General features: G+C 50.5%; 3 protein-coding genes across 4 annotated transcripts in view; 1 reads left to right on the top strand and 2 right to left on the bottom strand.

Annotated features, from left to right (window-relative positions):
• Window positions 1–16,845, bottom strand: part of LOC144940635 (acetyl-coenzyme A synthetase, cytoplasmic-like) — a 55,072-nt gene extending 38,227 nt beyond the window's left edge. The window contains exons 1-2 of one of the 2 annotated variants that reach the window (XM_078866892.1): window positions 16,382–16,845; window positions 1,889–2,084 (exon numbers count right to left, since the gene is read on the bottom strand). In XM_078866892.1, the coding sequence (XP_078723018.1) occupies window positions 1,889–2,084; window positions 16,382–16,667 (482 nt within the window). In that variant the 5' untranslated portion in view covers window positions 16,668–16,845. The remainder of the gene's footprint in view (window positions 1–1,888; window positions 2,085–16,381) is intronic. The other variant, XM_078866893.1, reaches the window with a different exon arrangement.
• A 5,575-nt stretch (window positions 16,846–22,420) lies between these two features.
• Window positions 22,421–41,619, bottom strand: HADHB (hydroxyacyl-CoA dehydrogenase trifunctional multienzyme complex subunit beta). Its single transcript, XM_078866891.1, has 15 exons — window positions 41,569–41,619; window positions 38,615–38,684; window positions 38,318–38,453; window positions 37,586–37,630; window positions 37,247–37,346; window positions 36,853–36,940; window positions 34,923–35,110; window positions 33,342–33,522; window positions 32,088–32,209; window positions 31,617–31,696; window positions 30,818–30,865; window positions 29,235–29,322; window positions 27,569–27,643; window positions 25,925–26,089; window positions 22,421–24,693 (listed from the first exon to the last, which is right to left on the bottom strand). Exons 2-15 carry the CDS (start codon window positions 38,679–38,681, stop codon window positions 24,655–24,657), a joined length of 1,422 nt encoding a protein of 473 aa, XP_078723017.1. The 5' UTR covers window positions 38,682–38,684; window positions 41,569–41,619; the 3' UTR covers window positions 22,421–24,654.
• Window positions 41,620–43,770: 2,151 nt separating this feature from the next.
• Window positions 43,771–55,180, top strand: LOC144940632 (retinol dehydrogenase 10-like). Its single transcript, XM_078866890.1, has 7 exons — window positions 43,771–44,203; window positions 47,782–48,088; window positions 49,683–49,897; window positions 50,568–50,666; window positions 52,251–52,396; window positions 53,167–53,301; window positions 54,392–55,180. Exons 2-7 carry the CDS (start codon window positions 47,830–47,832, stop codon window positions 54,504–54,506), a joined length of 969 nt encoding a protein of 322 aa, XP_078723016.1. The 5' UTR covers window positions 43,771–44,203; window positions 47,782–47,829; the 3' UTR covers window positions 54,507–55,180.
• The last annotated feature ends 16,555 nt before the right edge of the window (window positions 55,181–71,735 follow it).

Here is a 71,735-nt window from a genome sequence, read left to right as displayed (position 1 = left end):
TGAAACATGTTTTAACACAGTGCACTACCATAATCGATATTAAATAAAATACATTTCCTTGTTTCAAATAGAATACATTTACTGTCAATTACAAATCTCACACACACCGACCGGATACTAATCATGTACGTGTGTATATTGAACTTCTTTCGCATCGTACGTAGGTGCGAGAGATAATATTTACGACGACTATCGACAACATTAACTCTGCCAGAGAAGAGGAGCGGTCGTGGAGTGAATTCCGCCCACCACGGCCGTGATGGATGGAATATCGGTCCGCTTGCTCGCCCGCCCACTCGCCCACTCGCTCGTCCCCACCACTCCCGGAAATTACAAGCCTCGCTCGACCTCGCTCGGGCGATTGCCGGCGGAGATTTTAATCTGCTAAGTTGAGCTGATTGATGAGCACTTTCTTGGCCACGCGACCCCAACGCGCATTCAATCACTAAAATAACCATGCGAGCGCACACACACAACGTGCACAATAAAAATAACCTCGCGCGGTGGGCTGTGTCAAAATATTGATTTGTTTGGTTTTGTTTCTGACGTCATTGAACTGGCTGCATCGGTGGAAGTGGTCACACAGACTGACGCATGACGCAAAGGTTTATCATCATCGCGAGCCGCGATCTATCCTCTGCTGGAAGAAGGCCTCCCCCGTCAAAGCCGTCGCCATCTCTCTCCGCGATGTAACTATAAAAGTAAACGTTGGGCCTTGGTTTGGGCCTTGGTTTGGGCCTTGGTTGGGCCTTGGTTGGGCCTTGGTTGGGCCTTGGCTTGGGCCTTGGCTTGGGCCTTGGCTTGGGCCTTGGCTTGGGCCTTGGCTTGGGCCTTGGCTTGGGCCTTGGTTGGGCCTTGGTTGGGCCTTGGCTGGGCCTTGGCTTGGGCCTTGGCTTGGGCCTTGGCTTGGGCCTTGGTTTGGGCCTTGGTTTGGGCCTTGGTTTGGGCCTTGGTTTGGGCCGGACACCATCTCCAAGAGGAGTTGATGGCCGGTGGTCGAGACTTACAAACGAGTGGCAACCAAAGGAGGGAAACATGTCCCATAGGACGTCCAACAACAGAGATGGGAAAAATATCCAGGTTGGGTATCATTGTCATCATCATAATCGTCATAATCATCATTCCTCTTGAGTTTTTTCCTGTTTAATTTTTCTTGGTTTTTTTAATCACCAGCTCCAATTGTACTATCAGCACTTCTTGAAAAGAACACATACCATAGCACCACCACTGTTGACTTCTGCACAAAGTGGTACTCATTCTACCAACTCCCCGAAGGATGATGGGCTGAATCAACCCCCCCCTCCCCCGCACCAGAATATAAACTCGTACCCAGACCAGATATCCCACTTATCAGTACCACCCGAGGTGGCATCACTTGAACGGGTTCCAATTTTTACCATGTGTGCAATCGCCGCGAATCGTGCGATAACCACTTGAAAAGAGTGGGGCTGCCGCGTCGATCAACTCGCATGACTAAATGCGCCGCTACCTTGGGCCTATCTAGATTTGAAGTTTTTGTGACTGCAGGGATCCATACTCTTTGGTTCTCCCGGTAAAGTCACGTAGATATAAAATAAAATAAATCACGACGTTTCGGGCGCAACACAAGCGTCCGTCATCAGGTGGGACAACCACAGCACGTCACTTTACCGAAAGAACCAAAGAGTATGGCTACCTTGGGCCTGGCACCGATTTCCACTCCCCTGGGCTGTGGACGGTAACTGCGATTCGCTCGCTCACCACCCACTGAGCCAACCCCGGGGCGGACTGAGAACTCGCGAGGCCAGAGGAGCCTCACCGCAGGAAGCGACCCGGTCGCATGTCGTGCAAAAAAGTCACCGTGCGCCGGAGCGTTTTAGGCACCGGTATTTTGCCGGCGGCCGCTCACCAGTAGAAGGCGACCTTGTCGCCGAGTTTGTGCCGGTGGACGTTCAGGTCGAGCACGTTGTAGCAGGCGTTGGTGGTGGCCCCCTTCATCCACTTGATGGACACGGGGCCCTGCCCAGGGTCGAAGTTGTACTCAAGGCTGGGGCCCGTCGGCAGGGTCTCCCAGTGGAAGTCCTTCGCCACCTCCGCCCAGTACTCTGCACACAGTGACAAAGATCCCAATCCAGTGTAGGTTTAGCTGATCGTCCGGACAAGTGCTGTAAAGGAGAGCCACGGGCAGAGCTGGTTTGAAATCACTTGAACACTGATGGTAGCCACGGTCAGGAAATTAATCTCAGATGCCTCCGATAAAAAATTGGGTTCTCAAGTGGCGAGTTAATGGTCTGAGACCGGTTACCAATGACATGCATACAGATACACAAACTCATGTCGAGATTCGTATAGAGATTAACACATTCCTGCGGAGGGAGCTGGTAGGAACGTTTGGTTGCTCGGTCAATGGCCAGGGTCAACGGCGGCGTGGTGTATTCCGCAAATATGCCCGACTGTGAGGGCGGGCACAAGCCGGCGTGAGTAGGTTAAACGTTGAGTTTTATAAGGGCACCACGGGGTGACCAGCCCCTCCCCACCCAGCCCCACCCCTCTCACCCCCCACCCAACCCCACCCTCCCCACCCAGCCCCTCCCCACCCTCCCCACCCAGCCCCTCCCCACCCTCCCCACCCAGCCCCTCCCCACCCAGCCCCACCCTCCCCACCCAGCCCCACCCTCCCTACCCAGCCCCTCCCTCCCCACCCAGCCCCTCCATCCCCACCCAGCCCCTCCCTGCACGACGGACGGACAGAATAATCCCCTGTGGGCTGGTGTAACCAGGAGGTTCCTACCAGTAATAGCCTCACATAAGAGACAGATAGACCCACATAGAGATGCGTAGACTTATAAAGCGATCAGGCTGTAACAAAACTTGATTCTCAAGTCTAGTGAGTTTATGGTCTCAGCCGGTCACCAACAAAGAAACATTACCATTCATTGGTTTTTCACTAAATTTGGATTGGGAGCGCGGATTGGGGCGGCAGATTTAGATGGCGAAATGGGAGCGCAGATTTGAAGCCAGGATTGGGAGTGCGGATTGGGAGCACGGATTAGGACCACGGATTGAGAGCACGGATTGGGACCACGGATTGAGAGCACGGATTGGGAGCACGGATTGGGAGCACGGATTGGGAGCACGGATTGAGAGCACGGATTGAGAGCACGGATTGGGAGCACGGATTGAGAGTGCGGGTAAGGAGCGAGGATTAGAAGCGCGGATAAAGAGTGCGGATTGAGAGCATGGATTCGGCATGCGGATAAGGAGCAGGAAATTGGGAGTGGGAATTCGGAGTGCAGCTAAGAAGCAGCCCGGATTAGGAAGCCCGGATTGGAAGCACGAATTGGGAGCACGGATTAGAAGCACAGACTAGAAACACAGATTGGTACTGCACCTGAGTAGATATTTTGTATAGTTTGTAAACAATCTGCGATGACCTCCGTTTCATCGCAACCTTTGAAGAGGGGGGGCTCTCTACAGCTCCCCGCCCCCCCATCGAGGGGGCCCCTTCTGCCATTTGGTGGCGAGAGCCGCAATTGCAGGGCTGCGCCTTTACCTTTTAATTATTTCCCAAGTGCGTGCGCATTCGCGATTGGACATCGAGCGAGGACGGCGGTAAAGGATTGCTTAGGCGCCTCCCATCTTGACAATATTTGCGTCGGCACAAAACCTCGCGGAATGAGCCCTTTGAGGCACCCGATGACGTGGCCAACCTCACAAATGTCACGTACAATAGGAGTAAAAATAAGAATAACAAGAGAAGAAATCCAACGTGTAGCCTTAACAGACTGTTGGGGCAAGTGCTGTTAGCGAGTAGCACCTATGAAAGCCGGCGCGGCACACGAGGTGGGGTGGGTGGGCCAGCACCACGCTCGGCCGCCTTTGTCTCCCCAAGTGGTGATGTTTGCACATGGCAACAGGTGCTCATTTGGAGGTGAATCGACCTAGGGGAGTCCCAGGAACGGTTCAGATAATCACTGGTGTTGGCCGTGAGTGAGTTTGTAGCGCAGTACTATGAACAGCATCAATACCACTCGGCGCAGAATGTCGCTTTACTCAACACAACCACCCACACACGCGCATGCGTGCGTGCATGCATCAAAGCCCAAGAACAAATTCATGGCCGCAAGCAACGTGGGTTTCACTTAAACGCAATCCTTGCGATTGTGTCATGAAAATAACAAGCATGTTGCGGTCAACAGGTCAAGTCGGAGAGTTTTATTTTGTGTAACCAATCGAGAACTCAAGACACCAGGATGGAGTTTCATTTGCATGAGTGACTGAATTAATGAATGAGTAAGATAACGAGCGACGAGAGGGTTAAGTCGAAGTTAATTTTGTGTAACCAGGTAAGAACTCAAATCGACCAGGATAGACTCTCATTAGCATGAGTGAGTGAATGGGTGAATGAGTGAGTGAATGAATGAATGAACGAGATGATGAGTGAGCGGTGCAAGTCAACCCAGTCAGAGCTCAGGAGAGGCCAGGATTGGGTTTCATTTTGCACGAGCGAATCAGGTGAAATTAATTCTAGATTTGAAGTTTTTGTGACTGCAAGGATCCACTCTTTTTTTTTGGTGACTTTACCGAAAAACCAAAGAGTACAGGTGAAATTCATCCATTTATTCCAACCTTCTGTGAGCTTCCCGCCCCAACTCCGTATACCTGCAAGGCACGGCCCCCCCAAATCCATTCTACTCCCTGAGAGCACACAAAAATGAGTCCGTAATGGAGCAATCCAAATGTATCTTCCTGCAGGTCTCCCCTCTCTCCAACCTAGGACCCGGTACAGCGTCTACAAGTGTGAATGTAGGATCGTGAGGATTACACACAGCGGGATTCATCGCACACCCCCCCACCGCCCGCCGCCCTACCAGCACACTAGTGTCCACTTGCAGGCCAGGTGCCTGCAAGTGGACACTAATGGTGCCCTTCCTCCCCTAACCCGGCTTAAATATACGCTGCCAAGCCTGGTGGTGTTCATTCAGACGCTGTCTTTCCGACAGACCTGTTCTTCACCTGAGGACGGCTGCTTGCGTTGTGGCCGAAACGTCGTGAGAATTGTATTTGGTTATGTTTAATTTTCATTATTTTATTATTTCCCTTCTACGTGAATTTACCGAAAGAACCAAGAAGAAGGCACCTTGTGTTGCACAGAGACAAGCTCACACTGGGTGAGCCCTTTCAAATGTATGAGATGAGACTAATTGCATGCGATTGGGTGCAATACGTCTCAAAACGTTTCCAGGCACTGTGGCCTTTCTTTCCGCATGCATCAACACTCATTCATGGATTTACACTATGAGACCTCCTTTACCAGTGGCAAAATATAGTGTGGACCAATCAACTTCAAGGACAGTGCATATCATTATCATTATCAGAGCTGTTTCTTTTTGTTTGCATTTTGACTGCTTGTGTTGTGGTTATTGCAAACATGATGCCTTGTATAAAGGTGTCAGTTTTTGTACCAGTTGAAAGGGTAAAAACCTACTACTATATTTTGCCACTGGTAAAGGAGGTCTCATAGTGTAAATGCTTACCCCGAGCTCTCAATACTCTGATAGTGTGCTGTTTTTGAGTTGTACACCTTTTGGCGTCATCTGGTCCAACACCATGTGAGAATAGGCTCTAGGAAAAGCTGTCTCGGGTGTGGACCAATCAACTTCAAGGACAGTGCATATCATTATCATTATCAGAGTTGTTTCTTTTTGTTTGCATTTTGACTGCTTGTATTGTGGTTATTGCAAACATGATGCCTTGTATAAAGGTGTCAGTTTGTGTACCAGTTGAAAGGGTAAAAACCTATTACTATAAACTCATTCATGGAGTTGGCCCAAAAAAGACGTCCCACTATAGGGCCACGGAGCACGGGCATTCGATGGGCGCACTGGTTCGGGATGCCTTCACCTGTGGTTTCCCGTGCCTCCGTGTGAATAATGCGTGGTGCTCGTTGCAAATGTCAAGCTTATTTTATTTGCACACAGATTGATCCCGTTCAGCCAGTTTCACGGCTATTTAACAGGGGAGATCCGTGGTGGGGCGCGAGCACAGCAACAACAATGCAACCCAAGGCGTTTTGTAACGAAATCTGTACGGATTATGCAATACGATAATGATCGTTATTGAAAAGAACCCGTAGAAATCACTTGCGGGGCTGGAGTTGAGCTTGAATTGTCAACCTGTACTAACCAGCTAAGTCTGACCACTCAAAACCAGGGTGGCGGAGAGGGGGGTGGAGTAAGGAGGAGTGGGAGGTGGGAGGAAGCGATTATTGCGCTGTGCTACGAACCCGCTGACCCGAGTTGGATTCCTGTTCAGGGCCATTAACCCCACTGACGAATATATGAATCGGTCCTGGGCCTGCCTGACGTCGACTCAGCCTCAAATAAGTGCCTGGTGCCATTTGTAAACATTTCCACTCGGGAGACAAAGGCAGTCGGGCGTGGTGCTAGCCACCTACGCCCTCGCTAACAGCACTTGCCCCAACAGTCTGTTAAAGCTATACAGGAGATATTTATTTTTTGTCTTGGCATGGGAGAAATAAGTGATGCGGCGCTTTAGAAAAAAACGAATGCAATTGCAGAGTGCGGCCCTGCTGTCCAGAGGAGACTATTCATTTGTGGAACAAACCCTGCCAGACAATATTCATCAGCGTCATCGTGGATAATACGAAGCAAGAAATTAGATAAGCAGACAATACACATACTTCCGATATCGGTCCCTCCACATAATAAATATACGAGTTTTTACCACCACATCCCATAAGCCACATGGCTTTTCTTTTGGGAGCGCGTAGTTTAAACGGCGTTTTTTTTTCAACACAAGCAAAACCTTGGACGCGTTTCGACATTCAGCGTCTCATCAGAAGCGTCAAGCTCGCTGGGATCGATGCTGGTGAACTGTTAGATATCGGTCCCAGCTCTATGCAAAACTCTACATGTGTTAAAAAAAAAATTCTATGTGGAGGGACAGACACGTGAAGGAGGCCTACGGTCTGCTTTTAGAAACCTGTAAATGATGAAAAAAACCCCACGATGAGTTTCAAACTAAACCCAGAAAGTATCCAGAGCACACGGCCATTTGCGAATTATGCAACAAAACCATCAGCGATTACTGAAGAACTGCATTGTGATTCCTCTGATCTTAAGGTCACCATCAAATTAATTGTGAGCAAACGTGACCGAATGACGGCACTAGCAGTGATAGGCAACTGTGATTGACTGGTTTCAGCTGATTAGGGCTCTTCAGCATGGTATAGTCAACAGTGCTCAAAGTTGCACAGTCTGCCTCTGGAAATTATTCATGTCGCGTCTCCGATTATAATCGGAGATGCGACAGATTACATCCATCCATGTCGAGTCCCCCACATCCACGCAACAGGGCCCATTATCTTGGCTAAGGCCAACAATAATGAAATCCGTCAATGGCAAAAGAAAAACATCATCAACATAAGACTATTAGGACCACAACGCATATATGGTTCCCAGAAGCAGACTTTGCAGCAGTGAACAATGGTGACTGGACTGCGCTGATGAGCTCCAATTTTGACGAAATTGGCCCAATCACTGCTGCTGTCAGTCGGTCAAAATTGACCTTTATGATGATCTAAGACAAGAACCACAATGAACTTCTTAAGGATATGGCGATGTTGTTTTTGTTTCGCTGGATAACGCGCAAAGTGCTGTTCGCGCTTCACAGGTTTCCGAGTCTCGTTTTGAACTCGCGGCTTTTGTAGTCCCTGCGCTATTCCACCGCTCCGATGATGGGGGGGAGGGAGGGGGGGGATACTTCCTTGTCGTTTTCAGATATGTTGAAAAACCCCCAACGACAACATAAAAATGTGGGGGCTTATCTATTCCTGTACCACAAAGGAGAGATGTCGCGAGTGAACAAAAACAAACCGGACAAGAGCTGAAAAACCACAAAGGCGCGCTGAAAAAAAAAGCCACGCTCCAGATCACTCGAAAGAGGCGCCAAAGGCCGAGTGTGACGTGCAGATCGGAGAGTCGGCAACCAAACCGCAGGTGACATCAGCTGGGAGGCTGGAATGCTAAAACTATGCACAGCTAAAAGTTTAAATGCCCAAGCTCTGACGTGTTGCATTTTTACCCCTTGTGTAGTTTACGACCAAAGGAAATAATAAGAATTAGACTATGAGACCTCCTTTACCAGTGGCAAAATATAGTAATAGGTTTTTACCCTTTCAACTGGTACAAAAACTGACACCTTTATACAAGGCATCATGTTTGCAATAACCACAACACAAGCAGTCAAAATGCAAACAAAAAGAAACAACTCTGATGATGATAATGATATGCACTGTCCTTGAAGTTGATATAGAGACTAGGCTCTAAAAAAAGCTGTCTCGGGTGTGGACCAATCAACTTCAAGGACAGTGCATATCATTATCATCATCAGAGTTGTTTCTTTTTATTTGCATTTTGACTGCTTGTGTTGTGGTTATTACAAACATGATGCCTTGTATAAAGGTGTCAATTTTTGTACCAGTTGAAAGGGTAAAAACCTATTACAATAATTTTCAGCTCCGCGGTCTGCTCTGCTCCCTGTTGAAGGCCTGCACACGCTGTGTTGGTCAAGATGGTTGTTCGACCATACTTCACCGCGAAGCTCAGTGCACGCTGGTGAAAGAGGAAGGGGGAGTGAGGAACGTTTCGGACGTCAGTCGCTGCTAGTTGCGGCGTTTTCAATCTCGCATGTGACGCCGTTGTTTTTGCCGATTGATATTCGCTTCGTTGCTCTTTAAAAACACATTCCTGCGGAGGGAGTTGGTAGGAACGTTGGGTTGCTCGGTCAATGGCCAGGGTCAACGGCGGCGTGGTGTATTCCGCAAATATGGCCGACTGTGAGGGCGGGCACAAGCCGGCGTGAGTAGGTTCAACGTTGAGTTTTATAAGGGCACCACGGGGTGATCAGCCCCTCCCCACCCAGCCCCACCCCTCCCCACCCAGCCCCTCCCCTCTCCACCCAGCCCCACCCCTCGCATTTTTGGATGCACGACGGACGGACACAATAATCCCCTGTGGGCTGGTGTAACCAGGAGGTTCCTACCAGTAATAAATGTGTTTCTGTTATTTTGGTGACAACCCAGGTCCCCTCTTGCAAAATCAGACTCATCCTGCTGGTCTCTCAAGTTCTTAGCGGGCTCAACAAAATCAACGTGAAATTGATCTCGATGGGGTGGTGGGTTAACACGCAAACTGATCTCGATGGGGTAGTGGTTGTGCACGCCGGAAGACATTGAAAGCACCCAGTGAAAGCTCACGCATATGGTGGGAGGAAAAAAAAAGCCGCTCAAGGTCCACACAGATGGGTTAATGAACCCCGCTTGCTGTACTAACCCAGGCCACATGCCTTGCGAGTTTTGCCAAGCATTAGGTGATCTACCAACCCTAAACTACAATTTTGAAGGTCTTGAGTTAGTCAGGGTTCTAAAATCAGAACCATCTCTCCGGGACTGATAAAGTGAGTGCCACGTCGGTGGAAATCCTACATTGAGACCGTCACTAGTCATGGGAATGTGGAATTTCAAACACGGACTACTCAAACCTACCAGGAAATGGGCACCCCCCACAATACTCATTTGAAGAGGGAGACACTTTTATTTGGAGTACATTTATTGGTATTATTATTATGCTTGGTTACCCAGGAATAGCCTCACTTTGACACTTAAGAATCGGAATCAGAGTATTTATTTATACTGGAGGAATCTGATTAGCTATGAAGCTCATTTTCACAGATGTTCAGGAAGGTCCTGCCAAGCTTTCAGAATAGGGGCAAATGTTTCTGCCTATGTGTCTCATACCAAACCGAGACATTTTGCAGTGTCATTTTTTCAGAATTGGGATGTTTTGACCAATGCCAGTTACATTACGCGGATTTTGTTTTTGTTAGCTAGGAGATGAAAGTGGAGAACCAGGAGGAAACCCATTCCGAACAGGGGGGGGGGTAGAGGACTTACAAACTCCACACACTCACTCACGTTCTGCTTGCTGTGTGAGGCACGAGTTGTTACCACTGCACCATGAAGCGGCTTGGCCTAACGCGCCTTGCCTATTGCTAAGTGGTTGTGTAATTCACTTCAGCAACATGAAGTATGGCACGCTCAAAACTACATTTACAGCAGACGTTGCGTGACTGCTCAGCTGCCAAAAGACTGATGATATTTCAGGCGAATCCATTTGCATCCGAGGAAATGAGCTCCGGTTCAGAACTGAAACGATTCCATCTCAATGCGGGTGCACGTTAACACCAAATTAGCAGCTCCTTATGGAAATATGGTCTCGTTAATTTGCTTTTTACAGGAATGAGCCAGTGGTGGCAACTCCACAATCCTATCATCATCGGCTAGTGCCAATCCACTGCTGGATCAACGTCTCCCCAAGCTGGCGCCACCCCTCACGATATTGCAATGGAACAATTGATCCCAGCGACTGCTACGTGAGCCCATTGTCACGGTTTTATCTCCTTTTGGGATGAATTCTCTCGTTTTGGCTGCCATTCCAGCAGCGGTCTCGTCCAGTACGTCCACCACCCCGAGGAGATGAGGCGATGAAAATGAGTCAGCGTGCGCGTGCGACATGGATTATTCGTATCGCAGGGCAGTGAGAGATACAACTAAACTAAAACTATTTTATTTACCAGCTAAAGCCCACTCAGCAACAAGCTCTTTTGCAAAGGCGACCCGGTCGCACAACACATTCCTGCGGAGGGAGCTGGTAGGAACTTTGGGTTGCTCGGCCAATGGCCAGGGTCAACGGCGGCGTGGTGTATTCCGCAAATATGGCCGACTGTGAGGGCGGGCACAAGCCGGCGTGAGTAGGCTAAACGTTGAGTTTTATAAGGGCACCACGGGGTGACCAGCCCCTCCCCACCCAGCCCCACCCTCCCCACCCAGCCCCTCCCCACCCTCCACTCTCCACCCAGCACACGACGGACAGACGGACACAATAATCCCCTGTGGGCTGGTGTAACCAGGAGGTTCCTACCAGTATAATAGCTCGTCAATAGTAGCAGCAGCCAAAGAAATCTAAACGCACGTCGATTCCAAATGCGGAGGAGGGCAAAAGCGGACGAGTACGGAGAACAATCCAAGCAACCACCAGGGGCAGAGAATACACGGACTCCAGATATACAACAGGCATCCGTCAGGGTCAGAGGTCGAACCCACGAACTCCTGCATAGCAGACGAGGGAGAGGAGAGGCCTTCATCCGGCAGCGGATTGATAACGACCGATGACGATGATAATAAGGAACTTCAACTCAGAGCCATCTCCAAGCTACTTTACAATCTCGGCAGGCAAATAAACCTGGGCGGTCTTGTAAAAAGATTATAAACGTGCAACTTCCACTGTTGCAGCAACTGCACGGTGCTTCAAAACTCAACCGTTGAGGTATAGTTGGGCCCCCCCGACAATCAAGGCCATTGGTCCACATGGCTCCTCAACACCAAGTTACTCAGGCCACAGGACAGAGAGAGAGAGAGAGGGTTAAACAAGTCAACGCCTCGAGTCGACGTGGTGTTGGTAAGGCACGCATTAACGTGTCGGGTATTAGTGTGTTTTGTGTTACATTACGGCACGTGTTGCATGCTGTGCATTAGTGTGTTTTATGTTAAGTACGGCATGTGTGTCATATTGTTTATTTGTGTGTTTTGTGTCCATAAGGCATGCGTTTCATGTTATGTATGTGTGTTTTGTGTTAGTAAGCCATGTTTTAAATTACTGTGTTTTGTGTTTAGAGGCATGTGCTTCATGTGCTATGTATTATGTATGTAGAACTTCTTTTGCACAGTACGTAGCCTTGATATCAGTGTGTTTTGTCTAAGAGACATGTTACACATTGTACATTGTGCATCTGTGTTTTGTCACCACAACGCGACGATGACATTCCCCCGTGCACATTCAAAATTTCTCCTGCACGGCATCCATGCCGCAGCCTGCCCCCCCCCCCACCAAGAGCTGTCCAAGGGTTGAGAACCGCTGCATAAAAACAAGTTGGCAACTCAGTTCAGTCCTGACTGCAAAGTTCCGAACGGATATGCCTGTCTCTCATGAAATGACACCCGACAGCACAATAAGATAAGGGAATGTTTTTAAAAAATGTAAGGACTTAAGCGATTTCCATATTTGCGGTCTAAAAAAAGACAAATTGCCTGTGACTAGAATCACTTGGGACGCGCCCGATTTCATCAGATCTCGGAAGCTAAGCAGGCTTGGGCCTGGTTAGTTACCACTGGATGGGGGACTTGCCTGGGAGTGCCAGGTGGTGGGCAGTGCAGTGGCCATGAGATGGTGGTACAACAATGGATTCTTGCATCCATCTGTGCGGAGTATGAGCGTTACTCGTGTGTGTGTGTGTCTTTCTCCTGTTACTCCAGATTTTGACCACACGAAGCCAAAATAATTGGTCCAAACATCCCCAATGTAAGCAGGACCCTCCTAAAAAAAGAGTCTTGAAACCCATTCCGGATATCCAGGTAGATAAAGAGGTGTAACCCCTCGTGTCAGCCTCACTGAAATCTAATCTTATCCTCAGGATTATGGCATCCTAATCTTTGGTTTACATTGTCGAAACACAAGCCAGTCCGTTCCCCTAACTACCAATGTGAAAACACACTCGCGTTATTGGCCATGACATGGCCCCAGCGATAGTGCATCCGCTTGCGGGTTGTTGCGCAAGTTCGTGGTTCGAATCCGGCAGGCCACCCTGGTAAATAATGCGGTGCGTATTAACCATTAAATACTACGCGCTGTTTCCTTCGCAATGCAAGTTTAAATAACACACCAGATGTCACTGTAAAAGAGTAGGCCATTGTGTGCCTGTGTCAGGGTCCAAACATTTCCAAACTCGTAAACTTACACGGAAAATTACTCAATGGTGAAACACATAGCATCCATCTCCCCCCTACTGTGAAACTACTGCGGACTGTCTGTGGACACAGCACTTTCCTTCTTGATATCGTCGTGCGATTAGAACGATAACAACAATCCAAAATGTACTCAAATATAACGCCTTCCTGCACAGCGGAGTAACCACACTCAACCTCACAGCAAGCCTCACCAAAAAACTCACCCAAGCACAGAAATACACAGCGCACTCGCCACACCTGCAACCACAAGTGAACCACACACCTCAACCACAATCCAGTCCACACATATACCCCAAGCCCTTTTTTGTCTGCACGGTAGAGATATTTCAACATGATAGCGCATTGTGTAAATGTCTAATTATTATAATTATCCATATTACCTTAACCCACAATTTACTCACGCCTTAACCACGGGGTAATACACACCTTATCGTATTAACCACACTTTAGCATCATCATAAGCTCACCTGAACCACGCATTAACCGTGGCCGATAGTTAAGAATAATAATGGAGTGGAAGCCAAGGAATGGAACATGTCCGAGAGGACGCACATCTTAGGAGACGGAGTGATGAATTCAGTTTGTGTGCAGCAGCAGCTGCTGGGTGGATAGTCACATAGCAGGATCGTGAGATGTGGTGATGGCTTGGGGAGACCTTCATCCAGCAGTGGATTGACCACGGCGGACGATTATGAATAGGAACCATACACGATAATCACAACCCAGTCTACCACCTTGGCCATGGTAAGACACAAGATATGAAAAAATAAGAATAGGTTTTACCCTTTCTGGCAAGAAACCAGGCGTTGAGATGTTGAAACACCAAAAAGAAACCTTTTGAAATGGGACCAAGTCTGCATTAATCACGATGAGTACTTGTGGTGAACATGCAAACAAACATGCTCTGAGAATATGGCATTGTCTTTGAAACTGATTGGCCTACGCCTGAGACAGTCTTCATTAGGGCCTCGTCTTACCAGTGTCAGACCAAAAAACGCCAAAAGGGGAACAGCACAAAGACAATGCACGATCACAGCATTTATAGCTCGGGGTGAGCATTAAAAAATAATAGGGACCTTTAAAACAGTCTGCATCAGCAACAGACCACGCTTTCCCACCTGATGGCAGACGCTTGTGTTGCGCCCGAAACGTCGTGATTTATTTTATTTTCTACCCACGTGACTTTACCGAAAGAACCAAAGAGTGTGGATTCCTGCAGTCACGAAAGCTTCAAATCAAGAATAAGAATAGGTTTTACCCTTTCTGGAAATAAACCACGTGTATTATAGGACTTTGCCAATCCGCTGCTGGATGAATGTCTCCCCAAGCCGCCGCCACCACCACCACGTGTCACGTTCTTGCAATGGAGCGATTGATCCCAGCAACTGATACGTGAACTGGTTATCACGGTTCCATCTCCTATTGGGAGGCGTTCTCTCATTTTCACTGCCATTCCGTCAACGGTCTCGTCCCGTACGAACACCACCCCGAGGAGACAGAGTCATGAAATTCGGTTTTCGTGCGAGTGCGACGTAGATTAATTATTCGCATCGCAGAGAAATGAAACAAAACATTTTATATTACCAACTAAAGTCCAATGAGACATCAGCTATTTTTCGGAGGCGACCTGACAACACATGATAGCCCACTGACATGTCTAATATTATCATCATGTGGTAATTTATAGTAGCAACCAAATAATTTAGAAATGTTTTGATCGTACTCTCCCATGCTAGTCGGCGGCACACTTTATCCACGCCGTAACCACACATTAACCGCACATTAAATATGTACTAATTCATACATTCACAGGCTGCTGTGAAGCATATTGCACTTCAATATAGCCACAGAGAGATAGTTTTTTTACATCACGGTTTTTGTGCACAGGCCGAAATGCCCAAACCGCCTAGCGGCCAGCAACAGACAGCACTACCAACATTGCGCTAGATAAGAGTAGCCACGTTTCTTGGATTGAGATGGTTTTAAGTCAAAATGCATTCCTCCTCAAATGAGCATTGAGGTATTAGAGCTCATCTCCTGGCAGCAGTCTTGCTGAGGCAGTGGCCGAAACTCCACATTCCCATGACGGGAGCGAATCTATTCATAGAACAACCAACTGTTGACTCCGCCGTGAATGTGGTAGTACTCGTTTTGAAGTCATGACGACTTGGAGAAAGAGACGATAGGAGGAAATATAATTTTTTAGGCAAAACCCAAGACAATAATTAAGTATATTATTGGTTCTTTCGGTAAAGTCACGTAGAAGGGAAATAATAAAATAATAAAAATAAAACAATTAAATTCTCACGACGTTTCGATTGCAATACAAGCAAACATCGTCAGGTGTGAAACCCACAGCAAGAAATGTTTCCTTGAGAATTTTATTGTTTTATTTTTATTAGTTTATTATTTCCCTTCTACGTGACTTTACCGAAAGAACCAAGAATACGAATCCCTGCAGTCACGAAAGCTTTAAATCGAAACATAATGAGGTAGCTAATTTTAGACGAATCCTAACCAACAGATCCCAATGCCTAGAGGAATAAACATGATTAAATTGTTCTCACTACAGTAGACGCTGCATTACCTGGCACAATGCTGGACAAACAACTCTACACGCCCGGCCAAGATAACACCTTGGCTATGAAATTAAATATATAAATAATAGGCAACGTTTCGGGCAACGGTCCTTCTTCATAGCACATCAATCCAGTTTAATTGAACTTGGACATTGCTGCCAAAGCAGCATCGCCAAAACACATTGCCCAGTAGTGGACAGCTCATTGAAAGTGGACGAGAAAAGTTATAGGGTGAGCAGTAAATAGCGTGAAGTCACACGAGACATGGTTCAGGAAGGGAGAGAGCTATTCTGCCAACACCTTATGACTTTATACACTTTAACCACACTTCAGTCCCACCTTGATCACACATTAACACTTCATGGCTCTACTGGGTAAAGGGCATTGTGATGTCAGTAACACATTCCTGCAGAGGGAGCTGGTAGGAACGTTGGGTTGCTCGGTCAACGGCCATGGTCAACGGCGGCGTGGTGTATTCCGCAAATATGCCCGACTGTGAGGGCGGGTACAAGCCGGCGTGAGTAGGTTAAACGTTGAGTTTTATAAGGGCACCATGGGATGACCAGCCCATCCCCACCCAGCCCCTCCCTCCCTCCCCACCCAGCCCCACCCCACCCTCCCTGCACGACGGACGGACACAATAATCCCCTGTGGGCTGGTTGAACCAGGTGGTTCCTACCAGTATTACATACACGAGTCTCAAGCTCTGCGCGTGCCACCGTTCAGGGTTTATGAGTCGCAGTGTCCGAGTCCTCCCTGTGCCCCGCAGTACATCATCGTCTCCGAATACCCCAGTCACCACGTGTACCATCCTCGTCCACGTGTCCCTCTGGTCACCTTCTCCACGTGGTGCCCCCCTGTACATCCTCGGTGTAACCTGTCCCTCCAGCCCCCAACCCGTGCCCCTTACCCCCCCCCCCCCCTGTGTCTCACTCACCCTGAGGCTGCGTCACGGAACGTCTGTACGTCTCCTGGTAGCTTTTCATGTCCGGGATGTGAGCTCCTTCCCGAACTCTGGGTGGAGGCTCCCACACACGGTCTCCACCATCATCACCATCAACACCATCAGCACCATGAACACCATCAGCAGCAGCAACAACAGCAGCAGCAGCAGCACCGCCAACAGCAACAGCGGCTACATGGGCATCAACATCAGCACCATCAGCACCATCATCAGCAGCAGCAGCCACCGCCTTCTTCTCTGCACCAGCGCTCCCACTCATGCTGAAGGCGGCCACGAGAGTGAGGAGGAGGCAGTGGATGAGGTAGCCGTGAGGAGAGAGGGGAGAGACGGGGGGCGAAGGGCGGAGACTGCGTGGATGGAGGTGGTATAACAGCTAGGGGAGTGTCCAGGGAGAGGAGATTGTGTGTAGGCAGAGTGTGTGTAGGCAGTGTGAGTGTGTGTAGGCAGTGTGTGTGTGTAGGCAGTGTGTGTGTGTAGGCAGAGTGTGTGTGTAGCTAGACTGTGTGTGTGGCTAGAGTGTGTGTGTGTAGGCAGTGTGAGTGTGTGTAGGCAGTGTGTGTGTGTAGGCAGAGTGTGTGTGTAGGCAGAGTGTGTGTGTGTAGGCAGAGTGTGTCTGTAGGCAGTGTGTGTGTGTAGGCAGAGTGTGTGTGTAGCTAGACTGTGTGTGTGGCTAGAGTGTGTGTGTGTGTAGGCAGTGTGAGTGTGTGTAGGCAGAGTGTGTGTGTGTAGGCAGAGTGTGTGTGTAGGCAGAGTGTGTGTGTAGGCAGAGTGTGTGTGTGTAGGCAGAGTGTGTGTAGGCAGAGTGTGTGTAGGCAGAGTGTGTGGAGGTGAGGGAGTGTGCAGTGAGAGTGTGTGGAGTGTACAGTGAGAGTGTGTGGAGTGTGCAGGGAGATTGTGTGTGCAGTGTGTGGAGGCGAGGGAGTGTGCAGTGAGAGTGTGTGGAGTGTGCAGGGAGGGAGCGTGGAGGGTGCAGTGAGACAGTGCGTGGAGAGAGTGCAGTGAGAGAGTGTGCAGAGATGAGGGAGAGTGCGAGGTGGACAGTGTTGGGAGTGTGTAGAGAGTGCAGGGAGAGAGTCGAGGGGAGGGGGGGCAGAGTGCAGGGAGAGAGTCGAGGGGGGGGTGCAGAGAGAGAGAGTCGAGGGGGGGGCAGAGGGAGTCGAGGGGGGGGGCAGTGCCGCACTTCCCCGCGTCGTTCAAGAGCCTCCGCGGATCCGGATTCCCGCGACTCGCGGGTTCCTCGGGGATCCGGTTCCCGTGGCGCGCATTGGGGATCCGGATCCGGCGCGTTCACAACAAACCGCCACCCCCCCCCCCTTGGAGTGGGGGGGGTCCCCGTGTGTGAGTGACGGGCGGTGAGTGATGGGGGGGGGGAGCGGTGAGTGATGGGGGGGGGGGGTGAGTGACGGGGCGGGGCGGTGAGTGATGGGGGGGGGGCGGTGAGTGATGGGGGGCGGGGCGGTGAGTGACGGGGGGGGCGGTGAGTGACGGGGGAGGGGCGGTGAGTGACGGGGGGGGGCGGTGAGTGACGGGGGGGGGCGGTGAGTGACGGGGGGGGGTGAGTGACGGGGGGGGCGGTGAGGGACGGGGGGGGGTGAGTGATGGGGGGGGGGCGGTGAGTGACGGGGGGGGGCGGTGAGTGACGGGGGGCCGGTGAGTGACGGGGGGGGCGGTGAGTGATGGGGGGGGGGTGAGTGACGGGGGGGGCGGTGAGTGACGGGGCGGGGCGGTGAGTGATGGGGGGCGGGGCGGTGAGTGACGGGGGGGGCGGTGAGGGACGGGGGGGGGCGGTGAGTGACGGGGGGGGCGGTGAGTGATGGGGGGCAGGGCGGTGAGTGACGGGGGGGGCGGTGAGTGACGAGGGGGCGGGGCGGTGAGTGACGGGGGGCGGGGCGGTGAGTGACGGGGGGGGCGGTGAGTGACGAGGGGGCGGGGCGGTGAGTGACGGGGGGCGGGGCGGTGAGTGACGGGGGGGGGGTGAGTGACGGGGGGGGTGAGTGACGGGGGGGGCGGTGAGGGACGGGGGGGCGGGGCGGTGAGTGACGGGGGAGGGGCGGTGAGTGACGGGGGGCGGGGCGGTGAGTGCTGGGGGGGGGAGTACCCCCCCCCGTATCTGTCAACCCCTTATCAGTGCCCCTACAATATTACAGACCAATTCAGACCCTTATAAATCTCAACGTTCATCCTACAAAGTCCAATCACAAGGGAGAAAGGGGCCGTCCATAAATGACGTCACGCGATTTTGGACGATTTTTTACCCCCCCCCCCTCTTCGTCACACGGCGTCACAAAAAGTCAGACCCCCCCCCTCAAATATGACGTCACAAAGCTCTGCCCCCCCCCCAAAACCATATTTCCATTTTGAAAATAAAACATGCTTCAAATCGCTTTAAACTATTGTCATTGTCGTGCGTATTTAATGTGGCGCTGCACTCTGATGTTGTAGGAGAAAACATTTATTAAAACGTATATTTAATTAAGTAGAATGTGTTGTCTATATTTAAAATTGCGCATTTTGATGTGACGTCACATTTCTCAACCCCCCCCCCCCCCTCGTCACACATCGTCACAAATGTCTGACCCCCCCCCCCCCAGGTGCGTGACGTCATTTATGGACGGCCCCAACCAAATATACAAAAAAAAAATGCCCGCATTGAAACGGCTGCACGCCGTATATATGGACCTGAAAACTCAATTTCCCCGTACAAGAATACGGGGCAAACCGTATGGGTTGGCAGCTATGATTATGTATGAACCGGTCGTGGGCCTTCCCCTTGGGTTGACTCAGCTTCAAATGAGTGCCTGGGTGCGGTGTTTAAACATCGCCACTTGGGGAGACAAAGGCGGCCGGGCGTGGTGCTGGCCATCCACTCCCTCGTGCGCCGTGCCGGCCTTCGTAAGCCCTCGCCAACAGCACCACTTGTTGCCCCAACAGTCTGTTACAGGCTACACGGGGGATCTTTGCCTTTGTTATGAAGAAGGGCCATATACCCGAAACGTCGCCGAATTATAACATGCGGTTGAGCGATTTTTTTTCTCAATCGTGCAAAAACAACTCCAACAAAGGACGAAATTTCCAATGCCGTCTTTTCTTATTTTTTTTATTATTTCGGTAAAGTCACGTTGATATAAAAACAATTATAATAAGAAAAAAATAAAGTGAACAAAAAACTCACGACGTTTCGATCCCAACACAAGCGGTCATCATCAGGCGGAGAGAAAAAGGGGGGGGGGGGGTAAGCCCCTAAATGCAACTACTGAACCTACTTAAGCAGTTGTTTTCTTGCTGTGGTTGTCCCACCTGATGACGATTGCTTGTGTTGCGATCGAAACGTCGTGATCTTTTATTTTTCTACCTACGTGACTTTACCGAAAAAACCAATGAGTATGTGTTTCGATTTAAAGCTTTCGTGACTGCAGGGATTCATCTTCTTGGTTCTTTCGGTAAAGTCACGTAGAATGGAAATTCTACGTGACTTTACAGAAAGAACCAAGAAGATGAGTATGTGTTTATAAAGGTTTAAAATGGGCGTAGCACAAATGTCTGAACGAGGTCCCTGTATTTTTGATGCGGTGCCCTTGCCCATAACGTCTGTTACATCCAGCAAGCATTTGTTGAACCAAGCCCCAGTATATCCAGGGGTAGAGAACCTTTTTTCGGCCAAGGGCCATTTGGATATTAATAAAATAATTCGCGGGCCATACAAAATTATCAACTTAAAAATCTGCCTGTTATATTTAGTCAAACATTTCATTAACTCGCCCCTAATGCGATGGGCTGGAACTGCTTCTCTTTTTGGCGAGGCGTGTGATGTTAGCTGGTGTTGATGATGTTGCTGCTGCTACTCGCAATTGCTTTTCCAGGTTTGCTCCAAGATTTATTGAATTTCGAGTCCCGCCTGCGGTTGCCTTGGCAGGGCCAGACCCAAATGATTTCGTGGACCGGACGTTCTCCATCCCTGGCTTAAACGCACGCTTTTGCCGCTGGATGATGTCAGTCTGAAATGCCAATACGTAGGCTGACTAACGTGTATTTATATAGGGTCAACGTTTATTAGCCCCGTGGCATCGCTCTTACATGTGACGTGGATAAGGGAAACAATAAATTGGGAGTAGTCCGGAATAGGTTCAGATAAAGCGCACCACTGATCTTAGCCGTGAGAATGAATCAAACTCAGGTTTCCGGGTTCATAGTGCAGTGCACTGAATAGCACTCAAATACTTGCTCACGTCACTCTACTCCCCTCCACGCACTCTCCTACCTCTCCTTTCATCTCACTCTACTCCCCTCCACACACTCTCCTACATCTCCCCTCTCATCTCACTATACTCCCCTCCACGCACTCTCCTACCTCTCCGCTCTCATCTCACTCTACTCCCCTCCACGCACTCTCCTACCTCTCCCCTCTCACCTCACTCTACTCCCTTCACACGTTCTCCTACCTCTCCACTCTCAACTTACTCTACTCCACCCCACACACTCTCCAACCTCTCCCCTCTCATCTAACTCTACTCCCCTCCACACACTCTCCTACCTCTCCCCTCTCATCTCACTACTCTCCGCCACACGCTCTCCTGCCTCTCACTCTACTCCCCTCCACTCTCCTACATCTCCCCTCTCACCTCACTCTACTCCACCCCACACTCTCCTACCTCTCCCCTCTCATCTTACTCTACTCCCCCCTCCACACACTCTCCTACCTCTCATCTCACTACTCTCCTCCACACGCTCTCCTACCTCTCACTCTACTCCCCTCCACTCTCCATCCTCTCCCCTCACTCTACTCCCTCCACACACTCCCCTACCTCTCCCCTCTCATCTCACCATTCACTTCCACTCTGGCTCCTCCCAACAACCAAGACTTTCTATCGAAGCCCCCAAATCAACCTTCGCTCAGCGAGACCGTTTTGTGAATAGGAAATCTATTCAACCCATCATAACCATCATGTTTCCTCCGGGATTGATAAAGAAAAACGAGTAGCAATTTGTGGCACAACGGTTGTCTTATGGCAAGACAGCCTCTCCCGCTATCGGATTGTAGAATTTCCACCACTGACGGAGCACTGCCAATGGAGAGGACCCTAAAGCAGCCTTGTAGAGGTAAGTCACGATTTTGACTTGCAAATTCAGACTCAGCGGTCAAACCACAACAATGACCTTTCAACAGAGTTGAGATCATTAGGACGCAGTCCCTCCCTCTCCTTGCAGCATGAAGGAAGTTTCCCCCCCTCCTGTGCAGCTCGGAAGCAAATGCAGCACAAGATATGGGGACACGCAGCTCCGTGATGGATCAGAGTATACGCGTGTAGGGAACCACTCCCCCCAGATATTTGTTTTACGGTCACGATCAATCACAATACAAAGGTAAAGGTGCAGCCCTGCAACTTCTTGCTCACGACACCGCTGACAAGAGCCTCCGCGACAAGGGAACTCCAGGGCAGTGTTCGTCACTAATTTTAAGGGGGCGGGGCATTTTCGCCACACATTTGAAACCATTGGGGTTTGACAGCATGATGGGGTGTTCTCACATGTGTGTCTTGTTGGGGGCTGCACCGTCAGGGATGCCTTGCAATGAAGAACACTGCTCTGGAGGGCATCTGGCCTTCTCTTCATTGCTGGCCCAGACTTCTCGAAAATCTCCAAACTTTTCCCCACCACAACACGATCTGCCAATCAACGTTTGTGTGCACATTTATACCGCATGGGGCGGGGGGGGGCGCTTAAGAAACTTGGAATTGCTGTGCCGGGAGATTGAATTGAACCTGCGACCTCTGGATCTCAACTCCAGTGTGTTGCTAACCATTACACCACGGCAACATCAGTCATTACAAATGATTGCGTCATGAAGTTTCGTAGCGGCTCGAGAAGACCAGTTTGGATTTCATCTTCTTGTATGTTGAACTTCTTACATAGCCAAATGTACTAATCGGAGGTGGGGGGGGAACTCCTTGCTGTACTGTGTACACTTTAGGGTTGAGTGTTGTGGTTCAGACACAGACGCAGAAGTCATAAAGATCACATTTCTATTTTATTATTTGCAAAAGGCCCAGATCGAGACGTCATCTGGAGTGCAAGCCAAGTGGTTACTGGAAAATAAATGTTAACCCGCAGTTTGACCGAAAACAGAAATGCAAAGAGGAAAAAAGTGAAATCTTGACTTAAAGCTTTCGTGACTGCAGGAACACATTCTATGGGTCTTTCGGTAAAGCCACGTAGATAGAAAAATAATAAAACTATCACGACGTTTCGATCGCAACACAAGCAATCATCTTCAGGTGACAGAATGGGAACAAAGTGCATTGTCGCGATCTCAAAAGTTCTCAGATGTAATTATCCCTCGACAGCATAAGGATTGACCCGACCGATATAAGCATCCTCGTAACTTTCCGACGGTCATTCGAGGGACCCACCGAGACCACATCTGCAATAGTGAAAGCTTGCCCAGGTGTACATTTTACATAAACAGAACATCAATCGCTAGAGTCAATTCTGACTTACACCTCCCAGTGGGTGGATTTGTTATTATTTATACGCAACGTAGTTTGGGCCCAACAAACAAATGTACGAACGCAGCCACACACCCCAGAAATGCATCGACAATGGCACCCTTCAGAAAACACTCCCTTTAACGAATGACGCGCTTCAAACACAACACCCTCTTTTCAAACGATACGCAGCAAAAACCACCACTGTGACTGGATTGCGCCATTCACCAGCAGAGCGTTTATTTCAACCTTCTAGGGGGACTGCAACAATCTGCGTGTTATCGCTTTACCGTTGCCAACTGGGGAGTTTATTACACAGGAGAGATAGTGGTTTAGTCAAGCACTTGCTCTTTATTGAAATTAGCTTAATTCGGAATACATGCACAGAGAATGTGAAATGTTTAAACGGTATGTATGTATGTAGAACTTACATTGCACTGCACGTAGCCAACCCTGATAATCGGAGGTGCGGGGGAAGAACAACAAACGTCCGCATTCTCTGGGATTATAATGCTGGACACAATTTTTTTCCTCCCCACTGTATCTTAAAGCAAAAGTTGGGGGGTTCGTCTTACAATCCGGTATTTGTCTGTGCGCGTGTGCCCAGACTTGCAAATCTTTTATTGACACCGGATACGAATTTCGAACAAGTATTACTTTCCGGAGTGTTTTATAATCCAGACAATATGGTAAATCATGTTGTCACCATATTATTCCAAAACTCCCATCAAAGACTGTTTTGCTTACTAAAATAGTCCCATCGCTCAGCACGCGAGGCAGCTATTCATTTCTTACTCGATATTTCCTGGAACGCCGTAAACTCGGCTGGCTCAGAGCAAGGCCTTATCGGCGTAAGGCACGACCCACTGGAAGACAGGTTTCACATCTATCCGTAACACAAATGCTCCTACATTTATTCTACCCGATATTCCTAGAAACCTATGAATAGGTTTGTAAAAATGATACGGAACAAAAAGGAGAGACGCACGTGACGTGGTGCCAAAATAATTGTCGGAAAAGCGTACCGGATCGTTACAGCTGATACTAAGCGGCGCTTCCTTCACGCTCTGTGACAAATTCAGGTAGATTGCCGCAAGTCTATGTACTGATGGATATTAGATCAGGATGGTGAGAAGCACCCCTTTAACATCAGCACCATTCTGAAATAAGCAAAACACATTGATAGCACACTGCAGGGAGGAAGGCTGAGGGTATATTTTGATAGATGCACACTACTTCTGATATAAGCACAGCTGGCCTCGCTCGCAAGGGGTGTAAATACTTGTATGCAGCTTCCACTGTCATTCAGAGCCAACCAAAGCCACATTAAGCGCAATAATGACATTGACTGGACACAGACCTATCCTGCAGTCACTGGGAGACTGGGCTGAGACGTCAAACTCACTACCGACTACAAACCTGGTTTAACCACCGGCTGTGGTGGGGGGGGGGGGGAAGTGGAGGGAGTCTGGGATATGAACCCAATAGATCTCAGCGGTGCTCGCTTAAGTGGCCCCGACATTGCCATCATGAACCACTTGCGGCGAGACGATGCCCGTCCCATCTCGATAGCTCCAAGCAGGATCTCCATATGGATGCAGCCGCCAAGTTGAGGTGGTGGTGGGGGGGGGGGGTCTAGGTTCGACGTCGCTAGGCAGGGGGTCGGGCTCGCCGCACAGGCCTCCCCTCCGTGTTGAATTGAAACGGCCACCGGCACTGCCGCCTCCTCCTCCTCCTCGCCCCGACCGAGGCTGGGCAGGGCCCTCACTTCTGTGGGTATGCCTCCACAATCATGCCGTGGCCCTGTGCACACGCACACAAAACAAGTATAGCCCGTAAAAACAAAGCTTTTCACTATAAATCCTTTATATGCGTGGCGGCTATAGTCCTCTCGTCCTCTGGCTTGACATGGCTGCCACCTATGGGTCAGATGATTGCATGGCAGCATTAAGCAATTGGTAATTAAATATAATATTTTTGTCCTAAAAAGTGTACAATTTTGGGAAAAAAATTTCACGACCATTAATTGTCACTTACAACGAGTCTGTGTGGAAAATGTCAGCTCGATTGGATCACGGGAAGTGGGTTAAAAAACGACCGAAAGATTTGCACGGCAAGCAAGCAAGTGAACTTAATATAAAAGATTTAAAAAGACAAAGATCCCCCCCCCCCCCCCCCCCCCCCCATAGCCTTTAACAGACTTTTTGGGGCCCCCCCCCCCCCCCCCCCGTATAGCCTTTAACAGACTTTTTGGGGCAAGTGCCGTGAGCGAGCACCCAACGGTGTACAAGGAGGAGGAAATGGAGATTGGTGGCCATCACCATGCTCCAGCCGCCTTTGTATCCCCAGTCCTGATGTTCACACATCGCACCAGGTCCTCATTTAAAGGCTGAGTTGACCTAGGGAAGGGCCCCAGGACCAGTTGAGATATTCGTCACGGATGTTAGCCGTGAGCAAGAATCAAACTCTGGTCACTGGATTCATAACGCAGTGTGCTAATCGCTACATTACCGCGCTCCCTCCTTACATACACACACACACGTATTAATGTAAATTAGCGCACAGAGGGCATATCAGAAAAAGCAATTATTATACCATTCGATGGGTCAGCCCCCCCATTATAGCCAAGATTGACAAGAGCTAATGCATTAACCCTAACAACTAACAACTTTAGTTTCAAGGTTCTTAAATTACAATTCGCTCTCGAATCATTGTGCCAGCCCATCGAATCGCTGATTGCAGTGAGGGGCGGCGGGTTAACCACGAGGCGCGTTACCAAGTCAGTGGTCCTAACCTCCGCCGTGCGCAACCACCAATCGTCACGAGTAACGGCTACGCGTGGTGCTCGTCGCGACACAGACGACCCATCGGTGCGTGCACGATACTCCGTTCTGACGCATCACGCAGAGCTACCTTACGGAAAAACCGTTTGCCCGCGTACCGCCAAGATCGCCGCGCTACGGGGGTCGTTGCTAACAATCGTTACGCGGCTAGGCACGCCCCAACGCCACACCACCAACCAGACGGAACTCACCTGGCCTCCGGCAGCGCAAGCGGCGACCAGCGCGTACTGCCCCCCCTCGCGGTGGAGCCGATGTGCGGCAGTGGTAACGAGGCGGCAGCCGGTGGCGCCGAAGGGGTGGCCCAGCGACAGCGAGCCCCCCCAGAGGTTGAACTTTTCAGCGGGGGGGGCCCCCACCTGTTCCCGGGAGGGAAAAAATAATCAGAATTACCGAATGGAGGCTGGAGGAATCCAACGAGCTACAAAAGCTCTTTTTCGCCAGTATATGGGTGGGTCAAGCGAGTGACAACAGCAAACGATACAAAAAAATACAATAGGCGTGCAAAATAGAGAACATGGTAAGCAAGTCACTCAATATGAATATGAAAAATAAATTAAATATCGATTTAAAGCTTTCGTGACTGCAGGGATTCATCTTCTTGGTTCTTTCGGTAAAGTCACGTAGAATGGAAATAATTAAATAATAAAACATAATAAAATAATTCTCACGACGTTTCGGCCACAACGCAAGACAGACTCTGTCTTCTCGACAGACCTGTTCTTCACCTGAGGACGGCTGCTTGCGTTGTGGCCAAAACCGTCGTGATAATTATTTTATTATGTTTTATTTTTATTATTTCCATTCTACGCGACTTTACCGAAAGAACCAAGAAGATAAATTAAATACATTCATTTGCAAAGACAACAAAACAGTCCTGGACCACACCAAGATGGCGCGCGGTCCATCAAAAATACGGCACATTAACATTGACCAACGATCAAAGCGGTGGTGCCTTTTGTTCTCCTTCAAATCTCGTCTCCAGTCCTGCTGATCCACTGCTGGATGAAGGCCTCCCTCCCCACCCCCCCATGCCCCACGCTGTGCCAATCGTGGGGGTTGCTTGACCATACTTCACCCCACTGGTAAATGCAGGTGGAGGAAGATTTCACGCACCACTGATGCGAGTAGTGGCCGGGAATCGAACTTGGATGGCCGGGTTCATAGCACGATCCGATAACCACTGCACCACCGCTCTCACCGATGTATACTGTTGGAGCTACGGCTGTGAGGAAGTAACTAATAAGACCAACACACACAACTGGTGGTGTGGCTATCTCCAAGCCTGGTCTCCCTAGTGGTAAAGCTTAGACACTGCACCAGGTACTCATTCGAGGTTGAGTTGACCTGGATGAGGACCCAGGACCAGTTGAAATATCACTCCCTAAAAAATAAAGATCCCCCGTATGGCCTTAACAGGCTTTTGGGCTAAGTGCTGTCAGCGAACACCGACGAAGACAGGCACAGGACATGAGGGAGCACCAAATCCAGCTCTCTTTGTCTCCCCAGTGGCGATGTTTACATATGGCACCAGGTACTCATTTGAGGTGGAGTCGACCAAGGGGAGGCCCAGGACCGGTTCAGATAATCGTCACTGGGTATTGGAAGCGAGTAGAAATGGAACGCGGGCCGCCAGGTTTGTAATGCAGCGCGCTACCCCTTGCACAATTGCCACACACATGAACACAAAGTTACAACTCTACATGCATTTAAATAAAACAAACATCCCCATATAGCCTCAACAGACTTTTGCTGTTAGAGAGCAGCTCTGAAGGCCCGACACGGCACAGGAGGGCGTGGGGTGGCCAGCACGGACTCACAAACTCGCTCAGTCTCACCTTGGACTTGAGTCCAATGTAGTTTTGAGCAAACCAGTCCGAGTCCATGGCCCGCATGTTGGCTAGGATTTGGCCCTGATTATGTACACACACACACACACGGAGAGAAACCCCTTCAATTACTCGTGTAGCCGATTGCTACAATTAAGCACAAATTAGGTTTCAAACAATGCACAAAAATGCGTTTAAAAACCCCCAACAGCTTTTCTGCATTATCCAAAAATTCCATCAGCATTTCCTGCAGAATTGCATTGGGATTTCTCTTCACCATCAAAAGTACATGTGAGTAAATGTGACCGACCGACAGCAGCAGCAGCGATGCAGCGATAGACTTCTATGATACACCAGTTTCATCCCAATTAAGACTCATCAGCACGGTATAGTCGCCCAATGCTCACCGCTGCGAAGTGTGCCTCGCGAAAACATCCACGTGGAATCCCCACGTCCACACTACAGGCCCCATATTTGCTTGGCCAGTGCCAACAAATAAAACATTTGCCATTTATACATTTGATAAAGTGCACGGCTGCGTGAAAACACATGTATGTTGAACTTCTTAGTCAACGGCGCTAAATCGGAGGTGCGGGGGAAGGACAACAAACTAAACTATATTACAGGGTGATCAATTCATAGATACTCCACTCTTCCAATGACCCTTTTTTACTTTCGCCTCAACAGCAGTTGAATGAGTATTGAAAGTGGTGGCCCAGTGTCTCGCAGACGAGATTGATAATCAATTTAACAAACAAGTGTGTACAGTTTGGCGAGAGGCTTGGAGAGGCTTTGAAATAAAAAAAACATTAGAGAATCTCTCCCCATTATGCCAGTCGGGTATCTATAAATGGATCGGCCTGTACACACACGTACCCAAATGGCAACATGTAACGTGCAACTTGGCAACGTTGTACTGAAGCGCATGCACAGAGATCTGTGTTGGTGCCCGAGGCTCTGAGCGCCAGACTAAGAAAACTTTCGCATCGATCCAATGCATTAATGACGATTGAATTAGGGACAAAACCTAAAGACTGAATAAAACACTTCCGTATTGAACAGAAGACTCAGTGAATAGATAGAGAGAAACCCCGAATCAATCAACTCCTACAGAAAACTTTCACCAACAGAAGAGACCCAATTTGAACACAACCGACTCCCACACGAACACAGCAGACATATTCAACAGACTCCTCCAGAGAACTGCGTTTGAATGTCTCTTGAAAAGACTTCCTACTTAAGAGCCATTCCTGTCCAACAAGGGAACCCCACCCCACACTGAGCAGAATTCGTTAGCATCAAACCACAGTAGTGCTTGCAGGCATGTGTAAATGCGAATGTGTGTGTACGTCGGTATGCATGTGTGCGTATGGGTGTGCCTGGCACAAGCGCTGTGACGTCACTGCCAATTAGTGGCGGCTGTCGTATGCGTGCGTATGTGTGTGCGTGCGTATGTGTGTGTGCGTATGCATACATGTGCGTGCATGCACATATGTATCTGTGCGTACATGTGCGTGCGTATGCATGCGTGTGTATGTGCGCACATGTGTATATGCATGTACGTGTGTATGTGTGTGTGCGTATGTGTGCATGTGTGTGCATGTGTGCGCATGCGTGCGCATGCGTGCGCATGCGTGCATGTGTGTGCATGTGTGCGCATGCGTGCATCACGCACAGCGAACGCCTCGTGGAATTCAAACACGTCGATGTCGCCGAGGGAGAGCCCGGACTTGGCCAGAAGACGCGCGGTGGCGTAGGATGGCCTGCGTGATGAGCAGCACACAGCACGCACGCACACAGCACGCACGCACGCACACAGCACGCACGCACACAGCACGCACGCACACAGCACGCACGCACACAGCACGCACGCACACAGCACGCACGCACACAGCACGCACGCACACAGCACGCACGCACACAGCACGCACGCACACAGCACGCACGCACACAGCACGCACGCACGCACACAGCACGCACGCACACAGCACGCACGCACACAGCACGCACGCACGCACACAGCACGCACGCACACAGCACGCACGCACGCACACAGCACGCACACAGCACGCACGCACACAGCACGCACGCACACAGCACGCACGCACACAGCACGCACGCACACAGCACGCACGCACACAGCACGCACGCACACAGCACGCACGCACACAGCACGCACGCACACAGCACGGCCCTTGTGAATGGCATCTCGGTGAGGGGAGGGACTCAACCAAAGGCGGATATGCACGAAGGTCGGATGTGTGAACACCAATGGAAAATGACAGTTGCAAAGTGCGTCTGAAGGGGGTGACTGGACAAAAATAATATCGTGAGCTGCCCCTAAACACGGGCAGGTACACGCCACTTCACTGTGCGTTAGAAGCGAGCGCACGGCGTGCGAGATTAACAACAAACAACCGTGCACGTCGAGACCTCAGATTTGTGAACACTCATGTAAAAATTTACAATTACATCTTGCACGAAAAAAAAAGCGAGATTTTTGAGCCCATCTCAGCTGTCCCGTGGACTCGGGTGTTCACCTCCTGCGACATCCGGCCAGGCTCATCGATTTCCTAGTCCTGCTTCTGTACCATCCCTACTGCGCAGCGGAGGTAATAATTCTAGATTTGAAGCTTTCGTGACTGCAAGGAATCATATTCTTAGGTTTTTTCGGTAAAGTCACGTAGGTAAAACATCAAAATTAATGAAAATAAAATAAAATAAAACAAAAATCACGACGTTTCGGAGGCAGCTAATCTGGCTGTGACGGTCCCACCTGATGACGGAGACTTGTGTTGCCTCCGAAACGTCGTGATTTTTGTTTTATTTTCATTAATTTTGATGTTTTACCTACGTGACTTTACCGAAAAAACCTAAGAATATGGAGGTAATAATGTTAAAGTTTGTAAAGATAAGTGTCATTTTTACGTCACTTCATTGCACAATGCCGTGTAATCTGCAAAACAGAGGCGCGCGCAAACACAAAAATGTTTTCAGCCAATGAGTGTTGATATTTTAGGGAGGAAACCGCAACACCTTGGAGCAAACTCACACGTGCGAGGGGGGGCAACACTATCCTATACAGATGGGACAGTTATTAGTCTGCACTTTGCCGAACCGCCTTCTTCCGACTCCCACGAGAAGGGAGTTCTGCAACATCTGTGCGACGATCCACCAATCCGAGGCTGCCCGCCTCCACACAGCGCTGGGTTACACAGGCAGGCACACGTGTCGCCACCACCGTCACCCGATACGTACCCCAACAGCAGCTGGTCCTTCGGGTCTTGGGAGACGTACACAAAGTCCCTGCAGAGAAATATAATCGAAGCATTATTACAACTATTGTGTGTGGGGCGGCGGGGAGTGGTGGTGCAGTGGTTAGTGCAATGAGTTTTATTCCCGGTGACGGCTGACATCAGTGGTGAGTGATACATGAAACGATTGTGGACCCATCCCTTCACCGACCAGCATCATGGACATATGGACAAATATTCCCCCCTCAAGACCTGTATGGGGTGTATCAAGACCCTCATCCAGCTGTGGATTAAAAAAATAGGGCCTGTATATGTACAAGTGAAAGACACCCGGGACTTGAACCTAGGAATCCAAGTTGCTCGCTCAATGATCTGGTCCCATATTAAACCTTTCACATTCGGATGACGTAAACGAAAAATAACTTCATCGGTACGCCTTCAGGTTGGAGGATATACCGAGGCTCCCACAAGGCCATGCAGGACGGCATGTGGCACAGCTTGGCGCCAGCTGTCGAGTGTGGTCATGTCGCTACAGTTTTCTGTGGCGAGTACAAAGTGTTTAAAAACAACGGCGCCATGACCGTTTGCGAGTTCCTAGATTCAGCAGTGACCCGCCCTGCAACGGGACCCGCACTGCAACTTGCAAACGTCTCGGAATGCGAAAGGTTTCAAAATCCAAGCCCATCCACTTTCAGGGTTTGAAACTCAGATTTACTCAGCGTCTCAAACACTGACATAACCCCCCACCTCCCCACAAAAGACAGACATCCTGTCTAGGAGTCAAACCCTGACTTGCACCGTACCGAAGGTAGGCCTTGGGTTTGTATCCCATGGCGAGAGCCTTCTCTTCAGACATGATGAGCACAGCTGACGCTCCGTCAGTCTGCAATCAGCCACGCACACACACACCCGATGTCAGCCAGGCCTTCAACAACAACACTGCCACAACAAAGTCAGACAAATCAACAGTGGAAATTCAACTGATGCTTTGCCGAGGACAGGACAGAGATGGGATGAGAATAAGGGGGGGGGGAGAGTGGGGCAATGTTTATTTTTTTAACGAGATTTACGATGAAAATAATAATCAGCAAAGTGGGTTTTTATTCGTATACTTTGGTTAACAATGGTTGCGAGTGGACCAAAATCGAGCATAGAATGACCAAGTCAATTACACAGCCTTAAGACAGGCTGTTGGGTCAGTGGGGGGGGCAGGTGAGTGGGTGGGTGGGTGGGCGGTGGTGGTTTGAGAAAAGGTTGGGAGAGGGGAGAGGCACCAGGAAGGAGGAGTTGGCGGCCGTGACGGTGCCGTGGGGCTTGATGAAGGCCGGCTTGAGTCGCGCCAACTGCTCCATGCTGCTGGGGCGGATGCCGTTGTCCTTCGTCACCGTGTCCTTCCCTGCGGACGCACGAAGTGACGGCGCGACTTGCACCTCGCGCGTTTCCAAGCTGGTGGTATCCCCACCCCCCCCATGCACGCGCGTCCCCTTCCCGTAGTTCCAAGGGTCAACCGTGAAATACGTTCAACTCCCGACCCTGGCTTATGAACTAAACTATTTTTTATTCTACCACGAGCTATATAGCTCTTTTTCAGAAGCGACCTGGCCACAAACGATCGCTCAACGAAGTGGCTTATCACATGACAATTTATTGCAGCCAAATGCTCTACTAAAAGCATGTTTCTAAATGTGGACGGAAAAAACTGGAGGACCCTGGAAAAAAATTCAAGCGACCACAGGGAGAGAGAACATGCAGACTCCAAATATACAGCAGCAGGCGTCAGGGTCAAAATCGAACTCACGACCTCCTGCATACCAGGTGAGGTAGTTAAACCACGAGTGGCTTTTGCATTCCTTTTCACCGGCACATCAGCACCGTGCCCGTAATGATCCGTAGATGATACGAGTTCTTGTTTTTTTTACTGCGCAAGACGAGCCGTGCCGCTGCCGTCACACCCAACAAACACGAGGACGCCGGGAGACGGCTCGGTAACGGCGCCCACAGGACGGACGTCACACACGATCTTCTTGGTTCTTTCGGTAAAGTCACGTAGAAGGGAAATAATAAAATAATAAAAATAAAACATAATAAAATAATTCTCACGACGTTTCGGCCACAACGCAAGCAGCCGTCCTCAGGTGAAGAACAGACCTTTATTTTATTATGTTTTATTTTTATTATTTTATTATTTCCATTCTACGTGACTTTACCGAAAGAACCAAGAAGATGAATCCCTGCAGTCACGAAAGCTTTAAATCGAAGTCACACACGATGTTACTCGTCATTAGCCCCACGAGCCAGATTTTAATGTTTTGAGAAGCCAGCGCATCTCGGATTGGTCGTGGCTCAGCCCGGCAAAGAGTCAGTGGAAAACCACCCGTGCCGCGAGGACACCACACACATCGGCTTGGCTACGATGTACCAGTGGAAGAGGGTTAGGACAGCCACGACAGGGTGGTGAAATTCTGAGTCCGTGTGTTTATACCCGTCAGGGGTCACGTTCCGACAGACCTCCCCCCTCTCCCCCTCACCTGGCACCTTGAGGGGCACGAGGTCGGACAGCAGTCCCTGCTCCTGCGCCTTCTTGGCGTACGAGTGCGAGCGCAGCGCAAACTCGTCCTGTTCGGCACGCGACACGCCGAACGCCGCCGCCAGCCGGTCCGCCGAGTGGCCCATCGTTTCGCTCGTCGAGAACTCGGCCACGGCCGGCAGCTGCACATGCACGGAAGCACGCACACACACACACACGCGCACACACGCACGCACACGCGCACACGCGCACACACACACGCACACACACGCAAAAAGATCCCCCGTGTAGCCTTTAACTGACTGTAGGCCCAAGTGCTGTTAGCGGGGATAGCCTGCAACACGCCCAGTTGCCGCCTTTGTTTTCCGCAGGGACGATTACACACCGAACCAGGTATACGTTCATAATATAGGTTTTTGGGTCAGATCGCGTTATTTATAAATGTGTCGTAACCCTCCACCACCCGACACGGCCAAACAGTAAAAAATGTGTCACGTTTTCAAAGGACAAAATAATTCACTTCTTTAGCCAACCGGTGTGCTGTAGAGAAAATCAACATCATTTTCATTTTGAGTAGTCGGACGTTTCGCTGATAATTACAATCAGCTTCATCGGGCAAGAATGGTGAAGCTCTCCTGTTGCTTCCGTTCTTAAATAGAGCAGCCTCAGGGTGACGTCATCATTTAATTCAATTCAATCTGGTGCAGTGATTCGAGGCAAGGAGGGGGGGGGGGTATTGTAATTATATAGATCGGTAATCATTCAATTGTTATTCATTGGTATTTGTTGCCCTTATAAGGAATTGTAATTGTATTTATTGTATGTATTAATTTAAAGCCGAGTCAACCTAGGAAAAGACTGGTGCAAATATTCACAGTCACTGTTATTGGTCGCGAGTGGGAAACGAACTGGGACCACCGGGTTTGTATCGCAGTGCAGTAACCACGCGCGCACACGCATGTACATGTGTGTGCCAAATATGCAGAGTGTACGGCATATGTATATATCATTCAATCACCTCAATTAATTAATCCATTTCACCTGGGTCTGTGCCGTTGATTTATATAAATACCCACCAAGTGGCTGAGAACATCTCAATCTACAGGCACCTCCGCATTGTGCGACGCGGCCGCTGCACAAACGACGCTGCTTCATGAACAGAAGACTCAACTTGACAACTTGGCGATGAAATATGTGATATTTAAAAATACTTTTTTTTAAACACGCTTTAATGAAATGTACCGTACGAGTAATGGCAGAACTCCACGACTCCAGGAAGTGGCTGCAAAGCTTGCCATAACATAAGGGGCCGTGGTGATTTACAGCCAACGTTAGTTGAGCGTGGACAATTAGACCCAAGCCGAAACATAACATATAAAAAAGATGGTTTCAAAATATTTGTATTTATTTCTTATGATAGAATATAGTATTATCATCAGTATGACATAAGTATGCCAAGTTTGCAGTCGATACCACATTGGGAAGTGGGTTAAAATTGAGTTACAAGATTTGAGGATACGACAACAACAGAGCGAGTTAAATAAAAGCGTGTAAAAAATCCAGCCATCAAAGGGGTCCTCACCTCTGGCACGAAGTGCGCCAGGCGCAGCGAGGACGCTAGTGCCAGGCGCTGCCCCACCGTCTTGGCCTTGTTGAGAGACAGCAGGGTCTTGCGCATCTTGCGGCTGTGCCGGATGGGCACGTCCGACATGAACTCCACTCCCCCGGCCACCACCACGTCGCACTGGCCCGCCGCTATCAACCCAAAGCCTGCACACGCACATACATACATCCACACACACATCCACACACACACATACATCCACACACGCACATACATCCACACACGCACATACATCCACACACGCACATACATCCACACACGCACATACATCCACACACGCACATACATCCACACACACACACACAAGACAACTCCCGTATAGCCATAACAGACTCTTGAGGTAAGTGCTGTTAGGGAGCACCTATGAAGGCCGCAACGGCACACGAGGAGGTGGGTGGCCAGCACCACGCCCGGCCGCCTTTGTCTCCCTTGTGGCGATGTTTATACACCGCACCAGGTACTCATTTCAGGCCGAGTCGGCCTAGGGGAGGGCCCAAGACCGGTTCAGATAATCGTCACTGGTGTTGGCCGTGAACGGGAATCGAACTTGGGTCTCCAGGTTCATAGCGCAATGCGCTAACCACTACACCACTGCTCCCCACACACACGTGTTTTTAAAAGGGTTTTGACATAGTGGTGGCGCATTCACCGCTTGTTGACGAGGATCAAGCGGTCGCCGATTACTTTAAGTTTATTAGAAGAAATTTTGTAATTATTTTTTATTTTATTTTCTATCTACGTGACTATACCGAAAGAACCAAGAATCTCATACTTAACACACTACGTGCTGTTTGCTTCACGGTGGACATTAAATATCCCACAACATCATTCGCATGAGCGGGTTGGGCCATTGTAGGCCGGTGTCACGGTCGGTCGAGATTAAAAAAAAATCAACCGCAAATTTCACATTAAACACGGCAATCATCGGCCCCTACCGCGAAAAATTGGCAGCACCTGCCTAAAAAAGAATCACGAAGCTCAGTGACGTTTTCCTGGGTAAATAAGCATAATGATTTACGTAGTAGTACTAATAATAGGGGCATCGCAGTGACAAGATGCCAACTCCATCGCCTGGTAAGCAGTAAGTCGTGGGTTCGATCCAGACCCCCGACGCCTGTATATTTGGAGTTTGCGTGTCTTTCTCCCCCCGTCCATAACACAGGCTTAAGATATAGGGCTTTCGCGACCAATCTCATCCATAGTGGTCGCGTGGATTTTTCTCCAGGACCTCCGGTTTTTTCCTCTACATTTAGAATCAACATGTGTTTAAGGGTATTTGCCTGCTATAAATTTCCACGTAAGTCACTTCGTTGAGCTTTTATTTGTGGCCAGGTCACTTCTGAAAATGAGCTATATAGCGCTCAGTAGGCCTTAGCTGGTAAAGTAAATATACACTAGCTTATAATAAATTACACCATTGGAGCCTCATTTGCCAGAAGAAAAAATATAATTGGTTTTTTACCCTTTTATTTGGCAACAAAACTGACACTTTTTTTACAAGGAGTCATGTTTGCATTGACCACAATACCTGCAGTCGTAATGCAAACAAAAAACATAACTCTGATAATGTATGCACTGTCCTTGAAGTTGATTGGTCCACACCCGAGACAGCTTTCCTTAGAGCGCCTTTTGGCGTCATCTGGTCCAACACCATGTGAGACTAGGCTCTAAGGAAAGCTGTCTCGGGTGTGGACCAATCAACTTCAAGGACAGTGCATACATTTTCAGAGTTATGTTTTTTGTTTGCATTACGACTGCAGGTATTGTGGTCTATGCAAACATGACTCCTTGTAAAAAAGGTGTCAGTTTTGTTACCAGATAAAAGGGTAAAAAAACTATTATCTTATAATAATTGTTCGTGTGTGCCCATGTATACATCCACACGAACCCGTAGTCATGGCTTGATTTGACGAGATGCAGGCCATGGTTACCGTGTGTGCAGGGATCCTGTCAGAAAACCCAGCTCCAAGAGCAGCCTGCATCAACACATCGCATCACAAAAACAAAATGAATCACAGAACAACAACAATTTTGCGTCTATCACTCGCTGGGGACTGAAGCAGAGGCGCGGATTTGTGAATTTCGATTATACAAAATAAAGACGCAAATGCACGCACAAACACTGCACTAGGTGTCGGCAGATAACTGGTCAGGGCAGATAAGTGACAATCAGATATGCGACTTTGCACACAACTATCTTGGCAACCAACAGAAGAGTAAAGAGTTATTAACACAGCACATCAGTTATTAACATCGTCTCAGTGGTGTAGGGTTACGCTCACCTCGCGAGCAACATTGCTCGTTTTCACCTCCTGTATCACGGTGCCGAGCACAATGTAGTCCACGGCATCCGTGGGCAAACCGGTGCGCGAAAGTAGTCCCCTGCGTAGCGGACACATGCATGCATGCATGCAGAGGTTACCGTCTTTTGCCACCAGATGAAGAGAAACCTCCCCACCGCACACGCTCCCTATCGATCGTTGATCACGGCAGGAGGTAGCAATCATACAAAAGAAACATTTGTAACATGCTGCACAGATATCCTTAAATTCAGAGGCATCGAAAATCACAAAGCGAGCCGAATGAATAGGTCAGTGTCATCAGGATAAATGGACACTCACTGCAAAGCTCCACGTGCGAGGTCATGGGGCATCATGTCATTGTACCTGCACAATGACACACACACACAGGAATTATCTTAAAAAACACCTGTCATGCACAATCCCCTTCATCTGCAAGAGACACCTATCCAGGCTGATTGTGATCTGTAACTACAACTGAGCAATAGAAATTACAGCAACATAGCCTCCTACTCGCAGATTATATTCCCACTTGCAGGGCAGGTGCCCAGTCGCCTTGTGCCAGACAGGGACAGCTGCCAACCAGGGGGTGCCTTCGGCTAATTAAAAAAATGCACACTGAGACGTTTCGTTATGGGCACAATAAAAAAATGCAAGCATGGCTATGTTTTATTTATTTTGTATCCACTCTCCCACGGAGACGAATGACAAACCAGACCACTGTGTGCTGCAATACACTGCACAACAGCACACACAACACCACGACGCACATCAACGATTAGCACGGTTGGCTACGTACGGTGTGAAAGAAGTTCAACGTGCTCACATACGTATAATAAAAACTCCACCGAGAACAGACACACACCAAACGCATTCGCCTCCACTATACCCCACCTGAACCACACCTGAACCACACACATACCGACCAACCGTACAGCCCCATTCCAAAGCACGCCATACCTCTCCGCACAACAATCAGTGAGCACCGAATACCTCGTCAAAATAAGCTCAATGCACGTCGAGGGGAAGGAGGGAGAGGGGAGGCTCACGTACGAGGTGCCCGACATCAGGAATGGCGTGCGCACGCCATCCACGAGCACCACGTTCTTGACGCCGGGACGGGACAGGCTCTGCTTGCTCTTCGCCGGCGCAAGAACGGCGCAGGAGGAGCCCAGGGCACGGGCACCGCCTGCACCAAACCGCGGAGAGCGCAAACGGCGACACACCACGACGCAGCATTAATCTTGTGTGTCTGTGTGTGCGTGAGAGAGATAATTTACAGAATCCATGCACGATTTTTCTTCCTCGCTCATAGTTGCAACTTCCTTTTAACGTCTAAAACCTCCTCACCGAGTCGGGAGGTGGAGGCCCAGCCCTGGGGCAGACACCGGAGTGAGGACGCCATCAGCCGAGACATCTTCTGCACAAAGAGACACAGACAGGACACACAGACAGGACACACAGACAGGACACACAGACAGGACACACAGACAGGACACACAGACAGGACACACAGACAGGACACACAGACAGGACACACAGACAGGACACACAGACAGGACACACAGACAGGACACTCAGACAGGACACACAGACAGGACACACAGACACGTACATCCACTGACCAAAGTGCAGGCAAACATATTTCTCTTTCTGCTTTTAACCCTCGCACGGCTCCACTTTGGATTTCCGTCGCACAGTGTCTTTTCCAAAATTCTCATAACCTTGCTCAATTCAATAAACGTGTTCGCTCTCGTCTATTCCAATATTGACAGTGCTGTTTGTTGCTGGCCACTCAACGTTCTGGGTCGGAGCTCGGCAACGATGTTTAAAAAGGAAAGGACAACTGCTGGTGACTGCCCAGAATGAAAATGCTACTCATTTGAACGACCCCAAAGGAGGATGATGAGGAAGAGATTTCAACCCATTTACACCTCCAACCCTATTTGTAAATTCACTGCTGGATGAGTGCCTTTCCATGACGTGCGGTTGATGGACGTTGGGTTGCCCTGATAAAGAGTCGAGTGCTTTGACCACAGCGCCACCTGGCGGTTGACAGATCGTAAATCTCAATGAGCACCCATGGCCAGTTGAGAGGGAAGAGACCCAGACCTTTCTGGGGTTCTCCAAGTGGTCAATGAGATTTGGTGCACTTTAACTGGTTCCCATCTGGTTATCCAACGAGAGACTCTCACCTGGATTATGAATAGGCTTTAAAAATTGTCAATAGGCTTTCACTCAGGTTAGAGAGAGAGACCAGATCAACAAAATTATCAATGTGGTTAAATAAAGATTGTAATGCATCTCAGTGAGTTCTCATCTGGTTAAAAACAGAACCTAATTAAGCTCCCAAATGGGTAAATAAAAAATCTCTATAGATTCTCACCCGTGGTGAAATCGGAGAAAACTGGCAGGGTTCTTCAACGCAGTTAAATAAACCATCACGCGAACTCCGGTCTTCCTCGCAGCGGCCTTTGACTGATAGCCATCGAACAAAGACGGTGTTTACCGGTGTCCCCCGGGGCTTTCTGATGCGCTTCTGCGGCCGTCTGTCACCCTCTACTCCTTCCGATATTAGGGCAGCCACAGGAGCTTCGCACTTTTAAATCACCGAGATGTAATACCCATTTCTTTCGAACTGCTTTTTTCTCCATAATTCAGGTTTTGTTGGGTTAGATCACGTCAATATGTCGTTAAACTCGCCACCGACAGCCAAATCTGGCTGTCGCCTGATGAAGCTAGTTGTAATTACTGGCGAAGCGTCGTACTCAGGTTGTAAATGCTGTGGCTTGGCTCTCCAACACACCGGTTAGTGCTGTACTAGTAACGAATTGGCATGTTATGTTTACGTGACAAACCTTACTAATTGGCTGTGTCGGGTGGTGGAGGGTTTAACGACACAAAAAAACCTGTATCATGGATATTGGTCGTGAAAGCCTACGTGTTAAACTGCTTTTTTCTGTTAAGTTTGTCCTTCCCTCCACCTCCGATTACCACGGTTGGCTATGTACAGTGCGAAAGAAGTTCAATGTACATACAAGTACAAAATCTAACTCGGGTTACTCGGCTACCAACTGGGTTAAAAATAGAGTTTTTTAAAATGCCATTGAGCGGTCGGCTCATTCATTGCCAAGCGCCATTGGGTCCCTTCTATTAGAGCCCCCCACCACTCATTACAATACAAACATATGGGTCCTACAGACACGCGTGTAGGAAAGAACTTAGCAACATATCGTATCTTGCCATCATAATTATCACTATCATTACCATCATCACCTCCATTACTATAAGCACCACCATCACCACTTTCATTATGACCATCATCATCACCACCACTACCATCACTTTCTACCATCACCACTATCACCATTATCGCCATCATCACTTTCATTATTACCATCAACGTAATCCCCACCGCCATAATCATTTCTACCACCACCAACACCACCATCGTTATTACCACCATCGCCATTACAATTAGTAGCATCACAATCGCCTTCATAATCCACTATCAATATTACCACCACCATTATCATACTTACTCCCACCACTATCACAAGAACCATCATCGCAAGGTATTACTACCATCACCACCAGTATCATTATTATAAACATGTTTTGATTTGACTAAGGAGAGGCTAAGTCTTCAGCAGTACAGGGGGGGGGGGGGGTCACATCATCAGCTATGAACAATCCACTGCTGGATGAAGTCCTCTCTCACGGAGCCAGTCAAAGTGATCTGCTGCTCAAATGAGCAGAAATTGGAGGCATTGATTAATATATCCCGTTTAACAGCGCTGCACAGCCAGTGGTGGCAATTCCACGTTCCTATGCTGGTGGGAGAAGATCCCAGCGATCGGATAACCAGTGCTGCCTTCCCCCGGCAAAGTGGTACTAATTTTATATCGAAACCCGGAAGGATAGACGATGATTGGCTCGGTGAACACCGCTGATCGACCGGGCCCGGTTTGATCAAAAACCTTCAGCAATGCACCTTCAACTTACGTTTCAGAAAAATAACTGAATGTATAGCTGTAATGTTACTTTAAAATAACAACTGCGTCTCCATTATATCCGCTATTATCCCTGTTGTTGTTATAATGTCAGAAGTGGGTGAGAGGTCATTTGAGCTTAGCTGCGCCAAAATAAAAAAAAACTGGGTCAAAGTTGACCTCAAATGTCCAAGGCTCTGCGCTCCAATTTAAACCGCGCAACGCGTCAAAAATCAACGATTCAGGCGGGTAACCTCTTAAACAATTATATTGATTTAAACAAAGACGGTGGTCAAAGTAACCGGAACTCACCGTGAGCGAGAACGGCGACTTACAAGTTGACGATCTCAAGGCGACTGAGGCGCGGAGACGACCGCCCCCCTCCTTATATAGGCCTACGCCGACCGACCACCTTGACCAATCGGCTGCAGGCTGAGCACGCACGTGATGCGATTCTTAACCAATCGGATGCCGGCAAATTTGGAGAAGGGTATTGCAAAATGCTAGCTCGGATAAGCGGGGTCTCGTGACGTCACCCTCAGAATAATTTCCCCATGAATTTAAATAAATTTAGTTAATTTTATATCGCTAATTATGTTAAGTAACTCAAACGTAACGATTCGCGTCGTTGTGAAGAATATAAAAGAACGTATCATTCCTAAATTATTGTCGTCAAACTCCCTCCACCACCCGTTCGACGTTTCGGCTCACACCCTTCATCGGGTACTGTAACGAACTCTAAAACAGAGTGCAAAAATATGAATTGTCTCGGAATGAAAAGAATATTTATTTATTCGTAATAAAGGTTTTTGGGTCGCGAAAGCCCACGTGTTAATATTTATTTATACTGGAGGAATCCGAAGAGCGATAAAGCGATTTTATTACACGCTTTTATTTAACTCACTCTGTTGTATCCTCAAATCTTGTCACTCAATTTTTACCCACTTCCCAATGTGGTATCGACTGCAAACTTGGTATACTTATGTCATACTGATGACAATACTATATTCTATCATAAAAAAATAAACATTTTAAAACATTATTTTGTATATGTTATGTTTCGGCTTGGGTCTAATTGTCCACGCTCAACTGACGTTGGCTGTAATTGACCACGGTCCCTAACTTTATGGCAAGCTTCGGGGCCACTTCATGGAGTCGTGTAGTTCTTCCATTACTAGTACGATACATTTCATTAAAGCGTGTTTTTAAACAAAAATTAAATATAACTTTTTTTTCAGATGTCCAGTCGGGGCACGCGGTAAGAATGTTACAACAAACAATACAAAACATGATAGCAGTGCAAAGTACACGAAAGGTAAACAAATCACCCAAACACATACACATTAAACTAAACCATCCCCATCGTACCAGACAAAGCCCACAGAGGTGTTAGCTTATACTCTTAGGAACCTCCTGGTTACACCAGCCCACAGGGGATTATTGTGTGTCCGTCCGTCGTGCATCCAAAAATGGGAGTGGCTGGGTGGAGAAGGGAGGGTGGGGAGGGGCTGGTTGGGGAGGGTGGGGAGGGGCTGGGTGGGGAGGGTGGGGAGGGGCTGGGTGGGGAGGGTGGGGAGGGGAGGGTTGGGAGGGGCTGGGTGGGGAGGGTGGGGCTGGATGGGGAGGGGCTGGGTGAGGAGGGGCTGGGTGGGCAGGGTGGGGGGTGGGGCTGGGTGGGGAGGGGCTGGGTGGGCAGGGTGGGGGGTGGGGCTGGGTGGGGAGGGGCTGCTCACCCCGTGGTGCCCTTATAAAACTCAACGTTTAACCTACTCACGCCGGCTTGTGCCCGCCCTCACAGTCGGGCATATTTGCGGAATACACCACGCCGCCGTTGACCCTGGCCATTGTGTTAAAGGTTTGAAATGGGAATAGCCCAAGGGGATACTTCAGCAGTTTTTTTTGCTGTGGTTGTCCCACCTGATGACGATTGCTTGTGTTGCGATCGAAACGTCGTGATCTATTATTTTTTTCTACCTCCGTGACTTTACCGAAAGGACCAAAGAGTATGGGATACAGGAGTTATGATTTTGCCGGATGGTGGAGGGAATGACGACACGAATATCGGCTTGTGACGTCATTGTGATATGCGCGCGCGCCGTGCATTGTGGGCGGCCATCTTATCAAGGGATCGTTCGCCGTCTAATTCATTGAGTTGCCCTTAGTAAGATGGCCCATGCCGCTCGGTGGCTTTGCTTAATTACAATTTTTTTTTACACAAACCCCATGCAATTTATTTATGTTTCCACTTTATTTGATTTCTATTCCGTTGGTTGAGAGTTGTGAAAATTTTTCGTTGTTGTGGTAAGGGTTTTGTCGTCTTTTTTGTGCAAAGCCACGGGAATCGATTCCTTCTTGGTCTCAATGAAACCAAGGATCGTTAATCGATTCCCTGTTGGCTCAGACTAGAACCCGATTGGTTTATCGATTCACCCACGCTTCGTGATTCTCATTCGCTCAGACTGGGAATCGGTCCACGTAAGAAAACAGATGATTGGGAATCGATCTGCAGGCGTTTAAAGTCCGATCGGTGCCACCCATCGCTGGAGCGGACTAAACAAATTAAAAGTTATTTTAACGTAAATAAAAAAATATTTTAAAATCATAAAATGATACGCAGTGCAACGGAGAAGAGCAAATAAACTCACGCGTGCATCAAACTCGTAATGTTTACAAACTTCCATTGTCATCAGCAGCAGTATTAACTAGTTTGACTACCATACATGTATTCGATTACGAAGACATCAACAATACTAGTTCAGGAAGCATCAGCAGCAACATCAGGAATAACAACATCAGCAGCAGCATTAGCAGTCGTTACATCGATCAGCAATGACATAAATCCTGATCAGATGCAACAGCAACAACAGAAGTAGTAACAGCAACAACATCAACAACAGCAACATCAGCAACTTCGTTACCATCAGCAGCGGCAACAGCGTGAGCAGCAGTAAGTAACGACAGCAACATCGAATCATCATCACCATCATCATCACCATCATCACCAGCAGCAGCAATAGCAACATCGGCTTGATCAGCTTGATCAGCAGCTACATAATCGATATTAACAACAGCAGCAACTATTGCACTTGCAATAGCAGCAGCAATGGCATTTTCGATAGCGGCCTCAATATTAGCAGAAACAACATCATCTTCACCACCACATCACCACATCATCACCACCACCACATCATCATCGCAACCACCACCACCACCACATCATCATCATCATCACCACCACCACCACATCATCATCATCACCACCACCACCACATCATCATCATCACCAACACATCACCACCACCACATCATCATCACCACCACCACCACCACATCACCATCATCACCACATCACCATCACCACCACATCATAATCACCACCACCACCACATCACCACCACCACATCATCATCACCAACACATCATCATCACCACATCACCACCACCACATCATCACCACCACTACCACCACATCATCACCACCACCACCACCACCACATCATCATCACCACCACCACATCATCACCACCACCACACCATCACCACCACATCATCACCACCACCACATCATCATCATCACCACCACCACATCATCATCACCACCACTTCATCATCACCACCACCACATCATCTTCATCATCATCACCACCACATAATCTTCATCATCATCACCACCACCACCACCACCACATCATCTTCATCATCATCACCACCACCACGAACACCACCACCATATCATCATCACCACCACATCACCACCACCACATCATCATCACCACCACCGCCATCATCACCACCACCGCATCATCACCACCACCGCATCATCACCATCACCACTACATCATCATCATCACCACCACCAACAATATCACACCACATACGCCGTCTCCACCATCACACGCTTAAGGGCGGCTTAATCTAAGTTGTCTTGTGGTTGTTGTTTGACTTGCATCCCACTGGGATTTTTGCACGCAGCGTTGGTGTACGGTGCTTTTTTCTGCAATATTTTGCTGTCTTTTCTTGGATTTTCTGTTTGCACTTAGTCACATATTCACTTTGAGATGTTTTCTTGTTCATGTTTTAGTTTTTTGTTTGTTGCGGTTGCACCCGATTCAAGAGCCGAATGCCTCACATGGCTTTACCTAATCAATGAACTTGAACTTCTGCCCGCCTCGCTGATTAAACAAACGCCACCAAATGTGCAGCTTCTAATGCTTTCAAAGATACACGCCGTTAGGGGGGCAGCTACACAGAATGATGTCATCGTTCACACACCGCCGTGGATTTGCAGAGATATCGAACGAAATCGTCATGATTATAATCGCCGCCACAAGTTGTGTGACGGGAGTGTAGTACCATCATCGCCGTGTAGACCAGAGCCTTTGGACTTAAGCAGTAAAACATTACCATTGCTATTTAGTGCTTTGGTGCAGAGCAGCAGCAGCATCATCAGCAGCATCAGCAGCAGCATCATCATCAGCAGCATCATCAGCAGCAGCAGCAGCATCATCAGCAGCATCAGCAGCATCATCATCAGCAGCAGCATCATCAGCAGCAGCATCAGCAGCAGCATCATCAGCAGCAGCATCAGCAGGAATAGCAGCAGCAGTAGTCGCAAGTGCAGCAGCAGTATCAGCATCAATAGCAAGATAATCAGCAGCAGCAATAGTAGCAAGTGCAGCAGCAATAGTAGCAAGAGCAGCACCATCAGCTGCAATATCATTGGCATCTGCAGCAGCAGCAATAGTAGCAAGTGCAGCAGCAGCAATATTAGCAGCAATAGCATTAGCATCTGCAGCAGCAGTATCTTCAGTATCATCAAATAGGAACAGCAACATTGATGTACAGTACTGTAATAATCATCATCAGCAGCAACTGCAGGAATTTGTGTGAACCAAATCTTTCGTCAATCCTATAACAGCTGCGGTGCCACTTATGGACGTAAACACAACCAATGCCATGTCATGGGACATTGCCCGAAACGTCGCCTTATTGTAATATTTTTTTTATTTTAAGGTCACGCGCACACACACACACGGTGCTATGGACGAATGAATGCGTTGAGTTTGTACGATATTCCATGCTTCTCTCGTTCGCTTCAGTAAATAACTGAGCACTTAACATTGACGGTGATATAACCCAGCGGGAGCAGCAGAGGTTCGCGGTTCACACTGAGCAGGCAGCCCTGGTTAATACTGCGTTTGTGTAATAACCAATATAATACTGCGCGCCGTAGTATTCTATTAAACGTCCCGTGACGTCGTGTGCCTGGCGTCACGGTCCACGTCTGAAAAGTTTACCCCGAAAATTATTCAACTTTGGGGTGTGGTGGGGGGTGTGGCTTGTAGGGGGTTTCCCACCTTCGGGAGGCCCGAGTAATCGACTAGAACATAGCAGTCCAGTGTTTTGTCGATTAATTAACTAATTATCCCACTCATGGGACTCCTTGCTCATCACTTTTTCTAACTGTCTGGCATGTTCCCCCACTCACGCGCGGTGCCGCCTTCCTGGTCCGGTCTCGTGTTTTGTCATCTCCGATCATTTCCACGTCCACGGTTCTTCTTACCATCCTGGCTCACCTCTTCAAAACCACCTCTTCAAAACCACCTCTTCACTCGGGTCAGCCTCGCCGGTCTCCGTCCCGTTGCTCTCACGTCCGTCACCTTTTTTCGCTCTCGATGAGGTTTTCCCTTTGCCCGACGGCACGTGGCGTGGCCATGCGGCGTTGGGCTTCGGCCTGTTACGGCACGCTGCTGCTGGTGCTGGTGGTGCCCTCTGGTGTTGGTCCCTGTGGCGCTACGTCCAGTGCTGTGACGGTGTTGTGAGGGACGGCACGGTGGCTAGGAGATGTTAACTACCTCGCCCCGTATGCTGGTTGGTCGTGGGTTCGATCCCTACCCTGACTACGCCTGCTGTATGTTTGGAGGTTGCGTGTCTCTCTCCCCGTGGTCGCGTGGATTTTTTATCTGGGTCCTCCGGTTTTCCCCTCCACATTCAGAATCAACATTCATGCATTTCGAGTATTTGGCTGCTATACATTTCCACGTAATGACAAGCCACTTCGTTGAGCTATCATTTGTAGTTAAATATAGCTCAATGGGCCTTACCAGGTAAAATAAAAATACAGTCTGTTCTCCTATAACGCTGCGTGTTTCAATAACGCGATTGAGTGAACATAACTACGTCGCGCAAATAGGAATCAATGGTTGTACGGCTGCCTCGGCGTAGCATCGCACAAGGCATTGGGATACTGCTGGATGCTTCTAGATGTTACCCACGCGCCCGAGTTCTTGTTCAGCCTGCACACGCATCTCACGTGTTATCGCGGACCGTGCTTTACCCCCTATATTAAATGTTCTATTTATTAGAACGCGATTCTTTTTATCATCACCATCACGCCGTGTCCTTCAGGAACGCAACTACCGCGTTATCGGAGAACAGGCTGTAGTTTAGTTCGGCGAGATTAGCGGTGAAGCGGTGAAGCGGCGTTGCGTTTCAGGCTGCGACTTTTGCGGTGTGGTCCTGCAGGCGGCAGCAGCAGCAGCAGCAGGAGGACGGGCTGCTGGCGGCCGAGCGATGCACGTGCTGCTGGAGCTGCTGGTGGTGAGCGCGCGCGTGGCGCTGTCGTTTGCCGTCGCCGCCCTGCGCTGGCTGCGTCCGCGGGCGCCCAAGAGCGTGCGCGACGAGGTGTGCCTGGTGACGGGGGCGGCGCGCGGGCTCGGCCGCCTCTTCGCGCTGGAGCTGGCGACGCGCGGCGTCGACGCGCTCGTGCTCTGGGACGTGGACGGAGAGGGCAACGAGGAGACGGCCGCCCTCGCCCGCAGGGCCGCCGCTGGTGAGCGCGGGGGCAGGGCCCGGGTAGGGTGAGCGGGGAAGGGTGAGTCGGGAGGGTGAGCGGGTATGGTGAGCAGGGAAGGGTGAGCGGGGAAGGGGTAAGCGGAGGAGGGCTGGGCATGGTGAGCGGGGAAGGGTGAGCGGGAAGGGTGAGCGGCGAAAGGGTAAGCGGAGGAGGGCTGGGTATGGTGAGCGGGGAAGGGTGAGCGGAAAGGGTGAGTCGGGAGGGTGAGCGGGAAGGGTGAGTCGGGAGGGTGAGCGGGTATGGTGAGCGGGGAAGGGGTGAGCAGGGAAGAGGGAGCGGAGGAGGGCTGGGTATGGTGAGCGGGGAAGGGGTGAGCGGAAAGGGTGAGCGGGAAGAGTGAGTGGGGAAGGGCGAGCGGGGAAGGTGAGTGGGGAAGAGTGAGCAGGTTAGGTTACTCACCACCGCCACGTGTCGCCGTGCCGGCCTTGATAGGTGTTCGCTGACAGCACTTGCCCCAACAGGGGATCTTTGTCTTTGATGTATCACTGTGACTGTGTGTGTGAGTGTCTGGCTGTTAGCGTATCGCCGGTTGGAAACATTTAGGCTGGCCTGCCTACGATCCATCCTGGGTTTAACCAGGCTGGATTGTGTGAGGAACTCACAAATCCTTGAAAGATCTGGGCAAAGTCCCATCAGTGAGCTCCTCCGGCAGGCAAGGCTGCGTTGGCTGGGTCATGTAGCCCGCATGCCCAGCCACCGCATGCCTAAACAGCTTTTGTTCGGCCGGATCGAGGAGGCTAAACGGGCGCGGCACGGGCTAGAGAAGAGATGGAGTGATGTGGTACAGGAGGACGTGGAGCTGAGTGGACTTGCCGATGACTGGTACCAGCGGTGTCAAGATCGGCCTTTGTGGAGGAGGCTCGTGAAGGACGCTACTGGGCAGTTGGAGGCAGTCGCCCTCCAACAACAACGGAGGGCAGAGGAGCGACGCTCACAATAACGAGCGGAGCGCCAGGTGGCTAAAGCACAGCAAGTTGGTACAGTAGGGGGCACAGGTGGTGCATCAGCCAGTCATCTCGGTCATCTCAGTCAGTCGACCCGTGGCACCTGGGTCTGCCCCGTGACCTCCTGCCAGCGGGCGTTCGACACTTCACGTGGCCTCAAGGTGCACTTGGCTTGGCACAAGCGTCGTGGTGACGTCACCGCCACTTAGTGGCCAATGGCGGTTGTTGTTAGCGTATCACTATGTGGGTGGGTGTGAGTGTCGGTCCTGGGCCTCCCCTAGGTCGACTCAACCTCAATTGAGTACACGGTGAAGTGTGTGCGTAAACATCGCCACTCTGGCATGGTGCCGTCCCGGCTTTCAGTTTAGTTACTCCACTGGTTTCATACCAGAGGTCGCAACCGGGCACCCGATACCCGTACCGTACGTGATACCTGGCTACCCGTACCCGGCCGGGTATGGGTACGGGTACCCATTTGCGACCCTGGTGCGGCCGGGTACGGAATCAAAACCCGTTTGCGACCTCTGTTTCATACACAACACAACACGGAAAAAAACATACAACACAACAGTCCGTAAGGCTACCCGGGGGGGGGGGGGGGCGGTGATGTTCGTGTTTGCGAGCAGACGCCGGTGTGGCATGCCCGCGCGTGCTGGCGTACACGTGCGACGTGTCGAAGCGCGTCGACGTGTACCGCGTGGCGGGCCTGGTGCGGCGCGACGCGGGCGACGTCACGCTGCTCGTGAGCAACGCGGGCGTCGTGTCGGGGCGCCCGCTCCTCGACTGTCCCGACGAGCTGCTCGAGAGGACCATGGCCGTCAACCTGCACGCCCTTTTCTGGGTCAGTGGCGGCGGTGAAGGCGGTGGCGGTGGTGGTGGTCGTGGCGGTGGAGGTTGCGGTGGCAGAGGAGGTGATGGTGGAGGTGGCAGTGGTGGTGGCGAAGGTGGTGATAGTCACGGTGGTGGTGGTGGTGGTGGTGGAGGTTGCGGTGGCAGAGGGGGTGGTGGTGGTGGTGGTCGTGGCGGTGGAGGTTGCAGTGGCAGAGAGGGGTGTTGGTGGAGGTGGCAGTGGTGGTGCCGAAGGTGGTGATGGTCACGGTGATGGTGGTGATGGTGGGGGTAGTAGTGGTGACTGGTGGTCATGTTGGTGGTGGTTGAAAGTGGTGGTAATGATGGGGATGCTGTTGGTGATGGTCATGAAAGTGATGATGCTGCTGTTGGAGGTGGTAATGAAGGTGATGATGCTCTTGGTGGTGGTGGTGATGATGCTGTTGGAGGTTACGGTGGCAGCGCTGCTGTCACCGTCGAAATGATCGCACTCCGACCCTAGCAGGCTCATTTTATCCAGCCTAAAATACGTTCACGCGACAAAACGTTGCGGCAACTCTTGCTGGTAACCATTTCCCTCAATTTCCTTAAAAATTTCCCCAATCGTTCATCGTGGCACGTCAGACTAACTACAAGGGAGATCCTTGCCTTCCATCCGCTTCTCCGCGTTGAAACGTGCTCAGATCACCAAGGCGTTCCTCCCGGCGATGTTGGAGAAGAATCACGGCCACATGGTGACCATCGCCAGCTCCCTGGGCCTATTCAGCACGGCCGGCATTGAGGTGCCACCCCGTACACCACAGCCAGCTGACCTCCTGACCTCGGTCCTCCATTGTGACCCCAACCCTAACCTTTGACCTCACGAACCCACACCGACGCTGGTGCTGGTGTCGCGTGATGCAATCGTCCGGATGAATGTGTTGTGTGCGGGCTGTGCAGGTCTTGGTTTGCACACCTAATGCTCTACTAACAACCTGCGTAACAACATGAAACCTCAACGCATTCGGCAGTAACATTGCGTGGCCTTAGAAGAATAAATATATTAAAGTCAACGGTTTGGGCAATGACCCTCCATAGCACAATAAGAAAGGCCATTGCCCGAAACGTTGCCTATTATATATATTTCCTTTTACAGGCCACACATGTTGCTATTGATGAACGTGTTGAGTTGTGTTGCTTGTGCCTGTGCACCCACTGCCAACGCAGCATCACCAGATACTTTGTTACAGCAATAGGCTGCGTGCAGGAGAGTTGAGTGAGATGAGAGAGGTAGGAAAGTGTGAAGTGGAGTAGAGTGAGATGAGACGGGACAGGTAGGAGGGTGTGTGAAAAAGAGTAGAGTGAGATGAGAGGGGAGAGGTATGATTACGTGTGTAGGAGAGTAAAGTGAGATGAGAGGGAAGAGGTAGGAGAGTGTGTGGAGGGAATTGAGTCAGTTGAGAGGAGAGAGGTATGAGAGTGCATGGAGGGGAGTAGAGTGAGATAAGGGGGTGCAAAAAAAGAGATGAAAGGGGAGTGGTAGGATTACGTGTGTAGGAGAGTAAAGTGAGATGAGAGTGAAGAGGTAGGAGAGTGTGTGGAGGGAATTGAGTCAGTTGAGAGGGGAGAGGTAGGAGAGTGCATGGAGGGGATTAGAGTGAGATAAGGGGGTGCAAAAAAAGAGATGAAAGGGGAGTGGTAGGATTACGTGTGTAGGAGAGTAAAGTGAGATGAGAGTGAAGAGGTAGGAGAGTGTGTGGAGGGAATTGAGTCAGTTGAGAGGGGAGAGGTAGGAGAGTGCATGGAGGGGAGTAGAGTGAGATAAGGGGGTGCAATAAAAGAGATGAAAGGGGAGTGGTAGGATTACGTGTGTAGGAGAGTAAAGTGAGATGAGAGGGGAAGAGGTAGGAGAGTGTGTGGAGGGAATTGAGTCAGTTGAGAGGGGAGAGGTATGAGAGTGCATGGAGGGAAGTAGAGTGAGATAAGGGGGTGCAAAAAAAAGAGATGAAAGGGGAGTGGTAGGATTACGTGTGTAGGAGAGTAAAGTGAGATGAGAGTGAAGAGGTAGGAGAGTGTGTGGAGGGGGGGGCACAGTGAGCTGAGAGCGGAGAGGTAAGCAGCAGCGAGTCCGTGTGATCTTGACATTAACGATTGGTGCCACTATATAAAAGTACAGGGGCTACGTGGTCTCGTTTATCGGCGCTGGTGAGAAGTCTGCCTGCGGAACTTCGGGTCATCTGGAGCGTGAAGGCGAGGGGTTTGGGGAGAGACTGTGAAGGGAGCGGGAGCATCTGCCGTAGCGGAGGGAGGTATCGTCGCGAGCAGGGATAGAGACATCGACTTCTCTCTGCTGGGGCGCTAACACAAATCGCCGCCCTCCACGCTAGGATTACTGCGCCAGTAAGTTTGGCGCCGTGGGATTCCACGAATCGCTGAGCCACGAGATCAAGGCGATGGAGCGCGACGGCGTGAAGACCACGCTCGTCTGCCCCTACCTCGTCCAGACCGGCATGTTCCATGGGTGCCGGATACGGTGAGTGTTCCGCAGGATCCGCAGCCTTGTATCCGAACTGCTCCTCGCCAAACTTACTTGCCTCATCACCAACAATATTTGAAGATGTGTTTTATATCGGCTCCCTTCAGATGGAGCATCTCATTATCATGGTGTGCAGGGTACCAACTCGGCACACTGTAGACCCAGCTCGTCAACACGAACTCACCTCCTCACCGCGCACCTCACCAAGACAGTGTGGTTTCAGACTGGGGCGGTCCTGCACGTGCGCCATATTCTAAGTTGGTCTGCTACCCACACCTATGATTAGCACGATTGGTTACGTACGGTGCGAAAGAAGTTCAACATACATACAGTCGAGGTGTAGAGAATTTGAACAGGACTCTTTTTGACCTGGTCAAGGCCTATGATACCATGACTAGGCCAGGGATCTGGGTTATTATTTGTGCTTTCAGGGTCCCTGACCAGACTGGATTGTTTAAGAGGCTCAAATATCCTTAAAAGATCTAAAATGCACTAAGTTGGCACAGTGGGTCGCCGGGTTCATATCGCAATGTGCTAGAAACTGCACTACAAATTAAAGTGAACTGGTCCTGGGCCTCCCCTCGGTCGACTCGGCATGAAAATTAGTGTCTGATGCACTGGGGAGACAAAGGCAGCCGGGTGTGGGTGGTGCTGGCCACCCACCCCCCTCGTGTGCCATACCGGCCTTCATCGGTGCTCGCGAACAGCACTTTCCCTAGCAATCTCTTGAGGCTATACGGGGGATCTTTGCCTTTGTGTGTGTGCAGTAAGGAGGTGGAGACGTACGTGCTGCCCCCGCTGCAGCCGGAGCAGTGCGTGCAGCAGGCGATGAGAGCCATCCTCACTGACCAGCCCGTGCTGTGTATGCCTCGCCTCATCTACCTCGTCGTCTTCATGAAGAGGTGCGTTCACAGGAGACTTTGCAAGTGTGCGTGGTATTGTAGCAGTTGGCACGATGCACTGCGAACCCGGCGACCTGAGTTTGAGTTCTGCCCACGGCCTACGCTGGTGACAAGTATCTGAACTGGTCATGGCCCCCCCCCTACTCAGCTTTAAATGAGCACCTGGTGCAGTGTGTGAAACATCAGCACTGGGGATACAGTTGTTTAGTGACTGTGTACATATCTGCGTGTCTCTTTGTGTGTGTGTCTCTTTTTGCGTGAGCTTCTCAGTGGTGAGATGTTAACTACCTCCCCTGGTATACAGGAGGTCGTGGGTTCGATCCCGACCCTGACGCCTGCTGTATATATGAAGTGTGCATGTCTCTCTCCCCGTTGCCGACTGTATTTTTCTCCGGGTCCTCCAGTTTTCCCCCTCCACGTTTAGAATGAACATGACGTGTTTAGAGTGTTTGGTCTCCTGGTATACATTTCCACATGATGATAAGCCAACTTCCTAGAGCTATTATATGTGATAGCCAGCTCAGTGGGCTTTACCTGGTAAAATACAATTTTTTTTTCATCATCAAAAACAAAAGATCTTCCGTGTAGCCTAAACAGACTGTTGGGGCAAGTGCCGTTAGCGAGCGCCTACGAAGGCCGGCACGGTATACGAGGTGGGGTGGGTGGCCAGCACTGCACCCGGCCGCCTTTGTCTCCCTCGTGATGACATTTGCAGCACCGCACCAGGTACTCGTTTGAGTATTTGGCTGCTATAAATTTGCATATTATAAGCAACTTTATTGGGCTATCATTTGTGGCCAGGTCACTTCTGAAAACAAGCTACATAGCTCAGTGGGCCTTACCTGGTAACATAAGAGACATCTTCTTGGTTCTTTCGGTAAAGTCACGTAGAAGGGAAGTAAGAAAATAATAAAAATAAAACAAAATAAAATATTTTTTTTAAAATTATTTTATTACTTCCCTTCTACGTGACTTTACCGATAGAACCAAGAAGATGAATCCCTGCAGTCACGAAATTTAACATAAGAGACAGTTTATAGTTTAGTTTGTGTCTTTGTGTGTCTCTGTATTTCCGTGTCCCCGCGTTCAGTATCCTTCCATGGGAGGCTGTTGTGGCCATGTACCGCTTCCTGGGAGCGGACAAGTGTATGTACCCGTTCTTCGAAGAGTGCAAGCGGCGGACCAACAACAACCAGGAGCTGTGACCAGCCCAGCCGCCACCCACCGGGCCCCCCACCACCTAGAGATGGGCCCCCCCCAAACCTCCTGCTAGTGCTCCCCAATGCCTAATCATAGGACCCACCCACTACCTTTGGATGAGTCCTGCCAATATCCAAAGATGGGGCTCCTCTAAACATGCCGTTGGACTCCCCGCAACCTGTAGATGCACCGCACGATACCTAATAGTGCGTGCACTAAGACCTACGGACATGGGCCCCTAGAAATGACTGATGAGGGCTTTGCGCTACCTATGAATGGGCCCCACAATACCTAGGGGGCGCCACAGTCGCCTGGTATCCTGGAGTTCGTGGGTTCGATCCCTACCCTGACTCCTGCATATTTGGAATTTGCACTTCTCTCTCCCCGTCGTCAAGTGGATTTTTTTTCTCCGGGCCCTCCGGTTTTTCTCTCCACATTTAGAATCGACATGCATCTCGAGTATTTGGCTGCTATACATTTCCACAGAAGCCACTTCGTTGAGATATAATTTGTGATCGCCAGGTTGCTTCTGAATAAGAGCTGGATAGCTACGTGGGCCTTACCTGGTAAAATACATTTCTAGATTTAATCATGGGACGCCCCCCCCCCACTTAAGATGTGTGCATCATTACCTCCAGATGGTCCCCTTGAATCTACTGATGAGGACCCCCCCCCACTCTGTACCTACACATGGGCCCCCTACTGTCATTAATGCCCCCCTCCCCTCCCCCACCCCCCCATATTTCCCAGGGTGGGTTCTTGGATGGACTGCGTGAATCACTGCGCAGGGCCGTAGAGGGCTCGTGACGCCTTGAGAGAGATGGGCAGTGTGTGATTAGCGCCTCCTGTGGCACAAAACGGGAGAACTGAACCATGACAAACTAATGGTGCTGGCCACAAAGACAAAGATCCCCCCTGTAGCCTCAACAGACTGCTGGGGCAAGTGCTCTTAGCGAACACCGATGAAGGCCGGCACGGCACACGAAGAGGTAGGTGGCCAGCACCACGCCCGGCCGCCTTTGTCTCCCCAGTGGCGATGTTTACACACCGCACCAGGTACTCATTTGAGGCTGAGTCGACCTCAGCGAGGCCCAGGACCGGTTCAGATAATCGTCACTGGTGTTGGCAGTTAGTGGGTTTGTAGCGCACCACCACCCCCTCGTTCACCGTGCCACCCTTAATAGGTGCTCGCTAACAGCATGAAAAGCCCTTGTTTGTCAACCCACTGCCGGATGAGGGACTCCCCACGCGCCGTGCCGGGCCGTTTAACCGTACTTCACCGTGCTGGTCAGTGCGGGTTGGTGAAGGTAACGGAGCATAGATGAGGGGCAGCGTAGTACGGTACAACAATGGATTCTGGTATTGCACTTCCCCGCTGCTGCTGCTGCTGCTGCCCCTGATGAGTGGTATTGATACTCCGGGTGCCTTTGTTTTAAAAACACGTGACCTTACAAATAATTGTGCGTGTTTATGTGTACTTGAGGCTCTTGAAGGACGCTACTGGGCGCTTGGAGGCAGTGACCCTCCAACAAAAACGGAGGGCAGAGGAGCGATGCTCACAACAATGAGCGGACCGCAGGGCGGCTAAAACGCAGCAACGTGGCACAGTAAGAGGGGCACAGCTGGTGCATCTGCCAGTCATCACAGTCAACCCATGGCACCTGCAGGGTCTGTCCCGTGACCTCCTGTCAGCGAGCCTTTGCAACTTGGCGTGACTTCAATGTGCACCTGGCCTGGCACAGGCGCCGTGGTGATGTCACCACCACTTAGTGGCGAATCAGCAGTTGTGTGTAAGCGTGTGCGGAGTGGCGGCGCAGTGGTTAGCACACTGCGCTACAAACCCAGCAATCGGAGTTCGATTCCCAGCCATGCCCTTTTGCTATATCTGAGCTGGCCCTGGGCATGCTCTAGGTCGACTTGGCCTTAAAAGAGTGCCCGGTGTTGTGTGTAAACATCCGCACTGGCGAGACAAAGGCGGCACGAGCGTAGTCTTGGCCACACCGCCATCCCCCGGTGTGCCACGCCAGCTTTAATAGGTGCTCGCTAACCGCATGAAAAGTCCCAACAGTCTTCTAAGGCTATATGGCATAATCTTTGTCTTTCTATGCACTACATAACTGTTGGAACAAGTGCCATGCAATAGCATATATTGCCCCGACAGTCTAAAAGGATATTTGTGGGATCTTTGCATTATTTTTGTGTGTGAACATTTGTGTCCGAGTGTGAGTGAGTGACTTTTGTGGGGAGCGGTAGTGTAGTGGTTAGCGCGCTGTTATACGAACCCGGCGACCCGGGTTCGATTCCCGCTCACGGCCAACACCAATGAGGAATATTTAAACTGGTCCTGGGCCTCCCCCAGGTCGAATCAGCCTCAAATGAGTACCTGGTGCGATGTGTAAACATCATCACTGGGGAGACAAAGGCGGTCGGGCATGGTGCAGACCACCCACCCCCTCGTTTGCCGTTCCGGCCTTCATAGGTGCTCGCGAACAGCACTTGCCCCTAGTCTCTTAAAGGCTATACTGGGGCATCTTTGTATTCCTGTGCGAGGACAGTGTATCACACGTATTACCGTTGTGTGTATGCGTCAGTGCACGCTATGTATGTACTGTAACTAACCTCTGAAGCCTAACCTCGAGCGGGTAGCTGTAATCATTAACCGCTCAACATGCAAGACGACAAAGATGATGAAATAAATGTGTTTCTCAATCGACCTGGAGACTTCTCGAAAGTGAAATACAGCTCTCCTAGGCACGGACCCACTGATGTGCAATCATAACCACGCGTATGTTCATGCTGACACACTATGCATAACGAATCAAGGCTTGGTTAATAAATTCCAAATCTTGTTAAGAGTCATTGCATTCTGGATCGAGTTATTGTCTTTTGTGTCGCCGTTTAAGAGCTCCGCTTTGGTGTCCTCAGAAACATATTAAGGGAATTGCAAGGAGGAGAAAAATGGATTTGAACTCCTCACTCTCCCATATTAAAAACTAGCTTTACTACCCGGGACTTAGATTCACCACACCCGGCCGCCTTTGTCTCCCCAGTGGCGATGTTCACACACAACACACCAGTTACTCGTTTGAGGTTGAGTCGACCTCGGGGAGGCCCAGGACCGGTTCAAATAATCGTCACCGGTGGTGGCCGTGAGCGGGAATCGAACTCGGGTCGCCGGGTTCGTAGCGCAGCGTGCTAATCGCTACACTACAATGCGTTACGCTTCCACGTGCGCGGATCACGTGACATGTGACGTCACAGCTCACTTAACGTGCAAAAAATATATGCATTATTGAGCCCCCCCCCACCCAAAAAAAACAAGTGTATTTTAATAATTTTTTCATGGTGTACAGTCTGGAAAGTACCCACATGGCAAATTTCAAGTTTGTTGCATGTCGGGAAGTACGCTAAACATTTTGATCAGACACACATATTCAAACTTTGCCTTTTATATATATGGAGATGAGCAAACCTCACACGTGTTCGGTGCGGTACAACGTCGCTTATCCGCACTGACCGGTTAACCGCCCCCCTACCCTCGCCCGACCAAGTTCCGGGAAAGTGGCATGTGCCACGATTGCCGTGTGTGGCAATGACGGTCGCTGCAGGCGACGGCATGGATACCGTGCAGGAAATATTTTGTTCTAGATTTGAAGCTTTCGTGACTGCAAGGATTCATATTCTTAGGTTTTTTCGGTAAAGTCACGTAGGTAAATTTTTTTAATTAAAATTAATAAAAGTAAAATAAAAATAAAATAAAAATCACGACGTTTCGGAGGCAACACAAGCTTCCGTCTTCAGGTGGAACCGTCACAGCCCTACAGCTGTATCAAGAAAATGAGAGATTACAAGAGATGGCACTCCGTATATATAATGGTTGAGGGGGGGAAGTGCCAGGAACGGCACACTTGTTATTATTATGGTAAGGTGCGGCTTGAGACTATGAATAGACTGATATTTTGTTGTTGCTGCTGCTGGGAATGTCGGCGTCACGTTGCGGCGACAATGCCCGAATACACAACATGAAACATCATAACTTGCTGACGTAACAGCGTGAAACACGTGACATAATACACAACGTGAAACATACTAACGCAAAACAGCGTGACGCATGCCTTACTAACACAAAACATGAAAAATGACCTTCTAACACAAAGCGCACTTATACACAAAATGGAACTCATACTTTGCTAATACAAACCACTAATAAATATGGAACGCATGCTTTACTAAGGCAACACACACTCAGACACGCTTCTTATCGGGGGATGTACTTTGCTTTCAAGAGTGTGACGCCAAAGCCGATAAAAAGCCAATTACCAGCGAGCTCCAAAAACACAGAATTATAGCGGTTTTAGATTTGAAGCTTTCGTGACTGCAAGGATTCAAACTCTTAGGTTTTTTCGGTAGAGTCACCTACGTGACTTTATCGAAAAAACCTAAAGAGTTTGTAACGGTTTGTTTCATTGTTGGCGTTGTGTTTAAAGAGGAACAATAATAATACTGTGCTGTAACAATGTGTAGTGACGACTCGGTTGGACTCGCTACAAATGTGAGAAAATTGAATTTTGGAACGAAAAAAAAGTCCACAGCGGGAGGAGACACGCGGATCAAGCCGGCTGCCTCGTCGCCGAGTGAGCCGCGTGTGTTTGAACACAGGGCACGCGTCACGTGGGACAGCGAGAGACAGCAACAAACAGCACCGTTGTCAGAGACATGTTATAGAGAGGTGTGATGATGGCACGTGTCCTGGCAAGTTTTCGCAGGAAGGGGGCGACGTTTTCTGCGTTTGCCGATGAGTTTATTTGCAAGCAAATGAAATTTTGACGGAACTTTGACCCTGAGTCGACCACTCTGTGTATGAGCGGTAGTGGAGCAGTTACAAACCTGGCAGACCGAGTTCGATTCGCGGTCACGGCCAACACCGCATCCTGGTGCGGTGTGTAAACGTCACAGCTGGAGAGACAAAGGCGGCCGGGCGTGGTGCTGGCCGGCCACCCACCCACCCCCCTCGTGTGCTGTGTTGCCCTTCATAGATGCTCGCTAACAGCACTTGCCCCAAAAGTCTGTTCAGGCTATACGGGGGATCTTTGTCTTCGTATCACTTGTGCGAGTGTGCGCACAACGGCCTACCCTGCTCTGCTTCAAAGAATGGCGACCTGCGACGCCCGCTGTTGAGCAGAAGGCGCGGATTGTACCGCTAACCCGCAAGCATCCGCGGTGTTAACTGGGGCGGCCTGCCGGATCGGAACCGCGCACCTCTGTAACAAAGCCGTGCAAACGCTCTACCGCTGGGCCAGACAGAGCGGGGCCCCCCAGCTCCTCAATGTGCCGCATGTGTAGCCATCGAAATCATAACACTGCATCGGTTTCCACTGCACAGAGAACTCGGCGATGGGCGATGGGCTGGGGGGGGGCGTTAGGAAAATATTTTCCGGTACTTTGCCCCGGGACAGCTTTGGCTGAAATTAAGCCCTGTTGGAGTGCCGCAAACAATGGGGACCTCAAAGGGCGGATCTTACTATACAAACACAGACAACCTTACACACACACACACACACAGCCTTACGCACACGGGAAAACTTACGCACGCACTTACACGCGCAAAAAACGTACGCACCCACGCATACGTCTCGGATTCCCAGGCAGAGCGAGTCCAAAGGTGGCTTCTGGCTGGCTGTGTGCGTGTGTGTCAACGTCTTTTGTGGGAAGCTGTGGTGCCGCGGTTAAGACAAGACGCTTTGAACCCCGCGCCCTGAGACGGAACGTACGAATAGGCGCTGAACTGAACGGGCACTGCGACTCCCACGAGGTTGACCCGGCCTTGAATGCGTTGGTGTTCTTGGTTTTGGGTGCGCAAACATCATCATTGGGGAGACAAAGGCGGCCGGGCGTAATTCGCTCATAGGTACTCGCGGACAGCACTTGTTCCTACTGTCCGTCAGAGGCGATATGGAGGGGGTGGGGGGTCATTGACTTTCTGTCTACGGTGTGTGTCTGTGTGCAGAGTGTGTGTATGACAGGATGTGTATTTATGGTTATAACGAATGTCGGTGTGTTTGTTTTTGTCCGAGGGCGTATGTGTGTGTATTGCTATACGAGTCTGTATGCATGTAAGGCCGGGCGTGATTCTGGCCATAACAATTCCTCGCTAACAGCACTTGCCCCAACAGTATGTTAAGGCTATACCACGGATATTTGTCTTTTTTAAAAATCATATTTGACTGAATAAACGATAGGGTTGTAAAAATAGTTCGTTTTTCATGACCGGTAACCGCATAAAAAAACAAGTAGAAACCACTCTGCCGCACGCAAATATATAAAAGTCCAGCAATAAACGTCACAATGTAACCTTCCTAAACCTTGAAACGAACGGATCTACCGCAGGGGTGGGAGAGTCGTCGACGGACTTACAATCCACCTCGGCGATTTTCGATTCGGTCTTCCCGGTGCGACAGTGAAAACACTGCGGCAAAGTTTCCTGATCCCTCTACACCGCCTGCATCGGCTCCCTTGCCCTCTGCCGCACCATTCTACGACTACTTTGGGGCCGTCCATAAATGACGTCACGCACCTGGGGGCGGGGGGGGGGTCAGACATTTGTGACGAGGAGGAGGGGGGGGGGTTGAGAAATGTGACGTCACATCAAAATGCGCAACTTTAAATAAATATAAACAACACGTTCTACTTAATTAAACAGACTTTTTAATAAATGTTTTCTCCTACAACATCAGAGTGCAGCGCCGCATTAATTACGCACTACAATGACAATAGTTTAAAGCGATTTGAAGCATATTTTATTTTTTGTGGGGGGGGGGGGGCAGAGCTTTGTGACGTCATATTTGAGGGGGGTCTGACTTTTTGTGACGCCGTGTGACGAGGGGGGAGGGGCTAAAATCGTCAAAAATCGTCAAAAATCGCGTGACGTTATTTATGGACGACCCCTTTCACGTACGACGGCTGTAGCAACAGCGTGTGGTTCAGGAGTCCCATGGCCAATGTCGAGTTCTCAGCTGCTGCTGGCAACGACTAGAGGGCTTCAAGCAGAGAGAGAAGGAGAGTTCGTGTCGTGTCGACGTTCCTCCTCCTCCGTCATTGAGTGCAAACCACAGTGGGCTTTTACTGTGCGGTCCGTAATGGCCAACACAGTCGCAATGCTGTGGCTGTGTGTTTGAATCCGTGTCTCTGTGGATTTACTCTGTGGTCCGTAGTTTGGGTTTCACGGCCATAATCGGACTATTACTGTGGCTGTCTTTAATGTATCTCTAAGGGTCTATACGAGTCTATGTGTATCTCTGCAGGTCTCTACGAGTTTACCTGTATCTCTGTGGGTCTCTATGAGTCTCTGCAGGTCTCTACGAGTGTGGGTCTCTATGGGTCTCTGCAGGTCTCTACGAGTCTACCTGTATCTCTATGGGTCTCTATGGGTCTCTGCAGGTCTCTACGAGTGTGGGTTTCTATGGGACTCTGCAGGTCTCTACGAGTTTACCTGTATCTCTGTGGGTCTCTATGGGTCTCTGCAGGTCTCTACGAGTCTATGTGTATCTCTGTGGGTCTCTATGGGTCTCTGCAGGTCTCTAGGAGTGTGGGTCTCTATGGGTCTCTGCAGGTCTCTACGAGTCTATGTGTATCTATGTGGGTCTCTATGAGTCTCTGCAGGTCTCTACGAGTGTGGGTCTCTATGGGTCTCTGCAGGTCTCTACGAGTATGGGTCTCTATGGGTCTCTGCAGGTCTCTATGAGTGTGGGTCTCTATGGGTCTCTGCAGGTCTCTACGCGTCTACCTGTATCTCTATGGTCTCTACGAGTTTACCTGTATCTCTGTGGGTCTCTATGGGTCTCTGCAGGTCTCTACGAGTCTATGTGTATCTCTGTGGGTCTCTATGGGTCTCTGCAGGTCTCTAGGAGTGTGGGTCTCTATGGGTCTCTGCAGGTCTCTACGAGTCTATGTGTATCTATGTGGGTCTCTATGAGTCTCTGCAGGTCTCTACGAGTGTGGGTCTTTATGGGTCTCTGCAGGTCTTTACGAGTATGGGTCTCTATGGGTCTCTGCAGGTCTCTATGAGTGTGGGTCTCTATGGGTCTCTGCAGGTCTCTACGAGTCTACCCGTTTATCTATGGGTCTCTATGGGTCTCTGCAGGTCTCTACGAGTGTGGGTCTCCATGGGTCTCTGCAGGTCTCTACGCGTCTACCTGTATCTCTATGGGTCTCTATGGGTCTCTGCAGGTCTCTACGAGTGTGGGTCTCTATGGGTCTCTGCAGGTCTCTACGAGTTTACCTGTATCTCTGTGGGTCTCTATGGGTCTCTGCAGGTCTCTACGAGTTTACCTGTATCTCTGTGGGTCTCTATGGGTCTCTGCAGGTCTCTAGGAGTGTGGGTCTCTATGGGTCTCTGCAGGTCTCTACGAGTGTGGGTCTCTATGGGTCTCTATGTTACTGTGTGTGGCAATGTGGTTCAGGAGCTCGATGGCCAATGTGGAGTTCTGCTGCTGGCCACGATGAGAGGGCTTCAGCGGAGAGATTTCGCGTCGTTTCGTCATTGAAGGGGCGCCGATTTTATTGCCCATAGACTAACATAGCCCTTAGACTTGCATTGCCCATAGACTTATATTGCCCGTAGACTAACATTGCTTATAGAGCAGGGGGTGAGGAACCTTTTTTCTGCCAAGGGCCATTTGGTTATTGATAACATCATTCGCGGGCCATACACAATTATCAACTTAAAAATTTGCCTGTTTATATTTGCTCAAACATTTAATTAACTCGCCCCTAATGCGATGGCTGGAACTGCTTCTCTTTTTGGCGAGGCGTGTGATGTTAGCTGGTGTTGATGATGTTGCTGCTGCTACTCGCAACTGCTTTTCCAGGTTTGCTCCGAGATTTAGTGAATTTCGAGTCCCGCCTGCGGTTGCCTTGGCAGGGCCAGACCCAAATGATTTCGCGGGCCTCACACGGCCCACGGGCCGGACATTCCCCACCCCTGTTATAGACTAACATTGGCCATAGACTAACATTGCCCATAGACTAACATTGCCCATAGACTAACATTGTTAATAGACTAACATTGCCCATAGACTAACATTGCCCATAGACTAACATTGCCCGTAGACTAACATTGCCCATAGACTAACAATCCCCATAGACTAACATTGCCCATAGACTAACGTTTCCCATAGACTAACATTGCCCATAGACTCACATTGCCCATATACTAACATTGCCCATAAACCAACATTGCCCATAGACTAGCATTGCCCATAGACTAACATTGCCCATAGACTAACATTGCCCACAGACTAACATTGCCCATAGACTAACAATCCCCATAGACTAACATTGCCCATAGACTAACGTTGCCCATATACTAACATTGCCCATAGACTCACATTGCCCATATACTAACATTGCCCATAGACCAACATTTCCCATAGACTAGCATTGCCCATAGACTAACATTGCCCATAGACTAACATTGCCCACAGACTAACATTGCCCATAGACTAACATTGCCCATAGACTAACAATCCCCATAGACTAACATTGCCCATAGACTAACGTTGCCCATAGGCTAACATTGCCCATAGACTCACATTGCCCATATACTAACATTGCCCATAGACCAACATTGCCCATAGACTAGCATTGCCCATAGACTCACATTGCCCATATACTAACATTGCCCATAGACCAACATTGCCCATAGACCAACATTGCCCATAGACTAGCATTGCCCATAGACTCACACTGCCCATATACTAACATTGCCCATAGACCAACATTGCCCATAGACCAACATTACCCATAGACTAACATTGCCCATAGACTAACATTGCCCATAGACTAACATTGCTCATAGACTAACATTTCTCATAGACTAACACTGCCCATAGACTAACATTGGCCATAGACTAACATTGCCCATAGACTAACACTGCCCATTGACTAACATTGCCCATAGACTAACACTGCCTATAGACTAACATTTCCCATAGACTAACACTGCCCATAGACTAACATTGCCCATAGACTTACATTTCCCATAGACTCACATTGCCCACAGACTACCATTGCCCATAGACTATCAGAATCGGACTCTTTATTTCGACTGGAGGAATCCGATGAGCTGTCAGTAAGCGTGGGGTTGGGGCGACGCAAATCAAGTCGTGGTCTTAATAAAGTGAGGACGTATTTGGCGAAAAGACGCGACGGGTGAGAGATGTTCATCGGGCGTGTCGCTGTCCCACGAGCTACTTGTTACAGTCATCGCTGTTACTGCACAGCCCTTCACCTCCACCACCACCACCACCACCAATAACCACCACGACCCTGTGATTCGCTTCAATTTGCGTCGATTCGCAAATACGTCGTCACGTTATTAACACCGCCGCCCGATTTGCGTCGCTACAACTTACGTCGCTGACGGCATCGTCCGCCTTTTTTCGTTATCCGTCGCCTCTCAGCCCATCTCCACCACCACCACCACCACCCACCACTACCCTGTGATTCGCTTCGATTTACGTCGTTTCGATATCCGTCGTTGTCTCACCTTTCAGGAACGCATCCCCGACGTAGAACGGAGTATTGCTGCACTAGCATCACGAATTGACTAATGTATGCACATTATTTGCTTAATTTCTTATCCCGATCTTTCTTTCCCATGAGAGAAATGAGTTCCCCCTATCTCCCTGATGTGAGATAATGGAGACCTTGCCATTGTTGAAACTTTTTAAATATTTAGTTTGCCAGGAAAGGCCCACTGAGCTATACAGCTCTTTTTCAGAAGCGACCTGGCCACAAATGATCGCTCAACGAAGTAGCGTATCACGTGAAAATGTTTCGCAACCAAAGACTCTAAACGCGTGATGTTGATTCTAAATGTGGAGGGGCGGGGGGGGAAACAGAGGACCCGGAGAAAAATCCACACGAGCACGAAGAGAGATACACGGGGAGAGAGGGTCAGGATCAAACCCACGACCTCCTGTATACACAGGCAAGGTAGTTAACATCTCGCCAACGTGGACCTCCGCAGCCTGGCCATCAAGCAATCCTCCTTCTCCAGAGATAAAGGCAGCTTGTGTGTTTGGCCTTGTCTCCCACGCGTGGCATGGTGCAGCTGATCAATGCAATGTGCAGCTGGAGTAAGAGGATGACCCTGGCACGTGACGAGCAAACCTCAAGGCCTTCCCACAGGGCTCTTCATTGTTGCGTGGTTCTCAAGTCAAGTGAGATCCCTGCCTGTGGTGCCAGGTTCATTTAACTTTGTAACAAACAGAAGGTGATGCAAACACGACAACTCGTGTTCTAATTATACTCAACTGTTGCTTTCAATGGTATACCCACCGTCACAATTGCACTACTGTAGCTTGTCCTTAATGTGTCTATTTGTCTCTGTATATCTCGTTTGTATCTCTGTGGTTTTACTAGATGGGTCCATAGCTTGGGGTGGCATGGCCACAATCACACAACTGTGTCTTGTGCCCTTTAATTGTTTCAATGAATGATATGAGATGGTGTGCATTGGCCTGTTGATGATGTTTCTGATGATGGGGTTGATGGTCCACTCGACAGCAGAGACGGGAACAACGCAGCACAAGTCTACTGACGATTTCCCAAAGTGTATTTTGTTCAACCAGGGCGAGAAGCTCCAGAGATCGGCATATGAGTCTCAATCTTGATTTGAAGCTTTCGTGACTGCAGGGATCCATACTCTTTGGTTCTTTCGGTAAAGTCACGTAGGTAGAAAATACAAATGAAAAACATTTTTTTTATTTTATTTAAAATGTTTCTACCTACGTGACTTTACTGAAATTATTTGTATTTATTTATTTTTTACCTACGTGACTTTACAGAAATTTGTGTTTTATTTTATTTTTCTACCTACGTGACTTTACCGAAAAAAAAGAAAAAATGTTTTGCTACCTACGTGACTTTACCGGGAAAAAAATTAAAATAGATATTTATTTATTTATCTATTTTTCTACCTTCGTGACTTTACCGAAAAAAAGAAACTTTTTTTTTGCTACCTACGTGACTTTACCGGGAAAAAAAATAGATATTTATTTATTTATCTATTTTTCTACCTTCGTGACTTTACCGAAAAAAATAAAAACAAATTTTGCTACCTACGTGACTTTACCGGAAAAAAGTTATAGATATTTATTTATTTATCTATTTTTCTACCCACGTGACTTTACCGAAAGAACCAAAGAGCATCGGAGCCTCATTTACAAAGAAGTGCCACAAGCGAAACAAGTAAAACACGGGATACTCTCGAGCCAAAAAATCGAATGGACATCAGCGCAATAGGTCGCATGTGGCGGGGTGAAGTGTGGATACAACCCAACTCGTCCAACACGTCTGGTGGAAGAGTAGGCCAAATACCTCCCTCGAGTAGTTGTGGGAGGCCCCTTCCAGCAGCAGCGGCGTGAGCGAGAAATTGCAGGGGCTGCGCTTTAACCCTTTAACTGAGACACAAGAAAAGACGTGGAGGCTTACGTCCATTACATTCGTAATACATAACGTGCCAATCTGTGAGCGTGTCAGTGACAGTGTCAGTGAGAGTATTTGTCAGTGAATTGAACCTGTGACGTAGGCCCCTCCCTCTCCCCTCCCTCTCCCCTCCCTCTCCCCTCCCTCTCCCCTCCCTCTCCCCTCCCTCTCCCCTCCCTCTCCCCTCCCTCTCCCCTCCCTCTCCCCTCCCTCTCCCCTCCCTCTCCCCTCCCTCTCCCCTCCCTCTCCCCTCCCTCTCCCCTCCCTCTCCCCTCCCTCTCCCCTCCCTCTCCCCTCCCTCTCCCCTCCCTCTCCCCTCCCTCTCCCCCCCTCTCCCCTCCCACACCCCTCCCTCTCCCCTCCCTCTCCCCTCCCTCTCCCCTCCCTCTCCCCTCCCTCACCCCTCCCTCTCCCCTCCCTCTCCCCTCCCTCTCCCCTCCCTCACCCCTCCCTCACCCCACCCTCACCCCACCCACACCCCACCCTCTCCCCACCCTCACCCCTCCCTCTCCCCACCCTCCCCCACCCACTCCCCACCCTCACCCCTCCCACTCCCCTCCCACTCCCCACCCTCTCCCCTCCCTCTCCCCACCCTCACCCCACCCACCCCTCCCTCTCCCCTCCCTCTCCCCTCCCACTCCCCACCCTCTCCCCTCCCTCACCCCTCCCTCTCCCCACCCTCTCCCCTCCCACTCCCCACCCTCTCCCCACCCTCACCCCACCCTCACCCCCACCCACACCCCACCCACACCCCACCCACACCCCACCCACCCCACCCCACACCCACCCTCACCCCACCCCCCACCCCTCCCCACCCACCCACCCACCCTCACCCCACCCTCTCCCCTCCCTCACCCCACCCTCACCCCTCCCTCACCCCTCCCTCTCCCCACCCTCACCCCACCCTCACCCCACCCACACCCCACCCACACCCCACCCACTCCCCTCCCACTCCCCTCCCTCTCCCCTCCCTCACCCCACCCACTCCCCACCCTCACCCCTCCCACTCCCCTCCCACACCCCTCCCTCACCCCTCCCTCTCCCCTCCCTCTCCCCTCCCTCTCCCCACCCTCTCCCCTCCCTCTCCCCACCTCTCCCCTCCCTCCCCCTCCCACTCCCCTCCCTCTCCCCTCCCTCTCCCCTCCCTCTCCCCTCCCTCTCCCCTCCCTCCCCCTCCCTCTCCCCTCCCTCTCCCCTCCCTCTCCCCTCCCTCTCCCCTCCCTCTCCCCTCCCTCTCCCCTCCCTCTCCCCTCCCTCTCCCCTCCCTCTCCCCTCCCTCTCCCCTCCCTCTCCCCTCCCTCTCCCCTCCCTCTCCCCTCCCTCTCCCCTCCCTCTCCCCTCCCTCTCCCCTCCCTCTCCCCTCCCTCTCCCCTCCCTCTCCCCTCCCTCTCCCCTCCCTCTCCCCTCCCTCTCCCCTCCCTCTCCCCTCCCTCTCCCCTCCCTCTCCCCTCCCTCTCCCCTCCCTCTCCCCTCCCTCTCCCCTCCCTCTCCCCTCCCTCTCCCCTCCCTCTCCCCTCCCTCTCCCCTCCCTCTCCCCTCCCTCTCCCCTCCCTCTCCCCTCCCTCTCCCCTCCCTCTCCCCTCCCTCTCCCCTCCCTCTCCCCTCCCTCTCCCCTCCCTCTCCCCTCCCTCTCCCCTCCCTCTCCCCTCCCTCTCCCCTCCCTCTCCCCTCCCTCTCCCCTCCCTCTCCCCTCCCTCTCCCCTCCCTCTCCCCTCCCTCTCCCCTCCCTCTCCCCTCCCTCTCCCCTCCCTCTCCCCTCCCTCTCCCCTCCCTCTCCCCTCCCTCTCCCCTCCCTCTCCCCTCCCTCTCCCCTCCCTCTCCCCTCCCTCTCCCCTCCCTCTCCCCTCCCTCTCCCCTCCCTCTCCCCTCCCTCTCCCCTCCCTCTCCCCTCCCTCTCCCCTCCCTCTCCCCTCCCTCTCCCCTCCCTCTCCCCTCCCTCTCCCCTCCCTCTCCCCTCCCTCTCCCCTCCCTCTCCCCTCCCTCTCCCCTCCCTCTCCCCTCCCTCTCCCCTCCCTCTCCCCTCCCTCTCCCCTCCCTCTCCCCTCCCTCTCCCCTCCCTCTCCCCTCCCTCTCCCCTCCCTCTCCCCTCCCTCTCCCCTCCCTCTCCCCTCCCTCTCCCCTCCCTCTCCCCTCCCTCTCCCCTCCCTCTCCCCTCCCTCTCCCCTCCCTCTCCCCTCCCTCTCCCCTCCCTCTCCCCTCCCTCTCCCCTCCCTCTCCCCTCCCTCTCCCCTCCCTCTCCCCTCCCTCTCCCCTCCCTCTCCCCTCCCTCTCCCCTCCCTCTCCCCTCCCTCTCCCCTCCCTCTCCCCTCCCTCTCCCCTCCCTCTCCCCTCCCTCTCCCCTCCCTCTCCCCTCCCTCTCCCCTCCCTCTCCCCTCCCTCTCCCCTCCCTCTCCCCTCCCTCTCCCCTCCCTCTCCCCTCCCTCTCCCCTCCCTCTCCCCTCCCTCTCCCCTCCCTCTCCCCTCCCTCTCCCCTCCCTCTCCCCTCCCTCTCCCCTCCCTCTCCCCTCCCTCTCCCCTCCCTCTCCCCTCCCTCTCCCCTCCCTCTCCCCTCCCTCTCCCCTCCCTCTCCCCTCCCTCTCACTTCTGTTTTAGCCGCGGGCGGACGTCGCCCGCTGTTCCAGGTGAGAGCAAGGTGAGGGTGCGGTGGTGTGGTGAGGTGAGGGAGCGGTGTGGTGAGGTGAGGGTTCAGTGGTGTGGTGAGGTGAGAGAGTGGTGTGGTGAGGGTGGTGAGGTGAGGGAGCGGTTTGGTGAGGTCAGGGTGCGGTGGTGAGGGAGCGGTGTGGTGAGCGAGCGGTGAGAGTTCGGTGGTGTGGTGAGGTGAGGGAGCGGTGTGGTGAGGTGAGGGTGTGGTGAGGTGAGGGAGCGGTGTGGTGAGGTGAGGGAGCGGTTTGGTGAGGTCAGGGTGCGGTGGTGAGGGAGCGGTGTGGTGAGGGAGCGGTGTGGTGAGGGTGTGGTGAGGTGAGGGAGCGGTGTGGTGAGGTGAGGGAGCGGTGTGGTGAGGTGAGGGAGCGGTGTGGTGAGGGAGTGGTGTGGTGAGGTGAGGGAGCGGTGTGGTGAGGGAGCGGTGTGGTGAGGGAGCGGTGTGGTGAGGTGAGGGTGTGGAGTGGTGAGGGAGCGGCGTGGTGAGGAGAAGGTTGAGTGTGGTGAGGAGTGTGGTGAGGGTACAGTGTGGTGAGGTGAGTGTGGGTGGTACGGGTTGTGCTGACTGTGAGGGTGAGTGCATGGTGTGGTGAGGGTCTGGGCTTACGTTGTGTTGTGGTGAGGATGAAGCGAGTGTACAATTCAAGTGTGGTGTATCGAGTGTGTGGTCAACGTGGATTACTGTGTTAATTTGCGTGGCGAATCAAGCGCGGTTAATCTTCGGGGCTTACGTGTGGTTTAATAAAAAAAAAGTGGTTAACGTGCGCTTTGGAGATGCTTAGCGTTGTGTTATGTCCCGTGGTTAATGTGTGCGGTGCTCTTAGTTTTTTCGGTAAAGTCACGTAGGTAACATTTTTATAATGTTTTATTAATTTTAATTTAATTTTTTACCTACGTGACTTTACCGAAAAAACTAAGAGTATGAATCCTTGCAGTCACGAAAGCTTCAAATCTAGAATTAATGTGTGTGGTTAAGATGAGTATCGAGGGTGGTCCATGCTGGTGCAATCGCGGTTCAATGGGTGGTTTAAACACACAGCCACAGTACAGCCTGTTCTCGTATAACGCGGGAGTTGCGTTCCTGAACGACACCGCGTTGTGGAAAGCTAAAATAAAAATCGCGTTAGAATTAAGAATATTTCATATCGGGGTACAGAGCAGTCCGCGATAGCACGCCCGTGAGATGATGCGTACGAAGTCAAGGCCTCAACAAAAAGAGATGTGGAGGCGCGTGAGTGGAGCCTTTAACACATTGTCCTGCGGAGGGAGCTGGTAGGAACGTTGGGTTGCTCGGTCAATGGCCAGGGTCAACGGCGGCGTGGTGTATTCCGCAAATATGCCCGACTGTGAGGGTGGACACAAGCCGGCGTGAGTAGGTTACACGTTGAGTTTTATAAGGGCACCACGGGGTGACCAGCCCCTCCCCACCCCTCCCACCCCCACCCAGCCCCACCCTCCCCACCCAGCCCCTTCCCACCCAGCCCCTCCCCACCCTCCCCACCCAGCCCCTCCTCACCCAGCCCCTTCCCACACAGCCCCACCCTCCCCACCCAGCCCCTCCCCACCCTCCCCTCCCCATCCAGCCCCTCCCTGCACGACGGACGGACACAATAATCCCCTGTGGGCTGGTGTAACCAGGAGGTTCCAACCAGTAAAAGCATCCAGCAGTATCCCAATGCATTGTGTGGCGGTCACCAGCAGCCCTCCCTTGCTGCTGCTGCTGCCTACAGCACCGCAAAAATCACAGCCTGAAACTATAGCCAGGAGGATTTCTCTCCACAAATCTGGCTGTCGCCTGATGACGCTAGTTGTAAATTGCTGGCGAAACGTCGTGCTCAGATCGTAAATGTTGTGGCTTTGCTCTCCAACACAGCGGTGTTGCTGTACTAGTAACGAATTGGCCACGTTCTGTTTACGTGACAAACCTTACTAATTGGCTGTGTTGGGTGGTGGCGGGTTTAACGACACATTTATTTACGTGATCTAACTCCAAAAAACCCCTGTATAATGGATAAACTACAGCCTGTTATCCTATAACACGGTATTTGCGTTCCTGAAAAACACCGTTTAATGGAAAAAAAAGCGTTGTTGTGAATAATTTGTAA

The sequence above is a fragment of the Lampetra fluviatilis genome, chromosome 23 (assembly GCF_964198595.1).
Source record: "Lampetra fluviatilis chromosome 23, kcLamFluv1.1, whole genome shotgun sequence".
Lineage (NCBI taxonomy): Eukaryota > Metazoa > Chordata > Hyperoartia > Petromyzontiformes > Petromyzontidae > Lampetra > Lampetra fluviatilis.
The sequence above is the reverse complement of the archived record's forward strand: the minus strand, read 5'-3'. Positions and strand labels throughout refer to the sequence as shown.

Excerpts from the sequence above, each read along its gene's own strand:
- HADHB (XM_078866891.1), bottom strand. The coding sequence starts at position 38,681 with ATGTCTCGGCTGATGGCGTCCTCACTCCGGTGTCTGCCCCAGGGCTGG. Across the intron at positions 36,941-37,246 it reads CGAGCAATGTTGCTCGCGAG|GCTGCTCTTGGAGCTGGGTT; the intron begins GTGAGCGTAACC and ends GTGTTGATGCAG. Across the intron at positions 35,111-36,852 it reads AAATCAAGCCATGACTACGG|GCTTTGGGTTGATAGCGGCG; the intron begins GTTCGTGTGGAT and ends GTGCGTGTGCAG.
- LOC144940632 (XM_078866890.1), top strand. The coding sequence starts at position 47,830 with ATGCACGTGCTGCTGGAGCTGCTGGTGGTGAGCGCGCGCGTGGCGCTG. Across the intron at positions 52,397-53,166 it reads TTCCATGGGTGCCGGATACG|TAAGGAGGTGGAGACGTACG; the intron begins GTGAGTGTTCCG and ends GTGTGTGTGCAG. Across the intron at positions 53,302-54,391 it reads CTCGTCGTCTTCATGAAGAG|TATCCTTCCATGGGAGGCTG; the intron begins GTGCGTTCACAG and ends CCCCGCGTTCAG.